The sequence below is a fragment of the Lissotriton vulgaris genome, chromosome 12 (genome assembly GCF_964263255.1).
Source record: "Lissotriton vulgaris chromosome 12, aLisVul1.2, whole genome shotgun sequence".
Taxonomy (NCBI): domain Eukaryota; kingdom Metazoa; phylum Chordata; class Amphibia; order Caudata; family Salamandridae; genus Lissotriton; species Lissotriton vulgaris.
Window position 1 is genome coordinate 400,417,806 of NC_141700.1, and position 72,089 is coordinate 400,489,894.

The window sequence follows — 72,089 nt, forward strand, 5'->3', positions numbered from 1 at the left end:
GCAGTTTTCTGCTCCCACCGGGTGGGAGCACATTACACATCACACTCACCTGCCTGCGCTCTTGCAGTCAGGGAACCAATAGTGTCCCCTCCCCAATATTAAAATACCAGCCCCAGGGGATAGGATCTGTGGGACCTCAATGAGGCTCAGGAAAGGAGGCTGTGAGCCTGGTTCCTTTTTTCTTAAAATACTGGCTCTGGGAGGTGTTTCTGGGGCCTCAATTAGGCTTGGGAATGAGAGACCTTTGCCTCCCTTCCCATTATTAAAATCTTAGCCCTAGGGAGCGGGTCACCAGGGCCTCAATAGGGCTATGGGAGGGGGCTGCATGACCAACGCCCCTTTATTAAGAGGGATAGGGTACCTGTGCCCTCATTAAGGCTCGGGAGGGAAGCTGCATTGCCCTCCTCCTTACTGAATTAATTGGGCCCTGGCCCAAGCCACTTGTTTTTTTTAAACCTCAGAATACTTTTTAAACTTTATGTTTTTTGCCCCAGGCATCCCTCTAGGAATCCACACCAGGACTAGGGGGCATGCTATTCTTACCCTACTCCCCATAACCTTGTTGTTTCCTTTTTCTAACAACATTGACACATCTTTGTTGATGTGGTACAGCCAATCAGATAAACACTTTGATCTGTTGGATCTGGGAATCCTCTGTGGTAAGAAATATCTACATTTTCCAACCTTCAATTCTCAAAAACTAATGAACCGACTTACATCAATTTACATAAAGCTCTCTTTCAGGTCTGAGATCTAGATGTTTGCCACATTTTGTGTTATTCTGTTCAGCCATTTTGGCTGAAACTGCACCTGATTTTCATATGGGAAAATGAATGTGAGAAACATGTTTTGGACCCCCACTTTTTCTCGTCCCCTGCTTAACAGATCAAATGGAAACTTTCTACAAAAAAGCTGAGGCAGATGAGAATTTGTATTTGGACAGTTTGGGGAAGATTCATCAAACGATGTCAAAGTCATTCAATCAATCAGGATTTATAAATCATGTCTAATCACCCGATAGGGTATCCAGGCACTTGCAAGTCCAGGAGGCTTATTCGAACAACCAGGTCTTGAGGGCCATTTGAAATTCCTGTAGGGAGGTGATAGTCTAGAGGTATGTGGTCAGGCTGTTACAGGTCTTTGCTGCAATGTGGGAGAAGAAGAGTCCTCCACTTCACCTTCAGTAGATGCGCAGAGTATGGGCACGTGAAAGGGAGGCAGAATTTAGCAAGCTAAAAATGGTTTTCCAATGGAATTGTGATCCTAACAATGAATACTCAGAGATGAGGCTTGCACTATATGCTCTATGCATTTTAGGTGAATAATGTTCCTCTGTTAACAAGAAATATTTATATTGTTTTATTTTTTGAATGATAAAATTGTGATTTTGCACATGCATCTTCACTCCATTCCATCAATAGATCTACCATAAATGCTCTAAGTACCTGCCCCTATAATTCTAAAATGTGGCATGTTAATCAAACTCAATTTAATTTTTTAAGTTGTTAGTAAACAACAGCTACTGACATAGTCTTTCCTCCTAGCTATTTTTATCACCAAATTCTTAAACAGTTATAAGTATTTTTAATCCAAGTTTATTTTTGTAATGATTAATTCATCCATTTTTAAACAAAAAATCTTTGACTTTAGCTCCACTTGGGCATTGCTTTTTTACGTGTGCCATCCTTAATCCATTTCACATGTCTATATCACATGTACATTCAGAGCAGCATCTGCTGGTCAATACACTTTATTACAGACATCGGTACAGACTTTCACAGTTCCAATTCTGCCCTCTTCTTTTCCTCAGGTAAGAAAGTTCTACTAACTCCTCTAACTAACCTAACTCTATCTCATTTAGTGACTTATTTATCAACCTATAAAATCTTATTTATTAGCCCACTTAGGGCCAGATGTAGGTAGGACTCAGTTACCGATTCTTAATTACCGAATTTTACCGATTCGGTAATTAAGAATCGGTAAATAAGAAGGGGGGGTATGTAGGAACATCCAGATGTTCCTTTTACCGAATCGGTAAAAATCGGTATTTATGAAGCCCATAGGAATGAATGGGGCATTACTGGTCGGTATTTACCGAATCAGTAAATACCGATTTTGACAAGGGTGCAGGGGGTGTCACTTTGACACCCTCTAGCACCCCCAAAAAAGGTTTGGGGGCCATGTGGCAGGCATACCTGCCCTAAGGGCAGGTCTGCCTGTCATATGGCACAGGTGTGCATGCACACATGTGCATGCACACTGGAATCGGCATTTGATATATATATTTGATGGTAAAATACCGATTCGGTAAGGGTTGTGGGACTCAGAAGAGTCCCACCTACATATCAAATTTACCGAATCGGTAAAAATATCGATTCCTTATTTTACCGATTCGGTAAATTTACCGAATCGGTAAAATACAGGGCCCTACATCTCAGATTGCATTTACCGGTCGGTAACGGCCGAATTCCGCCGTTACCGACCGGTAAATGCCTACCTACATCTGGCCCTAGGTGCCTGATACAATTTCAGGGTGTATGCCATCTAACTTGTCTCAATCATATGCTAGGCACCTTTTTGATTAACTCATTTTTTCAATGTTCTTCTTACATTTTTACTTCATAGGAAATGGGGACCATATTGGTCCCTGTTTTTGACCTGGCAAAAATAAGACTATTATCAGTAAATTTGGCAGTCCATTCAGCAGTTTCCTTTCTAAGGTTAGGATAGTGGAGAATAAATTTGCTGAAGTGGTATATAGTATTACAGATATTTGCTTGAAAGGATGTTGAGTGTTGCTTCTGGTTCCAGTCTGTATGCAACAGGAGTTTGCAATAGCTGAAGAAGATCTCTGAGCCATTTGCTCCTAGCGTCCTCTTATCCACAATGTGTTATCGAAGCTCAGCCATGGTCAGTGCAGGTCATTTTGTTCATCTAGCTTCTCTACAATAGTTGCAAAGCCTCATGGAACATCCACTTCATTGTGGCATATTCCAGGCAACCACATTTCTATGGAGGGAATAAGTATTTTTCCTATAGTATAAATGTGTGCCTGGACCAGCAACAACATCTGTTCTTCACCCACTTGGTAGCATAAAGGGGCTTGGTGGTGTGTGCCTACATTTGCATTGTTTGTTGGCAGGGTGAATATAATCCAAGGTCATCCAAGCAAAGTTTGCCCCCACACATCATAGAGGGTTAGAGGCAGAGTTCTAGATGGAATGGATAGACAGGGAAAAGGTTAGTGAACTATCTTGAGTGTACTGAAGTAGCTACTGCCTTGGCTGCCCTTTCCTGGCAGGATGAGTGCCCTCCATTTCAGGGAACATGGTTTCTGAGGTATTATCCAAGCACCTCAAAGTGAACCCCACAACATTAATTGTGATTTACAGCTGATGGGTTGAGAAGAAAAACTTTAACATTAGGGTGTATAACATTAAAAGGCATCAGCAGAACCTCATGGGAAGCAGCATGGGGAAGGAGATAGAAGAATCTTAGAACACATAGTATTGGCACAGAGGTGAAGATAGTGTCATGTATTTGTAGTGTAGCAGAATGAGCGATAGTTAAAAAATGCACGGTACTTTCAACAAGAACAAGTTTGCATGTTGAAGGTGCTGTATAGTGGTCTGTGATATTGTCTCATGCTAGAGGAACAAACTGTGTGGACAGATATGGGAGTTTACACCTCCTGAGAGGCTTACAGTACACCACAGCAAGCACACAATACTCATTGCCTGCTGCAAATCAACACACTAGGGTCATTTGTTGAGCAGAGTTAAAGTTCTTGGCACTTTTTTGCCAGTGGTTGAAGTTTCATTTTCACAGACTTTTTTGACAAGCGTTCTCCAAGTTCATGATGGTCAAAAAGTATATGACTCAAAAGTTGAGAGATTCAAAGCTGTCCAACGTGGCAGAGCCCCATCTAAGAGTCAAATTATCTTTACATCAATATTTTTTATTTGATACAAGAACCCATCTATTTTCTGGGATGCAGAGGAAAAACGTTGTGATTTACCCAGTCTATATAGCAACTTTTCTGTCAGTTCTGTAAAATCATATTTTTATGATAGAATACGGTTTGATCTTTCAACCAACTTTTTTTCTATTAATTCACATTGTAAGAGAATACCTTTAATGATCTATTATGGTAAAGAAAATTAGTATGTATTGGCATCAAGAACATATTTGCCACATTAAGAAAAATAACATAGTTTAAGATCACAATTTTTTATATTCTTCTTATCAAACTTCCTAACCTGTCTTTTCCCAAGTTACTCTTCCATTGATCCGGCTGTTCAATTTATGCAAAGACTGAAATCATATTTTGGTCCATTTATATTCTCCCTAAACTCTAAAATTCCTAAGTTCCTTTGCCCCACCCCTTGGCCAATCCAGTCCCTTTCCCAGGTCCCCACTCTTCACACCTGGTGAATCTTCTTTTTAATCAGGGCAGCGGCTTAAAGGGACAGATAAACAAATGAATTGCATTTTGAATGCTCACTTTTTTATTTTTCCTACAGCCATATATATTGATATCCTGTCAGCAATATAAACATGAATTCAATGATAACATGTTTAATTAATCAAATTCAACTTAGAATGCTGCGTCTAAGAACACCAACATTTTAAATGTTAAACACAATTTAAATATTAATTGTAAAATGGTTTACTGTAGTACTATAGCAACACAAAAAGATGATGGATGGGATGCTGAACATTGTTAAACATTCACCCCCAGTACAGAGATCTGGACCTAAATCCATAATTTTTTTGCTCACCTTACCATTCCAGAGTGGACTCAGAGGTGAGCAAATCAGTCTCGACCCTGCTCCCTATGGGAACAGTCAGCCTGAACTGCCAGATAATGTTCTCCTGGGCCCGGTCTAGAGGTATCTCCACATATCAGCCAGGATAGCTTGAATCAGATGGCATAGTGAGCACAGGACCCACGTCTGGGCAAACACTTCCCACTTGTGGTGACAATAGCAGCACAAAAAGATGATGGACGAAATGCTGAACATTGTCAAACATTAACCCCCAGTGTAAAGATCTGGTACTTAAGGTGAATGTTTGACAATATTCGGCATTCCATCCATCATTTGTTTGTGTTGCTATAGTCGCCCTAAGTGGCAAGGGTAACTCCATGAGTTAGTAAATTCACAAATATCTTATGTATCTCATTATTAAGCACATAATTTGCTGGTACCTTGGTGAGTGGTATTGGCTAAATATCAGCTAAAACTACTACTTCTTAGAAAGAATTAAGTAAAAGCTTTTGTTCTTCCACTGACAGTTTACTCAGTTCGATACTACTAAGGCTTTTTTTTAAATATCATGATCAGAAGGAACCAGTTTTTCATGGACAGTTCTTTGTAAAATGGCACTATTTTGAAAGGGTCTGATTTAGTGTTTGGAGGATTGAGTAGTGTTTGGCAGGACGGAGGAAGACATTGCCATCTCACCAGTACTCTGCCCACTAAATTTAGAGATGACTGCCGACCCTGCGGTCATTTGTGAATATTGAACGGAACCCCATCAGAGAGATTCTTTTCACTGTACTAAAAGTTTGGTGGACAGCGGATGTCATTTTCCAAGAATTTGTTCTGAAAAGCAATAAATGAATGACCTCCAAAACCTAGTACCTTCCTCCCTGGGTGTGGAGATCATTATTGTTTTTTTTTCTATACCTGGAAATGGGCAGGGAAAAAGGCGTTACACTACCAACTTAAATAGGGTTGATGGTGTAATGTCCTCCCTCTGAAGTCTTCTTAGGGCTGTCAAAGGAAGGAATCTGTCAAATGAGCTATCAGGGGATGCAATGATGAAAAACTTAAGGCTTTAAGGCCCATCCCTAAATGAGGCACGAGGGACCAAGTGTTTTGTTATCAGAGCCTCTGTCATGTTTGCAAAGGAGTAACCTGCCAACCAAACTCTAAATCATACCCTTGGATAGAGATTTTTCGGATTTTACTTATCGATGCTAGATGCTTCCCCTTTTTTTATCTTCCTACAAAAACCTTTGATACATAGCTAAGTTTGTGGTGGTGGAATACTCTGTCTGCTGAATTCTAACTAAAGACCACAGTCTTTTCTTATAAATTCCTTTTTAGAAAATATTTCCAAAACTTTGGTCTTTGCACTATTTAATTGCATAATATTATCAGAGGTGGAGGTCTCAATTTGCTAACTGAAAGACTTCTGGTAACAACTGTTCACTAAACACTCTTTAATGAATCAGTTTTTTAATTTTGGATGTCTTCAGTTAATCATCATACCTCTGAGACCCACAGGTTTTTAGCTAAGATCTCAGCCTTCTAATCTCAGCTACATCTTATGTAATAGAACTATATCTGCCTTGATTTCAAAAGAAACATGTACATATTCTTTTTTCTTCGAACATTTAAACCATTCACTAATATAACTTTAGTATTTCTTATTTCATAGGTTATTTTCTCTTGTTACACTTTCTCCTATGCCTCACTGCTCAATTTTTCTATAAGACATATTTTCCTCCATATATATACCATCCTAACCCACTTCCAATCTCTATGCACCCTAGATGTGCCCATTTACTCCCCAAAACCCCTTCACTCCCTTGGGCCGTTACCTATTAATGTGAGAAACAGTGACACTATCTCCATCTTTTGCATGAATGTGCTGTTAGGCATTCAGCAAGCAGATGTCGGTGGTACAAAATGGTGGGGGATCGGCTTCCATCATATTAATCAACAGTATGTTTATAAATATAAAGCCCCTGCTCTAACTGTATCACTTTATCAATCAAACTCTGCCCCAGCAACACTCTTCGATAGTCTGTAGTGCTAACGTTAAAAAACAAAGAGTATGTTTCAAATAAATCCAGCTGTTCAATCAGAGCTGCCAGGAATAATTCAACGTATTACATTAAATATGTATTCTTCCTTCACAAATGTCTCTCAGCTTCTTCAAGGGTTCCCTGGCACCTTGTGTTGACACTTTTAAATTAAGTGATCAGTATTGGTATTTCTCTGCCTCTCTGTGCCCTTTGATTAAAGAAATTTAATTAGACATGAGGTTTTAAAAATTCTAATGGTTCTAACTCCTTTGAGAACAGTATTCTGTATTTGGTAATTGATTGAGAATTGATAGGCCCCCAACATGATCAAGTTGTGGTCTTTTTCATTCAGAGGCTATAAAATGGATTCTCTGATTAACATTACCATATACTTTTCAAGTGTTGAGCTTCCATCCACCTCTTCAGTTATGCCCACAAACCTTAAGTTCTGGCATCAAGATCTATTTTCTAAATTCATACATTGTAGTTTGTTTATCTTTTTCATTCACTAGTTGCCTCATATTACCCCTTCCATTGCAAAACTCCATTCTTTCTTCAACTTTCAAAATATAGAGTGAGTCTTTCCAGCTTTATCCACATTTTACAGCTGATTTATTCACATTCATGTATTGTTGGAACTAGTCCCCCCTTGTATAGTATCCGATTGGTGCAGGAATTCTTGTGTTTGCAAAAGTAATGACAGGTATTAGAACTTCTCTTTCTTAACTTGTTCCGATCCTTCTTGGGGCTGATTTAGAATTTGGTTTGGCAGAGGGCACAACATTGCAGTTGCTACGGAGTACCCTCAGTATGTTGATGAAGGGGTCTACTCTGGATCCATCATGGACATACACATCCCACAGGCTAGAGAACAGCCCTTCAAAGGTAAGCCATCCAACTCTCTGCCTAATTTAAAATTTGGACTTGAATGACTTTTTCTGCTGCTTGTTACTGCCCGGTAAGCCTGGCAGTAAGGAACAGACTTTGGAGTTTGTTTTTGAAGAATGTAAAACTTTGGAAACGTTTGACAGCCAGAAATCTTGTTTGACAAAGCCATCTGTCAATCATGGTGGTTCCTGTCAATGTAGAGACATGTCAGTGGGACTCACAGACCTTTACAACTTTGGTAAATGGGCTGTCCATCAGGGCAACAGAGCAAAGTACTCTGCCCTGCCCTGTCCTCAACTCTAGAACAGGCCCTATGTTTGAAAAAGCCTTGAAAAAGGTTTTCAGCGATTAAATTAGAGAGCAATACAAAGTCTGCAGACTTTAGGCAAAATTGTGTTAATTGAATTTCCATTAGTGTGGTTTTGTGATGACCAGAACAAACACTTGCTTGGTACAGTTTCTGAGATGTGCCTTTTCATCTTTCCCAATGTTTTTATCTGTTAGATGGACATGTTGTCCAGAGAGAATTTGAAATCTAATGGTGAGTGGTAAGTTGGCTCCTCTTATGATTATGAACGTTAGGTTATGTTATGTTAATATGAATTTATAAAGTGTGTTATCACCCAGAGGTATCTAAGCGCTATCAGCGGACATCCAGTACTGGTTGAGAACAAAGTGAGCTGTTCAGAGTAATCCCCATGCCTCTAAGAACAGTACAGTTTAATGGGGAGGTGGTTCCATGCCTGAGGGGCTATGGTCGAGAAGGCTCGCCCACCTAAGGACGAACGATTGTACCGGGGGCAGGCCAGGTTGTATTGTATGTATTGTATTGTATGGCACATTTATAGAGCGCAACTGTCACCCCACGGGTATCCTGGAGCTGTTACAGGCATCAGCCGACCGGAGGGCCCTACTCTGGCAGTAATTAGTCAATCGATCCTTAATGTAGCTAGGGGCTGAGCCATGAACAGCCTTATGCACATTACAGAGGCTTTTAAATGTAGTTCTCTGTAAGATTGGGAGCCAGTGTAGGTCATGCAGTAAGGGCATGGCATGTGTATGTCTGGGATTTTTAAAGATTAATCTCACTGCGTCGTTCATTACCACCCGAAGCCTGGCTAGAAGATTTTCTGGTAGACCATGATATATAGAGTTACCATAATTGAGACGCGACAAAATCGGAGCTGAAACTGCCAGTCTAAGGGTGCCGAAGGACAACAGTGGAGACAGTTTTGGAAGCTGACGCATTAGGCCCACAGTGGTTCCAACCACCGCCGACACTTGCTGTGTCATAGACAGCAAGGCATCAATCTTGATACCAAGGCTTTTTACGACCACACCGGTTCGGGGAAGGGCCCCAGTTCTGCAGGCCAGAACTGGACATTCCAAGGGTTTGAGATTATGGTGACCGCTAAAACCTCCCTTTTCTTAGGGTTGATTTTTAGCAAATTTGCCAACATCCAGTTGATGGTGAACTTGAGAATATCTTGCATTCTCAGGTGGGCCCTAGATGAATGGTCGATCTGGATCAAAATGTGGGTGTCGTCGGCATAGTTATAAACCCTGCAATCCATCTGATTCAGTGCAGCAATTAGCGGCTGCAGATAGGCATTGAAAAGCAGGGGAGATAAGGCTTACCCCTGGGGTACTTCACAAACCAGCGTGGCTGGATGGGACACCAGATCTCCTAATTGTACTCGCTGGGAGCGGTCCCTAAGAAATGAGGTCAGCCACGCCAGAGCCGTGCCCTGGATCCCTAGATCACTAATCCGCAATAGTAATTGGCAATGATCAACAGTATCAAACGCAGCGGATAGGTCCAGTAGTACCAGAGCACACTGCACTTTTTTGTCTGCCCTAAGTCTCAGATCGTCCTGTACCGACAGCAAAACCAATTCCATACTGTGAAGGGCTCTGAACCCCGCCTGGTTAGGCTCGAGAAGCAGATTGGACTCCAGGTGGCGAGTAAAGGATTGTAGTATATGTTGTTCGATGATTTTTGCCAAAAAAAGGTAACTAGGAAATTGGCCTGAAGTTCTTAAAGTTTTTAGGATCGGCAACAGGTTTCTTTAAAAGTGGGATCACCCGGGCTTCATTAAAATTGGAAGGAACTGCCCTGTTTCCAAGGAGCGATTCAGGAGGGAGAGCACTTTGTCCTCAAGGCCCGGCCAAGGCTTTTTAAAGATTTGAGGGGCAAGGGTCAGCTGGGGAGCAATATTTCACATGTCCCAATAAGATAGACAAAAGCTCCTTGGTGAGTAAGGGTAGAGTGGTCAATAAATTTGTCGGCCTAGGGAACGGGTGAGGGGGCTCCATTGAACAGTGAAGGGTCGGGATATGATGAATTTCTGTCATCAGATCGTTTATCTTACCCAGAAAAAAGGATTGAAAATCATGGCAATCCTTTTGACTGAAGGTAGCTTCTTGCTTCTTAACCTTCCTTTGCTCATTTAGGATCCTAAAGACCTCTTTCTGGGGGTTGGCCGCCTGTGTGACGGCAGCCTCATAAAATTCGGCCTTCCGTAATTGGATGGATTATTCATAGGCAGCAAACTTCAATACATATGCAGAGTGGGCACAGGGGTCATGAGATTTGTGTCATGCCCTCTCACACTAACGGAGTGTATGTTTTAATTCCCTGAGTGTGGGGTTGAACCAAGGTAACCCCTTACCCTTGTCTACCAAACTGATCTTAAGGGCCGGTGCCACAACCACGATCGCTTCCCTGAGTTTGGACAATAGGGTGGCGAACTCAGACTCCAAACTATCCTTTCCGGATGAGAGATTATCTGCAAGCAGTAGGATAGTGGTCAGGTCGTTCGCATTGACCTGCTTCTTACTGCGCAGTGTTTTCCATTCAGGCATTGCATTAATCTTTTTTGTGGAGAGAGGGTACTGGCCAGCAATTAGATAGTGATCCGACCAGGAGCACGGAGAGATAACTATAGGGCCAATCAGTGGGCAGGAAGACCAGACCAGATCCAATATGTGACATTTCTCATGTTTAGACCCACCCACCATTTGGCAGAATCCTAAAGAGGTTAGAACCTCTTCTAGCTGCTTTGCCTGGCCGTCTTTTGGGATTGTTCCCCAGTGAAAATTAAAATCTCTGACCACCACCAAGCCAAGGAAGGGCTCCATAAACCTAGCTGGAGTGTGCTGTGGGCGGTATACTAAGAGAAACACAACACAGTCTGTAGGGGAGCAGAATTTCACTCACAGTACATCGACGCCTTCTATACTTTCAGAGAAAAGAGATTTGGTTTTCAGTCTATGATTAAAAAGGAAAGCTATGCCCCCCTCCTATCATTAGGTCGATTACAATAACTAGCTGCAAAATTAGGGGGCATGGCCGCAACCAGATCCGGCATAGCCGACTCATTAAGCCATGTTTCAGTGACACATAGGAGGTCCAGGCTGTTTTCTTGGAGAAGTGAAAAGACCTCCAGGCAGTGCCTCTGTAGTGAGCGAATGTTTAGCAAAGCGAACCTGCACCCATGATGGCTAACCTGCTTGACCTGTTTTACCGGTGTTGGGGCGTTGTTTAACTTCCTTAGGTTTACTTGAGCTTTTAGCAAGCCCTCACGACCAAGTTTTGCTAATAACTTATCAGAAGGCGAGTGAATTGCATTCCTCGGAGAAAGCAGTCTCAGCTTTGAATAGACAACAAGGGGGCCATGGGGCGTGGCCCATGGTCACGGAAGGGCGCAGACAGGCTTGCCTTTGGCGCACCGTTGTGCGCGTCTGCTGCACGTCAGAGCGGGAATTCCCGTCTCTAGATTCCCGTTCTAAATTTCATTAATTCTGCAGCAAAAAGTCTTTGATTTCACTGGAGCTTGAGCTAATACATCTCTCTCCTTGAAGATCCTGCAAAGCCTGGGTACTCCTGTTTTCTTCTGTTTTAACTTCTTCTTTAGATGAACTGTATATGCGGTTTCACATATTGTTAGTTGGGGGCTTCTTTTTTTGTGCCAGCAGTAATCAGCTCCCTGATGAAGAATCACACACTTGAAAACTGACATGCTTTTATGAGTAACCCAAATATCACCCTCACCCACTTCTACAACAAATATATTCAAGTGTATGTTAAAGGGCATGAATATATACATGTGTGGCTGTAGAGTTATTAACAGTGCAACTATTTCTTTGTTAATATCCTATTTCTATGCAAAAGTTTCAGATCAGAGTCTTTGGCTTCTGGGGTGCTAATTATTTCATTTCAAGATACTTTATTTGGTTTTTTTAAATATAAAAACCATAAAAGCAACAATACCACAATTAATAATACATGGGGTGCTTGTCACAATGTGAGATTTGCTGAGAAATCAAACTTTTAACTTGTTCAGCTAAACTAATATTGCTTGAGCACCTCCTTTAAGTAAAGGTGTACTCAGCAGTCTGTTTGAGCTCCTAACATCTTTTTGTAGTCTCAGTTGAGATGTTGGAAAAAATTATGAAATAAAACTAATTGTTAACACAAATGTTATATTTTCTTTTCCTTTTTTCAGGGATGCTTCCTTAATCCATAGCACTTGAAAGTTCCCCAGCACAGTTCCGTGGTCTAATATTTCATATTTCACTTTGAAGGAATGCAGGGTCTGCTCTCCCAAAAAAGTGGTCAACTTCAAAATCGTGAATGATGGGCTCTTGTATTCATTTTCAAATTTTCAAATGACAGCACTCATTGAGCATATTTAAATTTAGTGCATTCTTTTTTTTAAAGTTTGAGGCACTCTTTATTGAGGGAACAAGAGGGAAACCTGGCATGCACACAACTCCAGTGCCAAGAAATACAGCACAACCATAACAAAGAAAATCATAACTCATGATATCACAATACGAAAGTCACTGGAAATTTTGTGTGGTAGGGAGGGGCCAGTGGTCCAGCCACCAGGGTGCATTTCGATATCAAGGGTGAGAGTCAACAGTTGGAGCAACCCAGGAAGGAATCATCAGTCCAAGTGGGAAAGTTGGTGCTTCCCCTGGATGCAAACTATGGCCATTGTGGTTCAGAACCCCAATCTGAAGGGAGAAATTGCACCATAAAGGGGCCTGCAAAGATAGTGCAGGGTGAATCTTCAGCAGCTGGTAATCATGTCGCCAGGCTTGGAGCCTGGTCGCTAGAACAGGGTGGGTGGCAAGCAGTTTGGAGAGGGCTCTTGTATGGAGCAGGTAAAGCCCCCAGAGATGGCTCAAAAAGAGAGGATTCAAGTCACACCTATCTGGGTGTATCTAAGGTGGCTTGGAGAACAAATCAAAGAGGTGCGAACTGGGGATGCATACCAGTAGCACTTGAGATTTGACACGCGAAGGCCACCCTGTTCAGTGGCAGCATAGAGCTTGCCCAGCTTCAGCTGTGGTTTTTGGCCATTCCTCACAGAAAGGCTTTTGGAGTTTTCTTCAGTGTGCTCATCAGGTGGGGTGGGAAGGGGAGTGGAAGCATATAGAACACACTGTTTAACTCGGGTACCACATTCATTTACAGGATTTGCGTGGACCCCAAGAGGGAGAGGCCCAGTTATGACCAGCAGGCCATGTCACTGAAATGCTCATAAGTAGTGGGTCTAGGTTGCATTCCACCATGAGTTAGAGACCTGGTGTAACCTCAATTTCAAAGTAATGGATGGAAGATTTGGACCATTTAAAAGAGAGGTTAGCCAGGATTGTCAGAAGCATGTGTGCTTTAAGAGGGAGTGCTTCACTTTTGCTCCAGTTGATCTTGTACCCCGAAAGGGAAAGAGAAGTGTGAGATCAGAATGATAAAAGGCCATAGGGAAGTAGCAAGGTGGATTAGCAAGGGATGTCATCGGCATTCAAGGTTAGTTTGAGTTCCCCACTAGAGAAGGGTAATCCGTGAATGGCAGGGGAGGTATAGATGGTGACAGCCAGTGGTTCCAGGGCTAAGATGAAAAGAAGGAGGGAGAAGGGGCAGTTGTTGAATTGTCTTTCAATAGTTAAATGCTATTTGGGTTGTGTTACTTTTAACTTGTGCATTCTGTCATGGAGCACAGTTATATGAGTGTTCCAGAGAGTGACAGTTTGTTTTCGACTGGTTCGCCTTTAGTGATCCGGAGTACTTGTGCTTATCTGAAATAAAGCATTTACTCTACTTTACATTGTCTGCTACTTATTACACATGTCAACGAGCTGGATCAGTATACCCTTCAGTAAATAACCGATTGCACAGCAGAAGAAAGAAGGCATTGCAAGAAGAAAGAAGGCATGTACCCGCATCATGTGGGGGTTAGTCTGACGTTGCAGCAGGTGCTGCTCCAGTGCGCTACCACTGGTTCCAGGAAGGAGTCAGTAAAAAGCCACACATGTTATGACTGCGCAGAGGAAAACGCAGAGTAAACTGCATTGTGTGGTGCATAGGAGGGTCGGACAACGAATACCGACTACTCCAACTTTCCTTAGAAAGTAGGAGGAAATTGTCAGCCATTTGCAGGAGGTGGAGCGCTCGACGAGGCCCAGGTAAGTGTGTCTGCGCATGCGTGAAGTATGGACGTCACAAATAAAACATGCTCCATCAGCTGTAAAATTCGAAGAGAAACACGCGGCCATTTTAACAAGTTGGAAAAGATAATGGAGCATAAGTGCCTGATGACTAGATAAAAATGGAAAAACCGGAACCCATCATGTGCAATTGGAAAAATTGTAAAACACTTGCACTGAAGTACAAAATTATCATACTGTACGCTTTAGGCATCATAAGTAGTTTTAGTAGCAATACATTCAAGTTGGTACTATAAGCAGTATTGTTGATGATATATATACAATTTGTATATTTAGCTCTACAAATAAAACAAAATATTTTAAAAAGAATATATACATTTTCAGGAAAGACAGTTTATATTTACGTTTGTTGTGACTTCCACCGTGTTGTTTGCTTCAAAGTACTATGCAATCAGTTAACCAACCACCACCTTTTTTTGGAGAAACCATGAGATCCACCTATAAAATGGAGGCAGTGGCATGATGCCTTTAAAACCTACCTGGGGGCAACTGGTGCCTCAAGATTCAGACCCAAGAGGAAAAGACATGTACTTTTGCACTCTTTGGGTTTTGAGGATAGATCCATGTTTAAACATCTGCCTGATTTTCAAGTTGATGGGGAGCATGACCTAGATGTCTATGAAGAAACTGTAAAGAAACTGGTACAAAGTTTTGATGTTTCTCCCAGGCTGGTAGTGTTGAGGCACACGATCTTCAAAAGAGAGCAAAGGTCAGCAGAAGATATTGATACACATATATCTACTCTGTGCAAGTAGGCAGCGGAATGTCAGCTTGAGAATGTTGTACAGCAGCTCTTTAGAGATCAGTTTATTTGCCACTGCACTGACAAGTCTATCAAACAGAAATTGCTTTCCTTAGGTAATCCTTCTTTGACTGAATCCATCAGGATTGCTAGGAGCATAGAGACATCAATCAAGTCAGCAAGATAACTAGAGGACAAACCAGTGAACAGGTTAATGCTTTACCCTCCAAAGTTGACAAAGCGATAATGTTTATAGCGTTTTTTACGTCACTTCCGTAAACTTATAATCCTACCCAGCAGAACTTGTTTTTCAAACAAAATAACATATCCTTCAGGTGTGGATATCATCCACAACAAAAAGGGGGTCGGGCGTGCCCGGCTAAAAATGCCCAATGTGTACTATGTGGAAAAACTGGGCATTTTGCCAAGGTGTGTCAAAGTGTGAGATGCAAAGGAACCAGAGTATCAGCTGTGAGTGATGATTGTGAAGTTGATGTTGACAATTTAATGAGTGATGTCCAAGATATGGTTTTGGTGGTGGGCAAAGACAACATGGGCAATGTTGAGAAAGACATGTGTGTCGACCCATATGTTTAAGTTCAGGTGGGAGAAAGACAACTCTATCTTTTGGTGGATTCTGCTGCCAGAATTACCATGATCACACAAGAGCTCTTCGAAAAGAATTGGCCGGGGCGGTCACTGTCTCCACCTGGTAGATATCCCATGAGGTTAGAAAAATCAATCTCCGGGATTTTTTTGAAGAAACCGCGATGTTTAAAGGGTGACACATTTGTAAAAAAATGGATGTTGCTGTTAAGGAGTTGAAGACCTTGGGATGGTCCCACCAAGGATTTTTTTGGTATGATCCTATGTCCAGGTACAAAGGAACAGGTCACTGTGATTAGAGATTTGAATGACATTGAGGTTTTGCTAAATGATTTCCCTAGAATATTTTCAGGTGATCTTAGGAAAATTGCAAGATTCTAACACAAAAGAAAGACAAAGGCTAATGCTATACCCGTGAAGCATAAGTTGAGGTGGGTTCCTGACTGTGGACGCAGTGAATCAGAAAAAGAATTGGAGTGCTTATGAATGAAAGGAATAATTGAACATGTTGAGTCCTCTCTGTGACTTTCCCCTTGGTAATTGCCAAGAACGGTGAGTTGAGGGTTTGTGTAGATCTCAGAGCCCTCAACAAAGAAATATGGGTACATTCCCACCCCCTTCCCAAGATTAGTGAAATTTTGGCAATATAATCTGGGGCTACGTTTTTCACAAAATTGGATTTAGCGTCTGCCTACCATCAAGTAGAATTGGCCCATGAATCACACCTTCTGATGGCTTTTGTCTTCCATTTGGGGACATTCCAGTACTGCTGTATGCCGTTTGGCCATTTTGCCGTCTTCCAGAAACTGATGTCTGAATTACTCAGGGGAATTTCCAATATCTCTGTTTTGTAGGATGACATATTGATGAATGCAAGTTCTCGCTTGGAAAATGACCAGATCTAAGGCAAGTGCTTATCACTTTCGACAAAGCTGCGGTAGTGCTCAAGAGGGGAAAAAATGTGTAAAACCTTCTGTGGAGTATTTAGAGCATATTGTCTCTGTGGAGGGTGTGCATCCTAAGCCAGGATTGATTGACGCAATTCTGGAAGCACCTACCAGAGTGAGTAAAGCAGGGGTAAAATCTTTTGTGGTTCTTTGTGAACTTTTTTCATGGTTCATACAGGATTTTGCATCCAGGGTGAGAGTTATTTCACTGTTATTGAAAGACAGGTTCGAATAACTGTGGAATTATGAGTGCATGGCTGCTTTTGCTGTCATCAAACAGCAGTTGGTCACTGTGAGTGCACACAAACCTTTAGATAATAATCTTATGTGTTGGTTGACTGTGAATGTGAGCAAGTTTGATGGTGGTGCTGTGCTGACACAGAGAGATGGTGACACCGAAAATACTATTGGGTTTGCGTCTAGAGTCCTCAGAGATGCTGAAGTTCACTATTCAGTGATAGAAAAAGAACTCTTGCCGTGTTAGTAGACCATAGAAAAATGTAAGTGCTATCTCTGGGGGAGGAGTTTTATCTTGCAAACAGATCTCAAACCCTTAGCTTCTATTCTTAATGGCATAAATTACAAGAATAGCACTCCCAGGATTACAAGATTTGCAGCCAGATTACTTCAAATCAATTTTGAAGTAGTTTATATTTCTGGAGGGAGAAATCTGAGGGCGTATTATTTGTCAAGAAATCCAATTGTGGAAAAAGAAGAGATGACAAATGAGAGTGAAAATGAATGTTGTTTTATTGCAGCCATGGAAATGGAAAATATCTGTCAGTTTACTGAGGAGGTGTGGGGAAAAAGCTTAACTAATGATTGGGCAATGAAAGATGTAATGGAACATGTTATTGCATGGTGGCATAGAGAAAAGTAATTGGATTTGAATCTTCAACTTTTTTTTAAAAGTGTCAGAGGAATTAACCATTGAGGATGGTTTAGTTTTGAGAGGCGACAAATTGATACCTCCATTGGAACTGATGGGCAGTATTTTAATCAAAGCGCACAAAGGTCCTTTGGGGCTATATTGACAAAACGGAGGGTGCATGAGTCATTTTTGTAGCCTCAAATGGATGGTGAAATTGATCTAGTCAAGAGTTGTGTTGTATGTTCTACATCTGATACATTTCTTAGAATGACCACTCCACTGTTGAAACTTATATAATGTCCATCTGAACCTTGGAAAAAACTAGATATTGATTTGCTGTGGCCGTTTATTGTTCTTCCACATAATTTCCGCTTTGCATTAGTCCTTAAAGATTATTATTAAAAAATTGACTCATGTCAAATTTATCAGTGAATCAAACGCCAAAGCTGCAATTCTTTCCTTCAAAGATATTTTCTTGAGTGCGGGTTTCCCTGAAGAGATCTCAGACAATGGGGTAAAATTTGTATTAGGTGAAGTGGAGACATTTTTGAGTGAATCTTCTATTAGACATCTTTAGAGTTTGCTTTAATAACCACAAACAAATGGTCTAGTGGAACAGTTCAACAGGGTGCTTGGTGAGTTTGTAAGGTGGGCGTTAACCAATAAGTGTGACGTTTACAGTGCTGTGCAATCCATGTTGTGGTTTTATAGATCCACACCGGATTCCACTACAGGCATTTCCCCACTTAAAGGAAGGAAACCTTCGACACAGTTTAGGTCGAGTGGAGGAGTATGTTTTTAAAAAGTGAAATGTTACATCCATGTCATAATGAGATTATTCAGCATAATTTCGAATGTGCACAATACAAGCAGGAGAAATCTATGATGCAAGAAAAAAGGTGAAAGTATGCCCTTCCAGGGTAGGTAATTGTGTATGCATCAAACACCTGGGTTTGTGAAAAAAGGTGAGCCGAAGCTTTCAGACCCCTTGGTCATAGATAAATTATATGGGATCGCGATTAGGGTCCAAGGACGTAATTGGCAGAATACTGCCAAGTTAGTCAAAGTTCCTGTGCAAGCAGAGTCTATGTCTCAGAATGTTAAGTGCAAAAATTATAATTTTGTTAATGTGGTTTTAATTTGTCAGAAATGGAGCGGTACCGTAACCGGTCTCAAGGTTTTTCTTCTGGAAATATTGAAGGTAATTTGGCTCCAGTTGAATCTCTACGAAGGAGCCTCAGTGCTCGAAAGATTCCAAGCAGGTACAGTTAGTACCCTAATTCAGTATTAGTATAGCTAGCTTGCTTTGATTTCTTTGTTTATTTTCCTTTGCAGATGCTGTTTAAAAAAAAAACTAAAGACAAATGCTTAATAAATAAAAAAGGGGGGAACTCAACGTAGCATTGTCTTTCAACATTTAAATGCTGTTTGGGTTGTGTTGCTTTTAACCAATGCATTCTGTCATGGAACACGGTTATGTGAGTGTTCCAAAGAGATCAGTTTGTTTTCGACTGGTTTGCCTGTAGCGGTCAGGGGTACTTATGCTTATCTGAAATAAATCATTTAATGTACTTTAAATTGGCTGCCACTTATTACGGAAGTCCTATCTACTGACCCTACATACTTCAATGGGGACAGAGGTATGACCATTGCCGGTACTGTGTGATGTGGTAGTACAGTCTCTGGAGTTGAGATTAAGATACCAGGGCAATCCACAGTGCTGCAGCACCCAGAAAAGGTAACCATACTCAACCCTGTTGAAAGCCTTCTCTGTGTCTAGTGACGCTACCAGCTTTTCATCCTCTTCCAGCCTAACCCTCCAGAGGATGTGTCAGAGGAGCCAAAGGTGGGATGATGAGGTGCGGTAGGGAACAAGCCCAACCTGGTCTTTTTTTATCAATGAAGCTATAACCCTTTTAAGCCTGTTGGCCAACACCTTCGCAAACACCTTTGTGTCCAAGTTCAACAGAAAGGTCAGGTGATAGCTGAAGCAGGTCAGTGAGGTCTTTGCCTGGTTAGGGGAGGAGAGTAATAACTGCCCTATTAGCTTCCAAGAGAATGGAATGAGGTGGGGTCTCCTCAGAGTATATTTGTAGAGCAGGGGAGTCAGCACTGCTTTGCTGATCCTTTAGTACTCCGATGGGTAACCTTTGGGCCGTGGGACTATGACCTAGAGCAAGTCAATTGCATATAGGATTTCCTTGGTGGTAATATCTACCTCTAAAGATAGGCTCTGATTGGCCTTGAGGTGGAGGACGGCATTGCGAGACAGAAAGTACTCAACCTCATCTGGGTTATAAATGGTGTTGCAGGAGTATAGGGTCTCATAGTCAGATCAAAAGGACTCCAAAATATCAAGTGGGTGGGTAAGAAGCTGGCCAGATGCCCACCAGTAGGCCATGATGGTGAGAGAGGCATCTTTTTGGTGCAATGTTATCACTAGGACATGGCCTAAATTCTCCCATTGCTCATAATGGTGCTGTTTAAGGTGTAACAGTGCGCTTTGGCACAAGAGGTGTAAATGGCATTGCGGTCATATTTGGACTGAAGCATGTCCATCGAGGAGGACTGACAGTACTGGGCTGTGAGTGAGGCCAATGTAAACTCAAATTGTAGTTATTCACATGTGGCTTCATGCTTCAGCAGGGAGGTAGTATGCATGAGAGCCCCCGTACCGCTGCCATTTCCACTGCTCAAGGGTACGTGGGAAGGCTATGGACCCCTTATTTACAAAAAGAAATTAAAAGATATATGAGCGCAATCTCTCTTGTCTGCGGGGGCTTGTAGTCTGATGGGTTGAGATGCCAATTCGGGAGGGTAAGGGAAAGGCTTCAAGGTCAAAATGTAGGAGGATTACATCATGGTCGGACAGCCAGGTGGGAACTATTGCCATGTCTACCAAGTGGCCAACCAGTGCCTCCCTGAGGAGAAAAAAGTATATGCTCGACCTGGTGCTATGCACCCCGGATGTGTATTTGTAGTCCCTCACAGTGGGATGGAGCAATCTCCACGGATCGGTCAAGGAAAAATCCAACAGCTAATTACACAGGAGGCCTCTCTCCATGGTGTTATGGTGTAAGAGTTGACCAGATTTGTCCAGAAACAGGTCTAAACCCATGATCTAATCCCCCAAGAGAAACTAAGCTCTGGGATGTGGTCAAAGAATCTTAGGTAGGGAAGGGTAGGTAGATTTCTAGGACTGGGCCGATGCATACATGGCGCAGATGAACATGAACCGATCATAGAGGGAAACATTGAGATGGACAAAGTGGCCGTATGGGTTGCACTAATTCCGGAGGATCTTGGCCGGCAGGTGTTTAGCCAGAAAGATGGTGATGCCACCCTTGCAGTAGGCCTGGGCAAAGTTTGCTCAGTTCTGCTATGTGGAACTCCACGAAGTGACCGTAAAACTCTGTGACACTACATGGAGTTCTGCAAGTGGTGGAGTGCATTAGATCACACCGTTCATGCTGATTTTTTTAATGTTGGGTGTGTGTCTCAGGCTAGAAAGTCTGCACAAATGGCACAATGCACGGTGAAAGAGGGTGCTGCTTCTTTTTACCGCTCAGGTAGATTTTCTACTCAAGCGTCAGCTTTCTCACTGCAAACGGAAGTCTCTCAACGTAAGTGGTCGTGACCATCCGCAACCGCCCACATTGAGAAATCTCACTTGGAGGTGGTCTAGCAGTGGATTTTCCTCGCTTGCTCCCTCCAACTTAATGTTTGCAAGCATAAATGAGGGAAAAGCTCCGCTCTGCAGAGCAGAGTTTTTCCCAGCTCGACATGCACAGCGGAGAGTGGAAAACTCTGTAAACTACGAGAACGGAGCGGAGTTCACTGCTTAGGCGTACCTTGCAGTAGAGCTTGGCAGACAGAGCCGAACCAGCACCTGGCTGGACATTACACATGTGCTATTTCTGTCCCACCCAGTCCCGTCGGAGTCTCTGACTCTCTTCATCAGAAAACTGGGTATGTTGGAGAAAAGCAATGTTGGGCTGAGAGAGCTGGTGTAACTAAAGATCTTCTGGTGTTTTGTGTAATGGGTTAGGTCATTCACATGCAGGGAGATTACCGTCAGGTGATGAGGTGAGGACATGAGCCCCCAGGGAGAGTGTTGAAGATGAGTGCTTTGGGGAGAGACAGAAGGCCTGAAGTGGCAGGAAGGAAAAAGGGGGAAAGGTAGGACGGGAAGGGAGGGCACTACAGGCGGGAGCTGAGCGATTGGCCACTGGGAAGTAATAAACCTAAGGCAAGAAGGAATTGCCAGGGTGCCAGAGCACAGCCGTCAGGCCTCCCGAAAGTGTGGCGTACGATTTGGGAGATAGGAAAAGGAGAGTCGCTGTGTGGCAAAGCATTTGAATTTGAATTTAAAGGGATTTGTATAGCGCTCGTACACCTGGCGGTTTCTTGGCGCTCACTGGTAACAGCTACTCAGTGGGTCGGAAAAAGGGGAAAGGTGAAGATTTCAGGATGGGAAGGCTTGGGTAAAAAGGAAGGTCTTGAGATCTCTGCGGAAGAGGGGGTATTGAGTGCAGGTTCTGAGGGATAGTGGGAGAGAGTTCCAAAAAGCTGGGCCCGTGGTAGCGAATTTGGAGCCACCCCATTTCTTCCGTTTGAAGCGGGGAACCACGAGAAGGTGGTGGGAGGAGGATCGGAGGTCTTGTGAGGGAGTATAGGATTGAATAGCCGAGTTATTGAAGGAAGGGGCAGAGCCTGTCCTGGCTTTAAAGATGGTGCAGCCGAGCTTGAATAAGACGCGCTGCCGGACAGGGAGCCAATGGAGGAAAAGGAGAAGAGGAGTTACATGGTGAGATTTAGAGAGGTTAAAAACCAGCCGAGCGGCCTGATTTTGAACCAGCTGGAGGCGCCTCATGAGGTAGTCAGGCATGCCATGGTAGAGGACATTGCCATAATCTAGGCGAGATGTCACCATGGCCAGAAGAATTAGTTTGAGCGCGTCTGGGGCGAAAAATCGTGAGACTCTGCGGATAGTCCTGAGTGAGAGAAAGGCTGAGGAAACCACAGCAGAGACTTGGGAGTGTAGGGAAAGTTGGTTATTGATTTTGAAACCAAGGGTTTTGACAGAGGATACAGGAGTGGGTGGGGGACCTAATGATGGGGGCCAGAAGGAGGGGGACCAGGGACTGGAGCAACCACCTGTCAACACCAACTCCGTTTTATCGGGGTTGAGTTTCAGGTCGTTGAAATTCATCCAGTCCTGGATGAAGGTCATGATGGACTGAACCTTAGACATGGACTCTGGGGCGGAGGAGAGGTGGAAGATGAGCTGGAGATCATCTGCATAGTTGTACACAGAGACCTCCAGCTGCTGTAAAGCAAAAATAAGGGGGTTGATGTAAAGGTTAAATAAAAGGGGGGATAAAGAGGAACCCTGGGTGACACCGCACTGGATGGGTAAAGATTCCGCAGAGAACTCTCCCAGACGAACCGCCTGAGTCCGACCGCTCAAGAAGGAGGACAACCATAGTAGGGCTGTTCCTCGGATTCCCGCCGCCTCGACCCGTGAAAGTAAGATGGTATGGTCCACGGTGTCGAATGCGGCGGAAAGATCTAAGAGGATCAGGGCCTGATGTTGATTGGTGTCCATTCCTTGTCGGAGGTTATCCAGAACCGATGTTATGACGGACTCAGTTGAGTGGGCTGGGCAGAAGCCGGCCTGTCTTGGGGCCAAAACACCATGGCTTTCCACGAAGTCACTCAGTGTTTTGACCACGTGTCGTTCCAATACCTTTGCCAGGAAAGTTGGCAGGGTCGGAAGGGTCCGCTCCAGGTTTTTTTAGGATCGGTACGATCACTGCCGATTTGAGTGCTGGGGTAACGATGCCCTGAGCCAGTGAGCTATTGAGGAGCACTAAAGGTGGTGAGGGGCAGACGGTGTAGATCTGCTTTAAGATGTAGGCAGGGCAGGGGTCCAGCGGGGAGCCGGACTTGACCAACGGAAGAATGGAGAGAAATGAGTCGGTCGATAGGGGGGGAATTGAGTCCAGATATGCTGTGGCTGGAGGACGTCGGTGGTCGGTGAAGGTCGGGGATGGGGGGGGAATTTTAATTTTAATTTTGCTGATTTTGTCTAGGAAAAAGTGATTGAGGGAGTCGCATAGTGATTGAGAGGGTGATGGTTTGAGTGAAGCTCTGTCGGAAAAGGCGAGGTCTTGTATGATGTAAAAGATTTCTCTTGGCCGGTTCTCCGCTAGTTGGATTTTAGAGGAGAAATAGTCTTTTTTTGTGTCTAATATGGCTTTCTTGTACTGAGTGAGAAGTTCAGTATACCTGGTTTTAGCAGTGGGGCAGTAGTTTTGTCTCCATTGTCGTTCGGCTTGACGGAGAACGAGTTTTAGGTTCTTTAGCTCGTCTGAGAACCAGCGGTTTGCATCTTTAGGGTGGTTGGTTGCGATGCGTTTTTGAGGGGCGACGGTATCCTACCCGGCTCGCAGCCAATTGGTGATAGCGTCTACCTGGCCAGAGGAGGGTAGCGCAGTCAGGTCGGGGCTGGAAGAAGAGAGGAGGGTCGATAGTGCTTCGATGCCGACACGATTCCATGAGCGCGCCCAGACGTTCCTCGCAGGAGTGGGCTTGGGAGGTGGAACGGGGGCTAGAGATAGGGTGACCCGTGAGTGATCCGACCATGGACATGGGGAGATGGAGAGAGAACTGACCGGGCAATCGCGTTGCCAGATTTGGTCCAGGATATGTCCCAAACTGTGTGTGGGAGTATTGACGACTGATGTAAAGTTGAGCGACTGAAGAGAGTCTGAGAATTCCTTGGACGTGGCGCATTCCGCACGGTCGGAGGGCCAGAAGTTAAAATCTCCCAGGACAATGATGGAAGAGTGGTTAACAACCAAAGTCGCCATTAGGTCTTGAAAACAGGGGAGGAACGTTTGAGGGGAAGACGGGGGTCGGTACACGAGGACACAAGTCAGAGGGGGAGAGAAGGAAAGGGATCGAACCACTAAACAGTCTGAGGTTCCCATGGAGGGGGAGCCTAGAGGGTGAAAAGTGAGCTCCTTGCGGGCAATAAGGGCTACCCCACCGCCAGGCCTGCCCGAGGGGCGGTCGGCTCGAATGGCATAATAGGTCGGGGGGAGTATCGCCAGCAGGGAGGGAAGAGAACTGTCTGAGAACCAGGTCTCGGTGAGAAATAATAAATCAGGTTTATGGGATTCCAGTAGAGTGAAAAGATCAAGCTGGTGTTTTACTGCTGATCGTGTGTTTAAGTACATAGCAGTTATTGCTGAGGGGGGAGGACGTTTTGGAGCGGATTAGAGGAACTGGTCTTTAGGGGCGAGGACAAGATGTTAGTGTGGACGGACTCATGTAAAGTTAGTAGTCCAAGATCAGAAATACGAGCTAAGGTAGCGGCAGGTAGAGTCCACTTACCTTGCTGAGCAATGAGTTGCGAGTGGGAGTATTGAATGCGAGGAGCAGAGTGTAAGGCCTCAGGCCTCGGTCGGTCGCAGACGGGCGCAGACGGGCTTTCCTTAGGCGGGCCTTCGGCGCGCAAACGGCGCGCCCGCTGCGCTCGTCCGCTGCGCTTCCTGTGGAGGCACATACTTATGGGATAGTAAGTAGATGGGCGGTGGGCATGGCCTCTAAAGGGGGCGTGGCCTATCAATCGGCTGTGGCGCTGGCAAGCGCTTTGCGCGCCGGTTTTTGATCAGCGGAGGGTCCGCTTCTGTCTGGCAGAGGCTTGGGGTAAGAGTGCTTTGTTTAAAATCACAGATTAACACAATAAACAAATTTTAAAAATACGAGCGCTCTCCCAGCTTTCCGCCTCAGGAGCAGCGTGTCAGCAGTTAGAGACGCTAGTGTTCAGCGTCGCTTTTATGCTGTGGGCAGTGGGCGTGGCCTCCAAAGGGGGCGTGGCCTATCAATCGGCCGTGGCGCTGGCAAGCGCTTAGCGCGCCGGTTTTTGATCAGCGGAGGGTCCGCTTCTGTCTGGCAGAGGCTTGGGGTAAGAGTGCTTTGTTTAAAATCACAGATTAACACCATAAACAAATTTTAAAAATACGAGCGCTCTCCCGGCTATCCGCCTCAGGAGCAGCGTGTCAGCAGTTAGAGACGCTAGTGTTCAGCATCACTTTTATGCTGTGGGCGGTGGGCGTGGCCTCCAAAGGGGGCGTGGCCTATCAATCGGCCGTGGCACTGGCAAGCGCTTTGCATGCCGGTTTTTGATCAGCGGAGGGTCCGCTTCTGTCTGGCAGAGGCTTGGGGTAAGAGTGCTTTGTTTAAAATCACAGATTAACACAATAAACAAATTTTAAAAATACGAGCGCTCTCCCGGCTTTCCGCCTCTGGAGCAGCGTGTCAGCAGTTAGAGACGCTAGTGTTCAGCGTCGCTTTTATGCTGTGGGCGTGGCCTCCAAAGGGGGCGTGGCCTATCAATCGGCCGTGGCGCTGGCAAGCGCTTTGCGCGCTGGTTTTTGATCAGCGGAGGGTCCGCTTCTGTCTGGCAGAGGCTTGGGATAAGAGTGCTTTGTTTAAAAACCACAGATTAACACAATAAACAAATTTTAAAAATACGAGCGCTCTCCCGGCTTTCCGCCTCAGGAGCAGCGTGTCAGCAGTTAGAGACGCTAGTGTTCAGCGTCGCTTTTATGCTGTGGGCGGTGGGCGTGGCCTCCAAAGGGGGCGTGGCCTATCAATCGGCCGTGGCGCTGGCAAGCGCTTTGCGTGCCGGTTTTTGATCAGCGGAGGGTCCGCTTCTGTCTGGCAGAGGCTTGGGGTAAGAGTGCTTTGTTTAAAATCACAGATTAACACAATAAACAAATTTTAAAAATACGAGCGCTCTCCCGGCTATCCGCCTCAGGAGCAGCGTGTCAGCAGTTAGAGACGTTAGTGTTCAGCGTCGCTTTTATGCTGTGGGCGGTGGGCGTGGCCTCCAAAGGGGGCGTGGGCTATCAATCGGCCGTGGCGCTGGCAAGCGCTTTGCGCGCCGGTTTTTGATCAGCGGAGGGTCCGCTTCTGTCTGGCAGAGGCTTGGGGTAAGAGAGCTTTGTTTAAAATCACAGATTAACACAATAAACAAATTTTAAAAATACGAGCGCTCTCCCGGCTTTCTGCCTCAGGAGCAGCGTGTCAGCATTGGGTGGGGTAGTGGCAAAGAGAGCGGAATCAGTGATCAAAGGACCGCTAGCATATGACCCCTGGGTACCACAGTCAGCAGTGTATGGGACGGGCATGTGGTGAATACTCAACTGACCGGAACCATGTGAACTGAGGAGCGTGAAGTCTCATCAGGAGGGCTGCAGGATTCAAAGGGGACTGTGTTTTATCTCTAAGATGGGAGTCCTTTCAGGGATGGTATGGCTTAGGGCTACCCGACCACTGGCGTATGACTTTCTCCAGGCGTTGGCATTCCTTTGTGGGGGACCTTAAGGGGCCCCATGGTGAGGTGAAGGAGAGGCATCAGAGGAGGCTAAAGAGGCCTGGTGCATGCCAGTTGGTACAACTGCCTCCAGGTAATACTCCAGTTGTTAGAGGTCAAGGAATTTGGCTGTCTTGTTATCAAGAGTAATCAGTATTACTGCAATGTCATGTCGGATATAGAGGATGCTAAGTTGTTGAAGGTGAGGGTGTAGTTAGAGGAAGCACATGTGGACAGCCTGCATCTCAGGGAAGAAGTCCTGAGACAGGAAGATCTTGTGTCTGTTGTGTTAAAAAGAGACATGATTTTTTATGGCCTGAATCACCAGACAAGCTGCTGGTGTCGCAAGAAGCAGGTGATAATCTGCCTTGGACCATCTTTGAGAAGGATGCTGCATTTTTTAATTCGAAAGGCCTTCTGAAACTACAACCGAGGGTTAAAGGATAAGCCCACCGGGGTAGGAGGAATCCAGCCAGGAAGCCCATGATGTTGTCACCCTTCAGTTGCTCTGGCACCCCAGAGATCTGGACATTGTCTCTCGAGTGTGGCCTTCTAACTCCACAATTTTCCACTGGAGGGGTCAGTGATCCTGCTCCCAGTCTATGGAATCCTCTATTTTGACTTCCATCTAGTCCAAGCGGGATTCAGCTGCAGCCAACCTAGTTTTGATAGAGGCAACGTCCTGGCGTATGCTCTGTGTGTCTGCCGAGGTCTTAGAGGTATTAACCGCCACTTCTGAGAGCATAGTTTTATGGGCTCAGAACTCGGATGGACTAAGAGGAGAAATCTGCATCCTTTCATGTCTTTGACTGTAGTCTGTCACCGCCTCTGTGAAGAGATGTTATCTAGTAGATTTCTCCATGATGAAGGGGTGGCCAGATGGAACCAAGGCAGTCCAGGTTTAGCCCCTCGTGGGAGGGACCAAGGGTGGGCTTTTGGGAGTGAGCAAGATCACAGCTAGATGAAGTAGAAGCACAGTAGGGCAGAGTGGCTTATGGTAGGCTACAATAGTGCGTATCAGGTCAGGGTGTGGCTCCAGATCTACCGGGGTGGGTGACCAAGCCCTCATGGGGAAATAGGAGGCGGGCTGGGACTCTCAGCACACATAATCCAATGAAGGGTATGGAGGTGTGAGGAAGGTAGTGTGTACACCCCCAAATGGCCAGGCTAGCTGGGTGTAGAGGTTTCGTGCAATTATAGGTCTGCCTTGGGGCAAGCTGCCCAGTCAGAGCCCGTCACCTCTGATGGATGAGCCCACAATTAGGGTAGGCCAGAGGTGGTGAATTTCTGCCCCACAGGGGAGCAGGAGAGAGGCTGGAGGTTGTGTAGCACCTCTTAGGCCAGTGGTGAGGTATAGAGTGGCCACTGGGGAAGGCTCTGGGTGCCATGGCCTGTAAAGTGATGGTACAGTTGAGAATATAGCCCATAGTGTGATGGGCATGGCCTCCTTCTAGCCCAAGGCCCAGGCCATGCAGCGGGCATAATATACGTTCTTGTCCGGAGCAGGGAGAACTCTTTGCAGCTCCAGTCACTTGAAGGCTGGGTAAATGACTAGATAGGCGGACGTCCCCAGGATAGGGATGCAGCAGCTTCGGGCCCTAAGAGCGCCTCAGTGAAAAGTCAGCTGGCTCTGCCCGAGACTGCACAGGGCTCTAGACAGTGGTTCTGGGCCACATCAGCTGGTGTTGTGGGCTCCTGATGGTGGTAATGTTCTCCGGCAGGTGGGACACCCCTCACAGAGCGGAGGCTCACCCGGGTGGCATCTGGAGGAGGCCGTAGGCCGCGCTACAACAGGATATCAGAGCGCTGCCATCTTGCCTGAACACTTTGCTCCACACCCTCCATCTTGGACTCCCATAACAGAGAAGGGGGTCATCATTGTGATTAACTGAGGCCCTACAACCTAGTCAGTGTTGAACTCTCCCAGTTCCTGACCTACTGTAAGTGCCTCCAAGCAAAAATGATAATCTGTGATTCTGGCCAGCTTTGAAAAGCAATTGTCTCTCTTTGCATTCATATTGCCATCTAAGCACTTGGTGATTTTTTTCACAAAGCTATTGGATCCATATTGTTTGAAATTATGTTACTGGTTGAGAGGGGTGAAACCCTACTCACGCACCGACCATAATTCATGTTGGGGTGAAGTCACAAGCAAACCCCAAATTTCCATGTGTTTAGCCCTCTGGTAGCTTGGCACAAAGGCAGCCAGTCTTAACTTAGAGGCAATGTGTAAAGCATTTATGCAACACTTCAAACAGTAATAACATGAAACCACAAGACAAGATAAATCCAACACCAATTTAGAACAAGAGAGTAAAATGTAAGAAATTATTTGACACCAAAACAACAAAAAATTCAATCACTAGAACTGGGGCTATGCAATTCTGAAGAATTGTAGGAAAATCATGCCTAAACGCACAAAGAGCCACCTGTGAATTTCTGATCCCTTCAGATCAAGGCAAGTCGGGTCAACTGTGATGGAGCATGTGCCCAGATACAGAGACCAAGTTAGACCCTCTGAACCAATTACCTTAAATCCAAGTAGAGGAGAGTTGAAAGATCCTATGTGGAGGATGCGTTGCACAGCGGAAGTTATAATGTGCTGTCGGCTGCAATGTGAGGTCCTGTGTTGAGGAGGCATTGTGAAGCGTTGGATCTGAGGAATTCTGGTGGACTGTGTTGGGGATGCATTGAGCAGAGGCTGTTCCAATGTGGAGTTATGAGGTAATGTGTTGTGTTGCGTCAGTTCTGCTTGGCCACAGCTGGGCTGGAAGAGCACCTTCGGGTCCAGTTCCAAGAGTCCAGGACTGGGGTGGTACCACTTGGAGGGCATACTTGGCAGACAGATCCAGGTGATGGGTTCAAGGTGGCAGGAGCTTCTTTTATCTCTTAGGCTCTCACCAGGAGGCCAATCAGCTAGCCCTTGGAATCACTCTGGTGGTCCTGGGTTTAGGATGCAAACCCATTGCTTCTCAGCCAGGCATCAGGACAGCAAAGTAGGTGGGCAGTAGATTCGCAGTCCTTCTTGGAGCAGAGCAGTACAATAGTCCTAAGGAGTCTCCCACAGGTCCAGAGGCGTAATAAAGAGCTTGGGCTGTGGTTCCATTATTTATACCTGGAGCCCACTTTGAGGTAGGAGACAGGTTAGGGGTTTCCATTTACAGAGGTGCTTTGAATTTCCTGCTTCTCTATCCTGGCCCTGGTTGGCTTGTGGCACAAAAGACTAGTGTCAAACCCTGTGTGCGTGTGTACTCAGGCAGAGGATGTGTGATGTTTAAGCTTGGTAAGTGACTGCCCGTCCCTCTTTCAAATCAGAGATGGTCCATCCTTTCAACAATTATTTCCCTTTTGTCTCACTTTCTGGGAGCAATACACAAAGACCAACTGTCAGCTATTCCTAGTCATGTGACCCAGGATTCAGGCTGCAGGCACCAAATGGTTAGGACTAGAAAACATCAATATCAATGCGATGGATGAAATGCTTGAATTAATCTCAGCTACTGATAATCGCTCAGGCCGCATCCCAATACATAATTTTTCACTCACCATTACACCTCAGTTTGGACCCAGCTATATGCAAATGAGCCTTGACCATGCTCCTCATGACAATAGTCCAGCCTGAAATGCCAGGCCCTGTCCTCCCCAAACCAGATCACAAACAACCTGGGACTGGTTTCACCCTGATAAGAGCTCATTAACCTGGTACAGCTTGATTTTAGTGGCAGAGGGAGCACGTGACTATGTCTGGGCATACCAGTTGCTCGTAGGGCATCAACTGCAACAACACCAAGGTGATGGATGGAATGCTTGAATTCATCTCAGTCACTGGCATTCTCTAGTATTGCATTCCAATCCATAATTTTTCACCAACCATCCCACCTCAGTTTGGGCCGAGCGATATGCAAATCAGCTCTGACCCTGCTCCTCATGGGAACAGTCCTGCCCAAACTGCCAAGTTAGGGCCTCCCTGAATCAGAATGCAAGCAACCTGGGACCAGTTCTTCCCCGATAAGGGCTCATCAGTCTGGTATAGCTTGAATTTTGCGGTAAGGTGAGCACAGATACCATGTCTGGGCATACCTGTTGCACTTGGAGTATCAACTGCAACAACAACAAGGTGATGGTTGTAATGCTTGAATTAATCTCAGCCACTGGCAATCGCTCGGGCCGCATCCTAATCCATTGTTTTTTACCCACCAAGCCACCTCAGCTTGAAAACAACCATATGCAAATCACACTGAACTTAAACTCTGACTTTACTATTAACAAGGGGTTTATATTGCAATTCTTTACTCATTAAACTCGCCATTCCCAACTTGCTCCAAATTGAAAGTTAGCACTTATCAAAAGTAACCCAATATTATCACATGGGAGAGATGGGCTTGCATAGTGACAAGCAAAAGTAAGTGTTTTTCTCTATCAGGACATGTAAAACTTTAAGGTGCAAGTCCAACTTTTTGCACACACTTCATCATGCCCTCTGTGCTTTTTAGGGCCTACCCTAGGGGTGACTTATAAGTCTTACAAAGGAAGATTGAGATCTGGTCTGGCAATAGAACTGCCATGTCCTAATGGGATTTTAATACTGCACACACAGGCTGCCATGGCAGGCCTAAGACATGTTTAAAAGGCTACTTAAGTACACAGCACTATTAGTGTTGCAGGCCCACTAGTAGCAATCAATTTACAGTCAATGGGTACATGTAGTACTGCTTTGCTAGTGACTTAAAAATACATTAAATGTGCCAATTGGTTGTAAATCAATGTTACAATGTTTTAAATAATATAGCATCAGCACTTTGTCACTAGTTAACTGCGGAAAAGTGTGCAGATTCCATAAAGCCAATAAAATGGATTAAAAAATTAGGGGGGTGAAGACAAAAATTATGAACTGACCTGGCAGAAAGGGCCAGGTCCAACACATATCTTCCGAAGTCATTCCTTTCCTTAGAAAGGTGTTATGATCACCTATCATTGAGCCATACTTCGTACCTGAAGAATATGGTATTTGCTATGAATTTACGAGTTTCTTCTATGGCTTTGATTCAGTTCCCAATGGTAGAGGTAGAGCAAGCAACATTTAATACTGTTGATTCACAAAGGTAATATTTAAAGCTGAAAAGCTTTACTGGTTTAAACCTTTTTCAGCAAGGCTCCAACACTCTTTCCTGAACACAGCAGAGAAGATGTTTTGGAAACTTCAGAACAAGCAAAGAAGCCCTAGTCCTCTCTCATCTAGACAGATGCAATGCCCTGCCTCAGCAGTTTCACCAATTCCACCCTACTACACCTAAATGGTATCCTACAAACAACGCCATGACTATCAAGGGGTCCAAACATTTCAACCACATCACCAGTATGTTAAACATTCTATATTGGCTCCCCCTACCAGTCTGAATCATTTTTAAAGACCAGCTATATCACTAATAAAGCTCTCAACAACAAGTCTTCAACATGCCTAGCAAACACACTAACCACATCTGGGAGACAACATTTAGCAGGAGCCTGAACACTGCCAAATGGGAGAGAAAACACAGTAAGATGGAAAAGAATAGGGAGAGGATATAGCCTTACAGCTATAGCTGTTGACTTCGAAGCTGGGGAACCGGTTTCGAGACTCAGCAGCAATGCTCAATATCCTGTGATTCTGGGCAAATCACTTAATCTCCCCGTGCCCAACAAAAATGAATGTGTCCATGTGTAATGTAACTGGTGCTCATGAAAAGCACCCTGATACCTGATATCTCCGGGTCTAGTTTGCGTTATATAAAACTCTATTTAAAAAAATTAAAAAAGAATTACAAGACAATAATTCATCCATTCATTGTCGCATGATCAAGTACAGCAGCCCTATCATTACCAGCACTAACTTTCATAAATGTAAAAATAGGGCTCAAGACTCGTCTTTTCAGGGATCATTAGTTCCTACCCTGCAATCTACCCTTGACCTTCCCCCTCATTATATGTTCCCTAGGGTCATGACTCATCTTCAGCACTCCACTGCTCTTGAGATAGATTCGAGGTTTACAAATATCAACAGACACATACTACCCAACTCTTGCTGAGAGGATGTTGCAGTAATACGAGTACATGGGTATAGTGTCTCATTCATCAAAGAGAGCACTGAAAACTAAGAGCAACATAGTGCAAAGTCTGAAAAGCCGCCTCTTACCGTTCCTTATAGAGCTGAGAAGCCCGAACAGCAATGGTGCACAATTAATATTCTGAAGCAGACCCTATAAATGAGTTTATTTTATATCAGCAGCTGGAAGATACACTACATGTCTACCCCTCAAATAATTGTATACGATTAGGCAAAGCCAATAGCGTAATTAAAGTTGGGCGAAAACACAGGATGGAAGTCTACTGCGGATCTTTTGGAGCTATATAATATACACCAGCTTCCACCAACAATCTCTCAAAAGAAACCTTCCTTTCAGTCAGATGCTCAGAGTCAAACGCATTGTGTCAGACCCAACAGCATGTACACTAAAAATTAAGGAAACAGCAAAAAGATTTATTGACAGAGGGTATCCTCAAGAACCTATCATGGAAGCCATTGCCAAAGCATCCGCAATTACGCGCCAAGAAGCCCTCAAAGGCTCTGCAAAAAAAGAGGAGAACAGAACAGTACTTGTTTCAAAATATTCTTCTGCAAGCAAAACATATAAAAACATTATCCTCAAGCATTGGCGCATACTCTCATCCGAACCTGACTTTGGCAACCTCTTTAAAGACCCTCCAATATTTGCGTATACCAGGTCTGAAAATTTCAAGGAAATTCTATCCAGAGAACCCACCCAACAAATCGCTTGCACGGGCACACGACCGTGCCACAATTGCAACAATTGTAACAACGTGATCAAGGGCAACAGTATCAATCATCCTATGAAAGGATTTAAAATCAAACTGCACGTTAATGCCACTTGCGATTCTTGCAACTTGATATACCTACTGAAATGCCCATGTGGCATGATATACGTGGGAAAAACCACAAGAAAAATCAAAGTTCGCCTTAACGAACACAAATCCAATATCCGTACAAAAAACCAGAAGTCGAGCATTGCAATGCACTTTAATGAACACAACCACAACGTGGCTTAGCTCAAATTTTTGGTCCTTGAAATCGTCAATAAAGATGAAGGGAAAGACAATAACAAAATCCTTCTCCAGCGCGAAACTGCCTGGATATATAGACTGCAGGCATTGAAGCCTTTCGGCCTTAATGACCGAACCGATCTGAGTTGCTTTCTTTAATACCTGTTGGTATTCATGTTTCCCCGTGAATCCTTTGTTCTACAAGCTTGAGTATGTTTTTTACACTCCATTGTTTACATATTCACCTTCACATCCATCACACCCTACCTCCTTAAGATGGCAGCCACATTAACTTTCTAGTAGCAGTCCCTTTTTCATTTTCACTATCTCAGCTGGCGCCTATAACTCCGCGTAGTTTCCCGATCATCCCCGCCCACTCCGCGAAAACTCCGCAAGCTCCCAGTGATTCCCGCCATGGAACGCCTACTTCTAGATATCACCTCCTAATAGTAAGTCGGAGCTCCGTTCCGAGACCTACGTTAACTTCCATTAACGTCTGATCTCTGATGTCTTTTTAACACACTGTTAACTTCTCCCTTAGGGATTCCACTCCACACCTCGGATCTAGATACGTGAGTGTGTTTTTTTGATCCATAACCTTTCTATCCCCCGCCACCCTTTCCTCTTTTACCCCACCTAGGGTTATAAGGTACCACACAGATCACGCACATTCCCGGACATTACACTAAGAATATGTAATCAGTTACTGTGTTATTTAATTTCGTATCATGTTTGAGATTGTAAATGAGTGTTTTTGTTTGCGCATCTTTTCAGAGCTCCTAGAGAAAGGGCAGTTTTGCCCGAAATGCATCGGAGCACCTATGCTAAATTCTTGAAAGCGATTGTAATCCTTTTTGAACAACTTGGGAATATGTGATTTCTGAACTATATTGAAACTTATGAACTTTTGAAAAAATAAATTGATTTACCAGAACCCATTGGAGTCAGTCTACATTGACTAAACCCGAGTGTGTGCCCAAAATCAAGGATGCGTTTATGCCCTTTGTAACGCACAGTATAGACATCCTACAAACAGCGCCATGACTATCAAGGAGTCCAAACATTTCAACCACATCACCAGTATGTTAAACATTCTATATTGGCTCCCCCTTCCAGTCTGAATAATTTTTTAAGACCAGCTATATCACTAATAAAGCTCTCAACAACAAGTCTTCAACATGCCTAGCAAACACACTAACCACATCTGGGAGACAACATTTAGCGGGACCCTGAACACTGCCAAATGGGAGAGAAAACACAGTAAGATGGAAAAGAATAGGGAGAGGATATAGCCTTATGGCTATAGCTGTTGACTTCGAAGCTGGGGAACCGGTTTCGAGACTCAGCAGCAATGCTCAATATCCTGTGATTCTGGGCAAATCACTTAATCTCCCCTTGCCCAACAAAAATGAATGTGTCCATGTGTAATGTAACTGGTGCTCATGAAATGCACCCTGATACCCGATATCTCCGGGTCTAGTTTGCGTTATATAAAACTCTATTTAAAAAAATTAAAAAAGAATTACAAGACAATAATTCATCCATTCTTTGTCGCATGATCAAGTACAGCAGCCCTATCATTACCAGCACTAACTTTCATAAATGTAAAATAGGGCTCAAGACTCGTCTTTTCAGGGATCATTAGTTCGTACCCTGCAATCTACCCTTGACCTTCCCCGTCATTATATGTTCCCTAGGGTCATGACTCATTTTCAGCACTCCACTGCTCTTGAGATAGATTCGAGGTTTACAAATATCAACAGACACATACTACCCAACTCTTGCTGAGAGGATGTTGCCGTAATACGAATACATGGGTATAGTGTCTCATTCATCAAAGAGAGCACTGAAAACTAAGAGCAACATAGTGCAAAGTCTGAAAAGCCGCCTCTTACCGTTCCTTATAGAGCTGAGATGCCCGAACAGCAATGGTGCACAATTAATATTCTGAAGCAGACCCTATAAATGAGTTTATTTCATATCAGCAGCTGGAAGATACACTACATGTCTACCCCTCAAATAATTGTATACGCTTAGGCAAAGCCAATAGCGTAATTAAAGTTGGGCGAAAACACAGGATGGAAGTCTACTGCGGATCTTTTGGAGCTATATAATATACACCAGCTTCCACCAACAATCTCTCAAAAGAAACCTTCCTTTCAGTCAGATGCTCAGAGTCAAACGCATTGTGTCAGACCCAACAGCATGTACACTAAAAATGAAGGAAACAGCAAAAAGATTTATTGACAGAGGGTATCCTCAAGAACCTATCATGGAAGCCATTGCCAAAGCATCCGCAATTACGCGGCAAGAAGCCCTCAAAGGCTCTGCAAAAAAAGAGGAAAACAGAACAGTACTTGTTTCAAAATATTCTTCCGCAAGCAAAACATATAAAAACATTATCCTCAAGCATTGGCGCATACTCTCATCCGAACCTGACTTTGTCAACCTCTTTAAAGACCCTCCAATATTTGCATATACCAGGTCTGAAAATATCAAGGAAATTCTATCCAGAGAACCCACCCAACAAATCGCTTGCACGGGCACACGACCGTGCCACAATTGCAACAATTGTAACAACGTGATCAAGGGCAACAGTATCAATCATCCTATGAAAGGATTTGAAATCAAAATTCACGTTAATGCCACTTGCGATTCTTGCAACTTGATATACCTACTGAAATGCCCATGTGGCATGATATACGTGGGAAAAACCACAAGAAAAATCAAAGTTTGCCTTAACAAACACAAATCCAATATCCGTACAAAAAACCAGAAGTCGAGCATTGCAATGCACTTCAATGAACACAACTACAGCGTGGCTCAGCTAAAATTTTTGGTCCTTGAAATCGTCAATAAAGATGAAGGGAAAGAGAATAACAAAATCCTTCTCCAGCGCGAAACTGCCTGGATATATAGACTGCAGGCATTGAAGCCTTTCGGCCTTAATGACCGAACCGAACTGAGTTGCTTTCTTTAATACCTGTTGGTATTCATGTGTCCCCGTGAATCCTTTGTTCTACAAGCTTGCGTATGTTTTTTACACTCCATTGTTAACATATTCACCTTCACATCCATCACACCCTACCACCTTAAGATGGCCACCACATTCACTTTCTAGTAGCAGTCCCTTTTTCATTTTCACTATCTCAGCTGGCGCCTATAACTCCGCGTAGTTTCCCGATCATCCCCACCCACTCCGCGAAAACTCCGCAAGCTCCCAGTGATTCCCGCCATGGAACGCCTACTTCTAGATATCACCTCCTAATAGCAAGTCGGAGCTCCGTTCCGAGACCTACGTTAACTTCCATTAACGTCTGATCTCTGATGTCTTTTTAACACACTGTTAACTTCTCCCTTAGGGATTCCACTCCACACCTCGGATCTAGATACGTGAGTGTGTTTTTTTTGATCCATAACCTTTCTATCCCCCGCCACCCTTTCCTCTTTTACCCCACCTAGGGTTATAAGGTACCACACAGATCACGCACATTCCCGGACATTACACTAAGAATATGTAATCAGTTACTGTGTTATTTAATTTCGTATCATGTTTGAGATTGTAAATGAGTGTTTTTGTTTTCGCATCTTTTCAGAGCTCCTAGAGAAAGGGCAGTTTTGCCCGAAATGCATTGGAGCACCTATGCTAAATTCTTGAAAGCGATTGTAATCCTTTTTGAACAACTTGGGAATATGTGATTTCTGAACTATATTGAAACTTATGAACTTTTGAAAAAATAAATTGATTTACCAGAACCCATTGGAGTCAGTCTACATTGACTAAACCCGAGTGTGTGCCCAAAATCAAGGATGCGTTTACGCCCTTTGTAACGCACAGTATAGACATCCTACAAACAGCGCCATGATTATCAAGGGGTCCAAACATTTCAACCACATCACCAGTATGTTAAACATTCTATATTGGCTCCCCCTTCCAGTCTGAATCATTTTTTAAGACCAGCTATATCACTAATAAAGCTCTCAACAGCAAGTCTTCAACATGCCTAGCAAACACACTAACCACATCTGGGAGACAACATTTAGCGGGAGCCTGAACACTGCCAAATGAGAGAGAAAACACAGTAAGATGGAAAAGAATAGGGAGAGGATATAGCCTTACGGCTATAGCTGTTGACTTCGAAGCTGGGGAACCGGTTTCGAGACTCAGCAGCAATGCTCAATATCCTGTGATTCTAGGCAAATCACTTAATCTCCCCGTGCCCAACAAAAATGAATGTGTCCATGTGTAATGTAACTGGTGCTCATGAAAAGCACCCTGATACCTGCTATCTCCGGGTCTAGTTTGCGTTATATAAAACTCTATTTAAAAAAATTAAAAAAGAATTACAAGACAATAATTCATCCATTCATTGTCGCATGATCACGTACAGCAGCCCTATCATTACCAGCACTAACTTTCATAAATGTAAAATAGGGCTCAAGACTCGTCTTTTCAGGGATCATTAGTTCCTACCCTGCAATCTCCCCTTGACCTTCCCCGTCATTATATGTTCCCTAGGGTCATGACTCATCTTCAGCACTCCACTGCTCTTGAGATAGATTCGAGGTTTACAAATATCAACAGACACATACTACCCAACTCTTGCTGAGAGGATGTTGCCGTAATACGAGTACATGGGTATAGTGTCTCATTCATCAAAGAGAGCACTGAAAACTAAGAGCAACATAGTGCAAAGTCTGAAAAGCCGCCTCTTACCGTTCCTTATAGAGCTGAGATGCCCGAACAGCAATGGCGCACAATTAATATTCTGAAGCAGACCCTATAAATGAGTTTATTTTATATCAGCAGCTGGAAGATACACTACATGTCTACCCCTCAAATAATTGTATACGATTAGGCAAAGCCAAAAGCGTAATTAAAGTTGGGCGAAAACACAGGATGGAAGTCTACTGCGGATCTTTTGGAGCTATATAATATACACCAGCTTCCACCAACAATCTCTCAAAAGAAACCTTCCTTTCAGTCAGATGCTCAGAGTCAAACGCATTGTGTCAGACCCAACAGCATGTACACTAAAAATGAAGGAAACAGCAAAAAGATTTATTGACAGAGGGTATCCTCAAGAACCTATCATGGAAGCCATTGCCAAAGCATCCGCAATTACGCGCCAAGAAGCCCTCAAAGGCTCTGCAAAAAAAGAGGAAAACAGAACAGTGCTTGTTTCAAAATATTCTTCCGCAAGCAAAACATATAAAAACATTATCCTCAAGCATTGGCGCATACTCTCATCCGAACCTGACTTTGGCAACCTCTTTAAAGACCCTCCAATATTTGCATATACCAGGTCTGAAAATATCAAGGAAATTCTATCCAGAGAACCCACCCAACAAATCGCTTGCACGGGCACACGACCGTGCCACAATTGCAACAATTGTAACAACGTGATCAAGGGCAACAGTATCAATCATCCTATGAAAGGATTTAAAATCAAACTGCACGTTAATGCCACTTGCGATTCTTGCAACTTGATATACCTACTGAAATGCCCATGTGGCATGATATACGTGGGAAAAACCACAAGAAAAATCAAAGTTCGCCTTAACGAACACAAATCCAATATCCGTACAAAAAACCAGAAGTCGAGCATTGCAATGCACTTTAATGAACACAACCACAGCGTGGCTCAGCTCAAATTTTTGGTCCTTGAAATCGTCAATAAAGATGAAGGGAAAGACAATAACAAAATCCTTCTCCAGCGCGAAACTGCCTGGATATATAGACTGCAGGCATTGAAGCTTTCGGCCTTAATGACCGAACCGAACTGAGTTGCTTTCTTTAATACCTGTTGGTATTCATGTTTCCCCGTGAATCCTTTGTTCCACAAGCTTGAGTATGTTTTTTACACTCCATTGTTTACATATTCACCTTCACATCCATCACACCCTACCACCTTAAGATGGCCGCCACATTCACTTTCTAGTAGAAGTCCCTTTTTCATTTTCACTATCTCAGCTGGCGCCTATAACTCCGCGTAGTTTCCCGATCAACCCCGCTCACTCCGCGAAAACTCCGCAAGCTCCCAGTGATTCCGCCATGGAACGCCTACTTCTAGATATCACCTCCTAATAGCAAGTCGGAGCTCCGTTCCGAGACCTACGTTAACTTCCATTAACGTCTGATCTCTGATGTCTTTTTAACACACTGTTAACTTCTCCCTTAGGGATTCCACTCCACACCTCGGATCTAGATACGTGAGTGTGTTTTTTTTATCCATAACCTTTCTATCCCCCGCCACCCTTCCCTCTTTTACCCCACCTAGGGTTATAAGGTATCACACAGATCACGCACATTCCCGGACATTACACTAAGAATATGTAATCAGTTACTGTGTTATTTAATTTCGTATCATGTTTGAGATTGTAAATGAGTGTTTTTGTTTTCGCATCTTTTCAGAGCTCCTAGAGAAAGGGCAGTTTTGCCCGAAATGCATCGGAGCACCTATGCTAAATTCTTGAAAGCGATTGTAATCCTTTTTGAACAACTTGGGAATATGTGATTTCTGAACTATATTGAAACTTATGAACTTTTGAAAAAATAAATTGATTTACCAGAACCCATTGGAGTCAGTCTACATTGACTAAACCCGAGTGTGTGCCCAAAATCAAGGATGCGTTTACGCCCTTTGTAACGCACAGTATAGACATCCTACAAACAGCGCCATGACTATCAAGGGGTCCAAACATTTCAACCACATCACCAGTATGTTAAACATTCTATATTGGCTCCCCCTTCCAGTCTGAATAATTTTTTAAGACCAGCTATATCACTAATAAAGCTCTCAACAACAAGTCTTCAACATGCCTAGCAAACACACTAACCACATCTGGGAGACAACATTTAGCGGGAGCCTGAACACTGCCAAATGGGAGAGAAAACACAGTAAGATGGAAAAGAATAGGGAGAGGATATAGCCTTACGGCTATAGCTGTTGACTTCGAAGCTGGGGAACCGGTTTCGAGACTCAGCAGCAATGCTCAATATCCTGTGATTCTGGGCAAATCACTTAATCTCCCCGTGCCCAACAAAAATGAATGTGTCCATGTGTAATGTAACTGGTGCTCATGAAAAGCACCCTGATACCTGCTATCTCCGGGTCTAGTTTGCGTTATATAAAACTCTATTTAAAAAAATTAAAAAAGAATTACAAGACAATAATTCATCCATTCATTGTCGCATGATCAAGTACAGCAGCCCTATCATTACCAGCACTAACTTTCATAAATGTAAAATAGGGCTCAAGACTCGTCTTTTCAGGGATCATTAGTTCCTACCCTGCAATCTACCCTTGACCTTCCCCGTCATTATATGTTCCCTAGGGTCATGACTCATCTTCAGCACTCCACTGCTCTTGAGATAGATTCGAGGTTTACAAATATCAACAGACACATACTACCCAACTCTTGCTGAGAGGATGTTGCAGTAATACGAGTACATGGGTATAGTGTCTCATTCATCAAAGAGAGCACTGAAAACTAAGAGCAACATAGTGCAAAGTCTGAAAAGCCGCCTCTTACTGTTCCTTATAGAGCTGAGATGCCCAAACAGCAATGGTGCACAATTAATATTCTGAAGCAGACCCTATAAATGAGTTTGTTTTATATCAGCAGCTGGAAGATACACTACATGTCTACCCCTCAAATAATTGTATACGATTAGGCAAAGCCAATAGCGTAATTAAAGTTGGGCGAAAACACAGGATGGAAGTCTACTGCGGATCTTTTGGAGCTATATAATATTAACATACTACATAGAGTGAGAGACAGAATTTTGTTTAAAAATCAATGAAAATCGCCACGATGCATCTCGCTTCCTAGAATACAGACGGCACCGCTTACTTTGAGTCGGCTGATGACGTTCTTGCAGTTCCCTGCTCTCCTGTAACATTCCCGAAGCACTTCGGTCAAGGACCCCTACAACAGACCCTTCGGGCAGGCTGAACCACTTCCGCTTCACTCCGCTTCTCTGGAATGCTTCCGATCTGCTTAATTTGTACTGTTCTTCTGAGCTGTTCATGTGTGTCCACCTCCAACTCCCTCCAGCCTTTGCCCCCTCTCACTAGTGTGACCGGCTGCCTCCGTGTCACTCTGGACATATCTTCTCCATTCCCGCACTTTGGGCCTTATTCACAGAACTAACTTAAGTCAAAATCCTAAACGTACTACTTTTGGCATTCAAAGAAGTTAGGATTTTGTCTTAAGTTTGTCTTAAGACAGACTTAAGTTAGGATTTTGTCTTCAGTTTGTCTTAAGTCTGTCTTAAGTTTGTCTTAGTACAAACTTAAGACAAAATCCTAACTTCTGTGAATACCAAAAGTAGTAAGTTTAGGATTTTGTCTTACGTTAGTTCTGTGAATTGGGTCCCTTTGTTTCTACTAATTAGTGTATTCTGGGAGCTGTAGTCTTGGTTCATTTTAATTCAGCCAGTTGAGCCGACACTCAGATAACAACGATATGAAAAAACAAAGTCCAGGGATGGAAACATTTTGTCCTGGTGATCTTGAGCCATCTGGTCACCCTAAACATCACACTGACTACACTATATATGAATCTCCATTCCTCTGACAACAGTCATTTCAGAGATAACAGTGGAATATAGTACTTATGGCTATTAGGAATTGGGAATGGTAAGCGGGGAAACCCCAAAAGTAGTCTACCATTGAAGGTTAAATGAAGATGTGAATGCCGAGAGAATAGTCAAATGCATGACCTCCGGAAGCCCCTTGTGCCACCGGTGCGTCACTTTCAACAGGAAAAAAGTGACGTCTTGGGCGCAAGGGACTTGTAAGTAAGCCCCTATGTGCTTCCGGTTAAACATGCAGCAAATCTGTCCCTCAACTCTGCTTCCATGGAAACCGAAACAAAATAAAATGTGGAAGGTTGGACTAGTACATCATAATACAGACATATTGGGCAGGAATGAAATGACACGTAAAGAAAGATGAATCGCTGTGCACAGCTATACAATGTAATTTGAAAATGACACCTTTCAAATGGCTGCTAAAGTTCAGCGCATTCCATGGGGAGCGTGTTGATAAAATACTAAAATGTTTGTAAGTGTTGTCATAAATCTTTATTGGTGTTATTTATTTTGGAGCATTGGATGATCGTTTGTCTCTGCAATATGTGTCTTTACAGTATTCAGTACTGTTAATGTCACACATGACATACTCTGAGCGTGGTATGATTTTTCGGAAGAAAGCCACAAATCATTGTAACAGAGGAGCTGAAGAAGGGTACAGCAAGTGTCATGTCATTTAATTTAACACATTGGTTCAAACATTGTTCTAGAGGCTCAAATACTTGTCACAAGAAATCGAGTTGCAAACGGAGGAAATAGGATTGCACCTTGACTTGGATTTTCAGCCACTGTGCATATGAATAAGGAGCAAATCATACCACTGTGACAATAGGCAGCTAAAAGGAGACACACTTTGGTATTTGATGAGTAGGATGCAGTGGTTAGATGGTGTAGTAGAAATCAGTGATCAACAAAAACAACAATCGTTATTCGATCTATATAGATCGTAAAAGAAAGTACCCTTAGATAGCAATATTTAAAAAAAATATAATATGACAGAGACAATTCCATGAAAGACATAAATAATATATCTGAAATGATAAAAATTATTTAAAAAACACACAGATTCAGTGCAGTAAAAACGAACATATACATGAAAAATTAATTCATGACACTAAAATGAAAGCTCATTATCTGATACCAATTAAAAATATATAAACATACTGAAATTCATTATACATTCTAATCTCTCATTCCTTTTCTTGACTAGATGGCCAGGTTAAAAAATGCACAGACTTGAAAACAGACTTCAAGTGAACTTTAAAACTGTAAGTAAAGCAAAGCTCCTCTGCATTGAAACAATCCTATTTTTTTGAGCAGCGGTTTTAAAAAGTGCTTTAGTTGTAGACTATATAGACTACAAAAATACATAAAGTGCAGTAGTGTTTGCTCAGACTGACTCCCACAAGGGCAGGAATCAGTAACATTCCCAGCTGTATCCAACACATTTTGTAAAGTAGAGGGATCAATATGAGGTACCAGCCTTAAAGCGAAAAAGAAGTGAGCTCTCCCATTGAATAAGGTGAAGGCATAAGAACAGAGTAGGTTCTCCTGATGCCAAAGATCGATAACAGGTCAAACCCATGCTTTTGGTTCATTCATTCTTCAATCTTAGATGGTCACAATGCTCCATAAATATTACCTTTACCCTTTTCCTATCAGCAATACGTGAGGGCTCCATCAACAAAGGGGACAGACCGAGCAGTACAAAAGTATCCCGAATATAATGCAGCCATGGGATTAAAAAAACCCTGTCCTGGTTAAGAAAATCGCAAATTCTATCCCTATAGACCGTAGCAGCCGGGTTTATCCAAATGCTGATCTACATTAAAAGAGGGGCTAAATGGACGCTATCTAGTATTGATCCCTTCTTTAACTCTACAACTCGATGTAGATGGTGGTTAGTAGAGCAGTCTATCTAGGTAATGATTTTCCTTGGTCTCAAGTGAAGAGCTTTTTGTGAAACCTCATAATTATGCTCCATAAGTGGCAGCACTGACACACTGAGCATTATACACCTTTAGTGTTGGATGGACTGTTCCCCCAATACCAGGTCTGATAAAATTACAAACTGATCCAGTGGTTTTACAGAGTTTGAGAGTAGAATTATTAGTCTGCGAGTGCCAGGATCATGAAGAGCTAAATTTCAAACGTAGATAACAAAAATTGTCAACTCTAGTCACTGCTTGGCCCTTAATTATAATCCTGTTAAACCTTTTTTTTGCCTGGTCCACAAGACATGATATGTGACGTGGTGTAATAAGCTGCTACATTTATGTTCAGCATAAAAAGAACAAAGCGATCTGCTAGTCCCCTCAGAGCATTGGGGTTGAGGGCTATAAGGACTGCGTCGTCAGCGTATAATAAGACAGGCACCAAAGTTCCTGTCATTCAAGAGGTGCCCACTTCGGCTGAAACCTGTTGGATGAATAACCTATTAATTTAAAGAATAAACAGCAGGGGTGCCAATGTACACCCCTGCCCTCTTCAACTGAATTGCAGGTGATATTTCACCAGAAACATTTATCTGAATCTAGCAGAATGATCTGCATGCGGGGAATGAAGAAAATTCACTATAGATCGATCCGCTCCTAAGTCCAGCAATATTAGCCACAATTTGGTCCAGTTCATAGAATCGGATGCAGTGGATAGATCCATGAAGGCAAGATAGATGAGAGGACGTCTTCCATGGATATACTTACTTATTATCAGATTTAGATTTAAACACTGCACGTTAGGTCCTAAATTGGGCCTAAATCCAAGTTGGAAGGACGAAAGGATACCATTATCACCTGTCCACTTAACCAGCTTGAGTTAGCCCTGATCAGGAAGTGGACGCAAACTGCTACATTTATGAAAGGGTTGTGCATGAATAAGGGTTTGCGTGCACTAAATGGTAGAGTGCGATCCAATAGGTTAGGCAGACACACTTTTTGAAACGGCAGATTTAATAGCCGTATAGACTATATTTTGGTAGACGTTAAGATGTGGGCCATGGTAGAGGACATGGTGGTCATGACTAGACCTGAAAGTGATCACGATCCGCTTGTGATGGAGCTTAGGGATCACAGCTTCCTGGGGCTTGAGAGCTACTGCCTGAATGTTGTTCAGAATTAAGTTGTCCTTAGTAATAACATGAGGAGGGTGCGGTGGCCAAAACTCTGTGAATGTTGAGGCACCCAAGGAGATCAGAACTTTGGTTCTGAACTCCTTGGATGGAATTCTCTTCTGTGAGTCGCAGGAAGAGATTAATGTAAAAATTACCAAGACCCATACCAACCTATTTTCAGAGTTAAAAAAACTTTTTGTTAAAATCATTTCCAAGCAGGGCAGGAGGGGGAAACAGAAAACTTTATCTTGGTTTGATGAGGACTGTCGGCGTACCCATGGGGAATTGTTTAAAGCTATAAAGCTAAAAAATCATAGCCTAATAAAGGATTGTAGGAAGGCTTATAAAAATGCAAGCTACAAAGCTAAGTCCAACTGGGATGAGGATCGGTGGGCGACGCTGACTGAAGCATGTTGATCCCGGAACATGTGCCAGTTTTGGCACCTACTAAAATGGGGCAATTCACAGGAAGATCGCCCAAGCCCCGCTTTGGTTGGTCAATCTCAGTGGGTACGTTTCTTTGAGGAACAATTTAAGAACTGTAGTAATACACAGGAACATATTCCAAATATCATCTCTAGTCCCCCACTTATATTTACAAGTAGCGAAGTCAAACTTATTTTGAAAGCCATTCCTGGGGGCAAGGCACCCGGTCCGGATTGTATTCCTGCCGACCTATTCCAACAGGATCAGGACCTTTGGGTCCCTTACCTAGTCCACCTGGCAAATCCTTTAGCCTCAGGTGCTGAGGTTCCCGAATCTTGGTTTGGGGCAGAAATCCTGCCTATTTATAAGAAAGGCGATCGATCGGTTTCTTCTAACTACCGGCCGATCAGCCTAATTGATGTGGTGCAAAAAATCATAGCCCGCCTCGCTCTTGGCAGGATTCAAGAATGGACTGATGAGTTTAATATTCTCTCTCCACTCCAGGCTGGGTTTCGGCCACATGTGAGTACTCTGGATCAGGCTCTTCGGTTTACTCTTCTTTATTGGAAGATTGTCACCTTGGGAAAAGGAAATCTTTATGCAGCTTTTGTGGATCTAAGGTCTGCATTTGACCTTGTCCCAAGGGCCAAGCTATGGGACTGCCTAGCGAAGTTGGGTATGCCTGCTCCCCTTCTACATCTATTGATTAACCTTCATGCCCACACATATGCCCAAGTACGTTGGGGTAAACCAGGGGAGGTAACAGAAAAATTTCCAGTTTCTAAAGGGGTAAGACAAGGGTGCGTTTTAGCACCCACCCTATTCTCCCTGTATATTAATGGGGTTACTCAATATTTTACCAATCAGCCTACTGATGCCCCGACCTTGGCTGGACTGAAAATCCCACTCCTCATGTTCGCAGACGACACTCTTTTAATATCTAAGACCAGACAGGGTCTTCAGAAGGCTCTGTCAAGGTTTGAACTGTTTTGCTGCGAGCATGAGTTAGAGGTAAATGTATCAAAAACAAAATTTATGGTACTAAGAGGGCGCTCACCCATTTCAGCCAGGGTTACTATGGGAGGTATACCTTTGGAACAGACAAATCTGTTTACCTACCTTGGAGTTACTTTTAGTGAGATTCTCAGTTGGGCTCATCAGGTTAACCTAATGGCACTAAAGCATATGCAGATTGGAGGAGCTTTGCTTAAAGAACACAAAAGCTCCAGCTCTAGGCCCATGGCCCCTTTAATAAAAATCTACGGCATGAAAGTTTTACCATCTGTTTTGTATGGAGCAGAGCTATGGGGACATAGTAACCTTAACTCTTTGAAAGTTGCCCAAAACAAATTCCTAAGGCAGGCTATTGGCCTCCCACAATCTTCACCCTGGCTTCCACTCCTGTATGATTTCGGGTGTCAGCCGGTGGAGGACATGGCAAGACAGCGTCCAATAGCATTCTGGCGTCGCCTCTGGACTACGCCCAAACTTCAGATCTATGCAAGAGCGTGTTTAGAGGTTAGGGATCTTCCGGGCTTCTCAAACATAGGTTGGTTTAGTTTTGAGATCCACTCTATGTGATATGGGACATGAGGAACTTTGGCTAAACCCTGACACTGCAACTTTTCCCACCAAGAAGGATCTAAAGCTACAATACTGGAATTGGGTGGTGAATATTAGACACACTGGACAGCCAGATACAAATCTTACTGGCAAATTTCTCGCCATGAAAGATGTCTCCAACTTTCAAAATTATTGGGATGTAATAACTAAGCCCCTGGACCGCAAATTGTTTCACCAGTTTAGGTGCGGCTGCTTGCCCTTAAGGTAATATACAAAACAGTGGGGTAAGGGTGGACTGGGACAGTGTCCTCAGTGTTTAGGACAGAATGAAAGTATTGATCATTTCCTATTTGTCGGCCCCGTGTACACTATCCCTCAAGCTAAGTGGCTAAGACCAGTTTGTAGGAATCTGGGTATTCGTTCAGCAGCAGCTGCCAGAAGATTGTTAAAGTCCGACCCATCACCCTTAATTGTAACTGGCGTAGCGAAATATCTAGGCTGGGCCTGGATCCTTAGAACTAGATTTATTAATTCACCTTAGGCCACTGCCTCCTTTATATAAAATTGCTATTGATTATGTGTAACTGTGCCCTTGTAAAGCTTGTTAGTCCCATTAAGGTCATTAGACTAATGTCTATGTTATTATTCAATGTCACTCAATGAAGTATTGTATTCGTTCTCATATGGTCTTCAACCTTTTTATTTGTTTTTTAATTATGTGAATTGTATATGTATTTTAGAGAATTGTAAACTGTGCTACTCGTCTTTTATGATTTAATTATCGAATAAAGACTTCTTGATTGATATATAACTTTACCCATGATTTTAACTGTACTATCATCAACAGCTATAGGGTGGCAGCACTTAGGAGATATGCAATTGCCCTTTTTAAAGATGGACAAAATTGTCGATATGGCTCAAGATTGGGGGAAATCGGAAGTTAGGCACTGATTGAAAACATTAACAATCAAAGGGCTCCATAGGTCGACAAGCATTTCAACAGGCAACTAGGGATACCATCTGGCTCGGGATCCTTCCCACCTGTACTATGCTATATGGATAAATCCACTTCATGCATAGATATAAAAGGGGCTGTGAAATATATAGTCTTAAAAGTAATACTGCGACAAAGTTGGATCTTCATCAATTTAATAAATAGAGGTAAAATGCAATGCCAAGTCAGTCCCGGAAATACTATTAAGCATCAGGGGGTTAAGGGGAGAAACCCTAGTTCTTACACGTTTTACAAGATCCTAAAAATGCTTCCTACCTTTCCCAGATGCTGAATATTCTAATAATTCCCAATCCCATCATCCTGTTTAACCAGGCGACTTTATACTCATGTTGCACCTGATGGTCCTCAGGTACTACCCTGCGATGGGTACTCAGTGCTTTTCTTAGTCTGCGATTGACCATGGAGTAAGACCCATCTAGCCCCCAGGAGATCTCATCACATGACGTGATCGGCCTTAGCAGAGACTTCCTAATGGTAGACACCAAACTATTATAGTGCTGCATCTTCATCCCATAGTCACCATCGGACAAACAGTTTAAAAATAGACCTAAGTGAGATTTAAGAAGCATAGACACTGGTTCTATTAGGTAACCGAGCTGCTTGACTAACCTTAAGCCACAAGTAGAATGCAGGGTGATAGAAGCAAAATTAACATTGCAATGGTATCTATTAATCAGCAATGTGGACAGAGGCACACAGTGCATTGTGATCCCCCAGTCTGAGGGTATAATCTCTCCTTTAAGTAACCATTGTGTAAATTCAAAACTAACGAACATTTAATCAGTAATTGAAGATTTTTCACGCTCTCGATACGTAGGTAAAACTATATCAGCCCCTCCTAGCACATTGAGTAGATTAGCCTTCTCATTGACTACTCAGTAATTAAAAAGTTCAGCCCCCCTGGTGTCGAGAGCAGTGACAGTCCCTTTTGTTGGTTCTCCTGGGACCCATAAACACCAGTGTAACTTAGAATTAACCTCACCACACAAAAAAAAATAGGGTTGCATATACTTATTAGAATCAAGGGCTTGGATTTTGGCCAAAAAAGTAAATTGTTGGGTAAAATGAATACAAACAGCATTACTAAAATCATATTGTAAAACTGTATTAAAGAGAAACAATGTGTGTCTGAGGGACATAAAGAACTTAGTCCAAAAAGGAGGGCAAAGTAGATTTGGTCAGTGCCACCTCTCACTGAATATTTAAACTGATTCAAATTACTAGACCACCCATAGCTCGCCCCCTAATTTAAGGAATTGCAGGACGGAAATAACAAGCATACCTTTCAAAGTGCAGTACATCTCTGACCCAGGTTTCCTGGGTAGCTATAATATCGTACTTTGAGACAAATACCTTCCAATCTTTGTTATCAATTTTACTTCTAGACCTGCTACTTTCCAGCTCAATATAGAAATAATTCTATCCTGAAGCTGTAAGGTGCCATCATCAATAAGTGGACTGTGGTCCTTTACAATCGCAGGTCAATTCAGATCAGAGAAAACTTTAAATCGATTAGCTGTAGGTACTGCACAAATACTTATAGGTTTCACTGAACAACATGTCGTAGCAGTACTGATACGGTTTCGGTCTCTTGTTAGTATGTCGAAACATACCAAAGGAGGTGTCTTTTCTCCAGGTAACTATTCAGATTGCAAAAATTATGATTTAGTCCCACATCTCTGTACTGGGGTGAATGTACGACATTGTTCTGGATTCTGTCCATCAATTGTTCTTTTTGCATTTGTCAACCTTAGTGGGACGGGTATGCCCAGACGTTGGTCCCATGCTCTCCATGCACTGGAGCTATCCTGGCTGATGAGGGGTGAAACCCCGAAACCGGTTCTAGAATGCTTGTTTACAGTCCAGGAAGGACCTGGCCTGGCAGTTCGGGGTGAACTGTTCCCATTGGGTGCAGGGTCAAGACTTATTTGCCTACGGCTGGGTCAAACTGGAATGGCAATTTGATCAAAACAATGATGGATTTAGTCCCAGATCTCTGGACTGGGGTGAATGTAAGACATTGTTCTGAATTCTGTCCATTAATTGTTCTTTTTGCATATGTCACCCGGAGAGGGACGGGTATGCCCTGACATAGGCCCAGGCTCTCCATGCCACTGGAATCAAGCTATCCTGGCTGATGAGGGGTGAAACCCCAAAACCGGCCCTAGGATGCTTGTTTCCAATCCCTGGAGGACCTGGCCTGGCAGTTCGGAGTGGACTGTTCCCATTCGGTGCAGGGTCAACACTGATTTACATATGGCTGGGACCAAACTGGAATGGGATTGCGAGCAACAAAATGATGGATTTAGTCTCAGATCTCTGCACTGGGGTGAATGTATGACAATGTTCTGCATTCTGCCCATCAATTGTTCTTTTTGCATTTGTCACCCTTAGAGGGACGGGTATGCCCAGATGTGGGTCCAGTGCTCTCCATGCCACTTTAGTCAAGATATTGTGGCTGATATAGGGTGAAACCCCAAAATCAGTCCTAGGATGCTTGTTTACAGTCCAGGGAGGACCTGGCCTGGCAGTTCTGGGTAGGCTGTTCCCATTGGGCGCAGGATCAAGACTGATTTGCATATAGCTGGGTCCAAACTGGATTGGCATGGTAAGAAAAAACATGATGGATTTAATCCCAGATCTCTGTACTGTGGTGAATGTATGAAATTATTCTGCATTCTGTCCATCAATTGTTCTTTTTGCATTTGCCACCCTGAGTGGGACGAGTATGCTCAGATGTGGGTCCCGGGCTCTCCATGCCACTGGAGGCAATCTATCCTGGCTGATGAGGGGTGAAACCCCAAAACTGGCCCTAGGATGCTTGTTTTCAATCCCTGGAGGACCTGGCCTGGCAGTTCGGGGTGGACTGTTCCCATTGGGCACAGGGTCAAGACTGATTTGCATATGGCTAGGACCAAACTGGAATGGGATGGTGAGCAACAAAATGATGGATTTAGTCCCAGATCTCTGTACTGGGGTGAATGTATGACATTGTTCTGCATTCTGTCCATCAATTGTGCTTTTCGCATTTGTCACCCTGAGTGATACGGGTATGCCCAGACGTAGGTCCCATGCTCTCCATGCCACTTTAGTCAAGATATCCTGGCTGATGAGGGGTGAAACCCCGAAATCAGTCCTAGGATGCTTGTTTCCAGTCCAGGGAGGACCTGGCCTGGCAGTTCGGGGTGGACTGTTTCCATTGGGCGCAGGGTCAAGACTGATTTGCATATAGGTTGGTCCAAACTGGAATAGCATTCTGAGCAAAAAAAATGATGGATTTAGTCCCAGATCTCAGTACTGGGGTGAATGTGTGACATTGTTCTGTATTCTGTCCATCAATTATTCTTTTTGCATTTGTCATCCTGAGTGGAACGAATATTCTCAAACGTGGGTCCTGTGTTCTCCATGCCTCTGGAGTCAATCTATCCTGGCTGATGAGGGGTGAAACCCCGAAATCAGTCCTAGGATGCTTGTTTCCAGTCCAGGGAGGACCTGGCCTGGCAGTTCGGGGTGGACTGTTCCCATTGGGCGCAGGGTCAAGACCGATTTGCATATAGGTTGGTCCAAACTGGAATAGCATGCTGAGCAAAAAAAACGATTTATTTAGTCCCAGATCTCTGTACTGGAGGGAATGTATGGCATTGTTCTGCATCCTGTCCATGAATTGTTATTTTTGCATTTGACACCCTGAGTGGGACGAGTATGCTCAGACGTGGGTCCCGTGCTCTCCATGCCACTTTAGTTAAACTATCCTGGTTGATGAGGGGTGAAACCCCGAAACCAGTCCTAGGATGATCATTTCCAGTCCATGGAGGACCTGACTTGGCAGTTCGGGCTGGACTGTTCCCATTATGTACTGGGTCAAGACTGATTTGCAAATGGCTGGGTTGAAACTGGAGTGGCATTGTAAGCAAAAAATCAATGGATTTAGGCCCAGATCTCTGTACTGGGGTGAATCTGCAATATTGTTCTGCATTCTGTCCATCAATTGTTCTTTTTGCATTTGTCACCCTGAGTGCGATGGGTATGCCCAGGCGTGGGTTCTATGTTCTCCATGCCACTAGAATCAAGCCATCCTGGCTGATGAGGGGTGAAACTCCCAAACCGGTCCTAGGATGCCAGGTCGGTCCTAGGAGGACCTGGCCTGGCAGTTCGGGGTGGACTGTTCCCATTGGGCGCAGGGTCAAGACTGATTTGCATATAGGTTGGTCCAAACTGGAATAGCATGCTGAGCAAAAAAAACGATTTATTTAGTCCCAGATCTCTGTACTGGAGGGAATGTATGGCATTGTTCTGCATCTTGTCCATGAATTGTTATTTTTGCATTTGACACCCTGAGTGGGACGAGTATGCTCAGACGTGGGTCCCGTGCTCTCCATGTCACTTTAGTTAAACTATCCTGGTTGATGAGGGGTGAAACCCCGAAACCAGTCCTAGGATGATCATTTCCAGTCCATGGAGGACCTGACTTGGCAGTTCGGGCTGGACTGTTCCCATTATGTACTGGGTCAAGACTGATTTGCAAATGGCTGGGTTGAAACTGGAGTGGCATTGTAAGCAAAAAATCAATGGATTTAGGCCCAGATCTCTGTACTGGGGTGAATCTGCAATATTGTTCTGCATTCTGTCCATCAATTGTTCTTTTTGCATTTGTCACCCTGAGTGCGATGGGTATGCCCAGGCGTGGGTTCTATGTTCTCCATGCCACTAGAATCAAGCCATCCTGGCTGATGAGGGGTGAAACTCCCAAACCGGTCCTAGGATGCCAGGTCGGTCCTAGGAGGACCTGGCCTGGCAGTTCGGGGTGGACTGTTCCCATTGGGCGCAGGTACAAGACTGATTTGCATATGGCTGGGACCAAACTAAAATTGGATGGCGAGCAACAAAATGATGGATTTAGTCCCAGACCTCTGTACTGGGGTGAATGTATGACATTGTCCTGCATTCTGTCCATCAATTGTGCTTTTCGCATTTGTCACCCTGAGTGATACGGGTATGCCCAGACGTAGGTCCCATGCTCTCCATGCCACTTTAGTCAAGATATCCTGGCTGATGAGGGGTGAAACCCCGAAATCAGTCCTAGGATGCTTGTTTCCAGTCCAGGGAGGACCTGGCCTGGCAGTTCGGGGTGGACTGTTTCCATTGGGCGCAGGGTCAAGACTGATTTGCATATAGGTTGGTCCAAACTGGAATAGCATTCTGAGCAAAAAAAATGATGGATTTAGTCCCAGATCTCAGTACTGGGGTGAATGTGTGACATTGTTCTGTATTCTGTCCATCAATTATTCTTTTTGCATTTGTCATCCTGAGTGGAACGAATATTCTCAAACGTGGGTCCTGTGTTCTCCATGCCGCTGGAGTCAATCTATCCTGGCTGATGAGGGGTGAAACCCCGAAATCAGTCCTAGGATGCTTGTTTCCAGTCCAGGGAGGACCTGGCCTGGCAGTTCGGGGTGGACTGTTCCCATTGGGCGCAGGGTCAAGACCGATTTGCATATAGGTTGGTCCAAACTGGAATAGCATGCTGAGCAAAAAAAACGATTTATTTAGTCCCAGATCTCTGTACTGGAGGGAATGTATGGCATTGTTCTGCATCCTGTCCATGAATTGTTATTTTTGCATTTGACACCCTGAGTGGGACGAGTATGCTCAGACGTGGGTCCCGTGCTCTCCATGCCACTTTAGTTAAACTATCCTGGTTGATGAGGGGTGAAACCCCGAAACCAGTCCTAGGATGATCATTTCCAGTCCATGGAGGACCTGACTTGGCAGTTCGGGCTGGACTGTTCCCATTATGTACTGGGTCAAGACTGATTTGCAAATGGCTGGGTTGAAACTGGAGTGGCATTGTAAGCAAAAAATCAATGGATTTAGGCCCAGATCTCTGTACTGGGGTGAATCTGCAATATTGTTCTGCATTCTGTCCATCAATTGTTCTTTTTGCATTTGTCACCCTGAGTGCGATGGGTATGCCCAGGCGTGGGTTCTATGTTCTCCATGCCACTAGAATCAAGCCATCCTGGCTGATGAGGGGTGAAACTCCCAAACCGGTCCTAGGATGCCAGGTCGGTCCTAGGAGGACCTGGCCTGGCAGTTCGGGGTGGACTGTTCCCATTGGGCGCAGGGTCAAGACTGATTTGCATATAGGTTGGTCCAAACTGGAATAGCATGCTGAGCAAAAAAAACGATTTATTTAGTCCCAGATCTCTGTACTGGAGGGAATGTATGGCATTGTTCTGCATCTTGTCCATGAATTGTTATTTTTGCATTTGACACCCTGAGTGGGACGAGTATGCTCAGACGTGGGTCCCGTGCTCTCCATGTCACTTTAGTTAAACTATCCTGGTTGATGAGGGGTGAAACCCCGAAACCAGTCCTAGGATGATCATTTCCAGTCCATGGAGGACCTGACTTGGCAGTTCGGGCTGGACTGTTCCCATTATGTACTGGGTCAAGACTGATTTGCAAATGGCTGGGTTGAAACTGGAGTGGCATTGTAAGCAAAAAATCAATGGATTTAGGCCCAGATCTCTGTACTGGGGTGAATCTGCAATATTGTTCTGCATTCTGTCCATCAATTGTTCTTTTTGCATTTGTCACCCTGAGTGCGATGGGTATGCCCAGGCGTGGGTTCTATGTTCTCCATGCCACTAGAATCAAGCCATCCTGGCTGATGAGGGGTGAAACTCCCAAACCGGTCCTAGGATGCCAGGTCGGTCCTAGGAGGACCTGGCCTGGCAGTTCGGGGTGGACTGTTCCCATTGGGCGCAGGTACAAGACTGATTTGCATATGGCTGGGACCAAACTAAAATTGGATGGCGAGCAACAAAATGATGGATTTAGTCCCAGACCTCTGTACTGGGGTGAATGTATGACATTGTCCTGCATTCTGTCCTCCAATTGTTCTTTTTGCATTTGTCATCATGAGTGGGACGGGTATCACTGGGTCAAGACTGATTTGCAAATGGCTGGGTTCAAAGTGGAGTGGCATGGTAAGCAAAAAAAGGATGGATTTAGGCTCAGATCTCTGTACTGGGGTGAATATGTAATATTGTTATGCATTCTGTCCATCAATTGCTCTTTTTGCATTTGTCACACTGAGTGGGACGGGTGTGACCAGACGTGGGTCCCGTGCTCTCCATGCCACTAGAATCAAGCTATCCTGGCTGATAAGGGGTGAAACCCCAAAACCGGTCCTAGGATGTTTTTTTACAATCCAGGGAGGACCTGGCCTGGCAGTTCGGGGTGGACTTTCCCATTGGCGCAGGGTCAAGACTGATTTGCATATGGCTGGGACCAAACTGGAATGGGATCGCGAGCAACATTTAGTCCCAGGTCTCTGTACTGGGGTGAATGTATGACATTGTTCTGCATTCTGTCCATCAATTGTTCTTTTTACATTTTTCACCCTGAGCGGAACAGCTATGCCCAGACGTGGGTCCCGTTCTCTCCATGCCTCTTGAGTCAAGCTATCCTGCCTGATGAGGGGTGAACCCTGAAACTGGTCCTAGGATGCTTGTTTCCTGTCCAGGCAGGGCCTGGCCTGTCCGTTCAGGGTGGACTATTCTCATTGCGTCAAGGGTCAAGACTGATTTGCATATGGCTGGGTCCAACTTGGAATGGCAAGGTGAGCAAAAAAACTATGGATTTAGTCACAGATCCCTGTACTGGGGTGAATGTATTACATAGTTCTGCATTCTGTCCATTAATTGCTCTTTTTGCATTTTTTCATTTGCAATTTCTATGGACCAACTGAGAGAAACTAGGATAATGCTTGGGTTCATAAAAATATGCAAATGGAACCAAAAGGATAGAACTTCTAGACAGGGTGCTACAATTACGATTGAACAGCCATTCACCGGTACCAAATATTAACCACAATACAATGACCTTGAATGTTAGAGGGAATTGTTCCCACCTATGCCCATCTCCTAACCAACAGAATATCTCTTGCATTGGAAAAGGACAAAGTTCTGAAGCGGACTAGCCTATCTAATGTTTTGTTACACAATTCTTTGTAGGATTCTTGTTGGGCTTTTCTTAGTGGAGAAGTAACCGTCAGCACGCCCATATATGGACAGGCAGCAGGGGGAAGAGATGTAACTGACTGAGCCCTTGACCCCCTCTGAAACTGGTTGACTAGAGGCACATAAGAACCTGCACTCTTTCTACTTGATGCACAGACTTGGCATAACTGTGCCTGTCCCACTGAGATACCAGGGGACCTGGAAGTACAGACATAGATGCACTACCGACCACAGATGGAACATTATTTTCTGGCACCAAACAAGCAGGAGGTATAGGGCCACTATTAGAAATATTTGAAGAAGGGGGCAGAGAATCGAGTTTAAGAGTGAGAGGTGTCAGTTTGGCTTCATTAGACTCTATTTGGGAAATCAGAGGGGAAAGCATGATAGAAAGCTCTGTTTTAAATGCCACACACAGTGTTCCTAGAAAAGTCTCTAACTGTGATTCCAATAGATCTCCTATTGTATTGGACAGCTGATTTTTCTCATGTGGACATAACAGAGATGCTGACGGGGTACAGGATGCAACTGTCTCGGTTGCTTGCACTTTGTCAATATGATGTAAAGTGGATCTTCCTTTTTTGCTTACACCCCTTACCACATCTAGAGTGCTTCAACAGTGCTTTAGAAAGATTGTGTGAATCCTGATTACTTTTCGATGAAATTCAAATGCAGAAAAATACAATCATAAAACATAAAAAAACATACAGTACCCGTGACTCGTTGGGTCAACAACCAATCAGACCAGTCAATGTATGCACTAAGCATCATCTAGGTGTTTGTGTAAGTCCATAGAATTGAAGAGCTTAGAGAATAGGTCCTGTCCAGTCTTGGACAAGCACGGACGGGTGCCGACAGGCTGGTCTTGGCCTGGGCCATACCTGGTCATGATCCGTGTGTGTCCCACATTGCAGGTGCCCTGACTGAATATCTAGAGTCCCTCCGGGCGCAAACAGATGGTGTCTGCTGCTTCCATGCCGCAATGGCAGTTGGGGCTTGGAGTCTGCCCTCTCTCTCCTGCACCGAATTCTCCCCGCGTTGTGAGAGCCCCGGCTGCATAACAGGAGCGCCTGTGGGCACGAGCGAACGGATGTCAATGGTGGCTTCCCTGCCACAATGGCTGCTGGGGCTTGGAGTGTGGCCCCTTGACCGAAATATCCCTGTGCTGCAGGAGCCCTGGCTGAATATCAAGAGTGCCTCTGGGCGCAGACAGAAGGCGTTGGCAGGTTTCCTACCACAATAGCAGCTGGGGCTTGTAGTCTGCCCCCTACCTCCTGTATCGAAATCTCCCCATCAGTGATAGAACTGCAATAAAAAAGAAGGCGAATTTTGATCCTGAGTTCAATGTAGACCGGGTTAGCCAGCGTGGGGGGCAGGTTCAAAGACGTGGCTAAAAAGAAGCAAAAATATTCTGGAACTGGTATTTTGTTGGTCTTTCACCCTCAAGCAACTGCATGTAAAATAATACACACCTTAGTTAAAAAACAATCGCAAGTTAAACTAATCAGTCAGAGATGCACTATTTTATGCTGCAAAACTTCTATTGGTTAATGCAATCACTGCAGATATTCTGTGTGTGTATCCAGAGAGCCACAGAATTGAATTCTGGTTGGTGTAGTGGGGAATAGTGACTTGTGTGTTTTTAGTGGTAAGAGGTCCCAGCCTGTGACAGAATGCACCTTGAATATGTACGTAATTATTTTAAACTTTCACTATTCATAGTATAAGATATGCTGCCACAAAGTACACAGAGAGATTTAAGTTTAAGATAAAAAAGTGCTTTTAAAATATAGATGTATGTGCTGACTGTACCTAGTGGAAGCATTTTTGAGCACTCCATTAAAAACATGCACTCCATAGCTCATCAGGTCACCTTAAAAAACCTACCAAAAAGAATATTCTTCAAGAGACTGCATCAATTAAAGCCAATACTGTCTATCAAACAGCATTTACATTTGCAGATTAACCAGGTGTGTACATTTACATTTGTTTCAGTCAGCAGGCAGTCTGGCAGAAAGTCATGTTTCTATGTCGGCTATCTGTCCTTCCTTCTGCTTCACAGCACAGAAGACTCTCTCCACTCCACTTCAGCAGAGGTATCTCAAATGTCAGGAATTAACCATCCCAGATGATTGCCTTTTAACGTACAGAAGGGGAACTGTTTTTTCAAAACACAAAAAGTATGGGCTCATCATGCCCTTCAGATCCTGCCTCCTTTAGCTTTTGGTTTTAATGTTGACTGCTGGTATAAGAGAAAAGCTATTTGCTGTGGAAATCGGCACATAAGATTCCTAAAAGAAGCCCCAAACGTAACCATGATATAAACCATCCTATTCTAGTCTATGTGAACTTGTAAAGTGCATGACAATCCTGAGGCATCGCAGCACTAGCATCTGCAACACAGGCTGACAATACGCAACATTGGGAGTAACAGTCAGTAAGGCTAGTCACCGAAAAACCACGTTTTCAAGTGATTCTTGGATAAAAGTCTGTTATCAATGAAATGCACAGTATTCGTCAGAGAGTTCTTCAGTTTGGCAACAGTGTAAGCAAAGGAGCGCCCTCCACTTCTCATTTTCCGGATATGAGGAACTCTCACAAGCTGAGCCTTGTTTGACCTCCTGGTTCACCTAGAGGTGTAAGGTAAAATTAACAATTGCATTTAGAGCAGACCTTTCGCCTGAAGTGCTGTGAGCACAATGCATAGACCTACCCATTGGTCCACTGGAACCAGTGAAGATTGACCAGTTCATTCTGAGCCAATTGATTTCTCGGGTTTAGGCAGGAGCCGGGCAGCCGCATTCTGCACAACTTGAAGTCTCTTTGTTACAAATCTAGGTGCTCTCAGGGAGAACGAGTTCTTGTAGTCCAGGTGAGACAGAATTAAAGTCTTTACCATGAGCCGTCTAGAAAGGGGAGGAAGCAGGTGCAAACTTTCCACAGCATTCTATGAAGGCCATAGCAACTGGCCGATAGCTTCACTGCCTGGGCATCCATTTAAAGAGACTTATCAAGCCATACCCCCAAAAATTGTATAGATGTCTTGGGGGTGGGGGCAGTATCTAAGCCCTCAGGCCATCCTAATATAGGCTGAACATTTGGGTTGTTGCCTAATAACACGATTTCAGTTTTGTCCCTGTTTAACTTGAGGCAGCAGCTGGCTATCTATCTAGCTACCTTTTCCATGCAAGGCTTCAGCAGTGGAGATTGAGCCCAATATTCAGGGAAAAAGAGAGGACACTAATTGTGTGTCATCTGTGTATGAAAATATTGATATCCCGAAGGACAGCTTAATTTTTGTGAGTGGTCGCATATACTGACTAAAAAGCATAGGGCTGAGTGAAGAACCCTGCGGCACTCAGCATTTCAGAAAAATGTGTCAGAGAAACAAGATTCATTGAACACCAGAAATGTCCTGTCTTTCAAAAAAGAAGAAAGCCATTTTAAGGCATTACCAGTAATTCCTGCAGTATTCATTCTTCCAATAAGAATATTGTGGCCCAAAGTTTCAAATGCAGCACTAAGATCAAGGAGTATGATGGTGCCATGCCTCCTTGATCCAACAGCAGCTCCAGCTCCTCCACTACAGCCAGAAGAACAGTTTCAGTGCTGTGCTGCAGTTGAAACCCGGTATGGGTGGAATGAAGGACGTTGTTTACTTATATCAACACAGACAGATACTGGTTAATATTCTTCTCCAATGCCTTGCCTATTCCAGTGAGAAAGGAAATAGGTCTGTAATTCCCTAGACAGAGAACATCCACATTTGGCTTTTTCAATATAGCTTTTACAGCTCAATGTTTCCATGCAGGTGGTACTGAGCCATTCACCAATGAAAGATTTAGCAGTTCCAACAGGATGTGTAAATGTAAATGTAAATGTATTGGCATTTATATAGCACACTACTTACCCGTAGGGTCCCAAGGCGCTTCGACCGCTGCGAAACCCTTCCTGGCTTCCCTGAGAGATGGTCCCTTAATGGGTATCTCCAGGGTGAGACCAGGCATCCCCGGCGGTCTGGTGGGGCCGTTAGTGAAGATGAGGCAAGCTAATGCCCAGAGTTGCCGAGTGTGATCGCTGATCAGAGTGGGCACCGAGGCGAGAGAATTATCGAGTCCGCTGACCCTGGTCCAGAAACCTGCCGCGCCGGGAATCGAACCCTGGTCCCGGGCCGTCCTCTGCTCTCGGGTCTGCCGCCTCTAACCAGTGAGCCACACTACTTCAGGAAATATGATCTGCTCCTTGACACAGGATGTGAAGAGGGGATCCTGACTTCACTTTGTTAAAAAAAATACTGCAAAATAGTGAGGAGTAATGTTAGGGAAATCAAAAAGGCAAACCTTCACCTTCTCCTGTGCCTCCTCATTGCCAGCTGAATCTGTTACTCTTTCAATATCCTGGATAGAGGAATATATCTCTGTACTTTTTTGGAGAAAGAAATTTGCCAGATCATTACAGTAAATTACAGAAGGCTCAAGTGTGGGACTGTCTGAGTTGGGCTTTGTTAATGCTTTAACAATTCTGAATATTTCCAGATGGCAATTGGAAGCATTGTTATTTTGGATTCATTGTAAGAGACTTGAGCCTATTTAATGTCTGTGCGATATTTCCCGATGGCCTTGTAATAGTTCATTTTACATATGTTTTCCTCAACTTCCTCTTTAGCCTTTTACATTCTTTTGTGAGTGTTGGAAGGGAGGGAACCTACCAAGGAGCAGATTAATCCTTGGAGCATGATGTATGGTTCTTTACAGGGATAACTTGACCTATAGAATGTTTAACACATTGGGTGATCTTCTCATTACCCAAGATGGGGTCACTAACCTGTTCAGGTCTGGAGGCACTGAGAGAATGCTTCCATTGCTTGATTTTAAGTTCCACCCAAATACTAACCATTGAAGAATTGGATGGTAAAGAGAGGAAAGTGAGCTCTATTAACAAACAAGCACTGTCAAAGACAATATGTTGTCTCTTGTTTGCGTTGCCAATGCATGTTGCTTATGCTGAAAGGCATCAGCAAAAAAATGCTTGTTGCGGATGCTGAACAGTATCAGCGAAGAAAGGTAAAATAGCAAGCATCAGCATCATGATTAATACATATACATTTGCCAACATGCATGCAAATTCATGCCCAATGATGTAGAAGCAATATTTTATTTTTCAATTTACTGTTACAAGATGGTGAATGGTCATCTTAGAGTGGAGAACTAAAAAATAGAAAGTGTACACAACCAGATTGTGAAGGAAGGAGCGGTCCAATAGCAAACTGCAGCTGCTAGATATTCTGAATAGAAGAAAAAGGAAAAATAATAAATGAGGCAGGGAGAGAGAACAGTGAAGGAGCAAGGGGGTTAGCAAAGTTGTTCAGCCAAATATCAGGGAGCAACAATAGGTCATGAATGATGAGCCATACAATTCTCAGTAGAGAGTGGTAGGGCTACAACAGAGGGGCTAAAGGGGTTGAAATGTTTTTGAAAAGTTCAAAAAAGAAGCACAGGTTGGGGGTGGTCTTTTACATCAAGATATTTTTATAACCTCCTTAGTGGCAGACATGGTTTCCTCGATGAACATTGTGGTATCTAATTCATATTAATAATCAGAAATGGTTGAACAGAGTTCCCTTCTTTGGATGCATTGGGATTTATTTCCTTAAGATATTTCTGGCAACGGAGGGCCAGATGTAGGTAACCAAATACCGGTCGGTAACAGCCGAAAATCTGTATTTTCGGCCGTTACCGACCGGTATTTGGTATTTGAGATGTAGGGGACAGAAAATCGTCCGATTCGGTAAATATACTGAATCGGTAGATTTACCGAATCGGTAAGCTTTCCGAATCGGTATATTTACCGAATCGGTAAATTTGCCCAATCGCAACGGTTTGCGATTCGGTAAAATTACTGACTGTAAATTTACCGAATCGGTAAATATACCGAATCGGTAAAATACAGAATCTGTAAATAAGAAGTGGCAAAAATGAAAATCGAGATGTAGGTAAGCACTTAAATACCGAATTTGCCTGAAATTCGGTATTTACCATGGATTGAAATCAGGTGGTAACCAGGTGTAGACTATAAAAAAGGACCCAAAATGCAATACTGTTTGCACATTGGTGGCATTTTATGTCAATGCGAGATGGCTACGGCTACAGGAGGAAGGAGAGAGGGAATGGCAGAGACAGGAGCAGGTCTACAGGCAGAGGATCACCTTGTTCATGCTGACAGAGGCAGAGATTCTTCAGAGGTACAGGTTGGAGCCCGACACCATCTTGAACCTCATCACGGACCTCCAACCACTGTTGGAGCACACTACCCCAAGGGCACATGCCATTCCACCCCACGTGCAGGTGCTGTGCAGCCTACACCTGCTTGCGTCAGGGAGCTACCAGAGTGTGGTTGCTGCGGTAGGTGGTGTGACCCAGAGCAGCCTGTCCCGCTTTTTCAAAAACTTCTTTGACGCCATGTTACAGAGGATGGACCATTATATATCTTTCCCTGCAACCCATGGCGAACTGCTCCAAACTAAAATTGACTTTTACCAAATGGTGCATTTCCCCAATATAATTGGCTGCATTGATGGCACCCGCATTCCCATTTGTCCCCCTGCTGCCACCGAATACATATATCGGAATCGTAAGTCCACCCACACCATCAATGTGCAGGTGATCTGCAATGCCAAGTGCGTCATCACTGACCTGGTGGCCAAATTTCTTGGGAGTACCCATGACTCCTACATATTCCAAAACAGCGGCATCTATGCATGGCTGACAGCAGGGGAATTTGGCGAAGGATACTTCCTAGGTAAGACACATTGTGCAACCCCATTAACACCAATTGCAGTAAGAAGTACATGTATGCATGTGAGTAATGTATTCCCATTTCCTTTTAGGGGACCGTGCATATGCCCTATGCTCCTTCATCCTCACCCCCTACCTCAACCCCTCAACACCCAGCCAAAGGCGATATAACAGGGCCCACAAGAGCCCAAGAAATGTTGTGGAGCGTACCTTTGGCATGTGGAAGAGCAGGTTCAGGTGCCTGCACAAGAGTGAAGGTGCCCGGCAGTATACCCCCCTGACCTGCTGCAAAATCATTGCTGCCTGTGCTATGTTGCACAACCTTGCTGTGAAGAAGGGCACAGAGGTGGAGTTGTCAGACTTTGAGGATCATGACGACGAGACTGCTGTGCCTGAAACACAACCTGCTGGAGTGTCAACACCAAGTGATGGCAGATACAGAAGTGAGGAGATTACACGCAACTATTTCTGAGCGAGTAATGAGACACAGACAGGTTGTGTATGGGAACAACGTATTTTAGTGTTGCCATAACGTTCAAGCACTTCAGTGCAACAAAATAAACATCAAACACGTGGGGTCTGTATGTCCCGGGTTACTTCACCCATGACCGGTAATGTCACTTGCGCCCGCGCTTCCCAGAGCCACTAGGGTGTTGGTCGCTTGGTTCAGTGTGCCCTGCAGCCTCAGCTTGGCGCCTGGTAGTCCTCCGTGGCTCCCCAACAGTGCTAACCATGCTGCTCCGGCTACTAGTGTCCTCAGCCTCTGCGACGTCCAGGCCAGGATTCTGTGCTGTTTGTGAAATCAAGAGTGCCTCTAGTGCACTCGTGATTCTGGCCATGCCCCTGGTGACCACTGCTGTATTTTGTGTCAAGGCCTCCTGCATTTTTATGCCCCTCCTGCATAGCAGGGAAGTGGCAGTGGGCAATTGATTGATGGCCGTATTGTGGGCACGGGCATCCCTGCGCCTTGTGTGAGACTGACTTTCAAGTTTGGAGCATAGCTGCGTAATTGAGTTGCTCATCTGCTGTATTCCTGCTGCCATGTCCGCATTAGTTTTGGCAACCTCTTTATTTGACTCCACAATGTCTCTCATGCCCTTCCCCAAGTCTCCTATTTGCACATTCAGGGCTCGGAGTTGGCGTTGGCAGGCTTGGATGGATTTGCCCTGCATCCTTTGAATGCGCACCATGCTCCCCTCCAGCCCACAGAACACAGTGCCCTCACCACGTCCACCTGCACTGCTGGGTCTTTGTGGTCTTCTGTGAGCAGTGACTGTCTCATTTGTGGCCTGCAGTGCTGCAGTACTCACATCTGCGGTGACTTGAGCCTCACCCTCACCCTCTGCTGCCTTCCTTAATGGTAGTGGGGCCACAACATGCCTCCTGGCTGGTGGGCTTGCAGGAGTGGACTGGAGCAGTGATGATGAATTCTCTGGTGAGAATACTAAGGGAGGGGATTGGGAAAGCTGTGGGGAGTGCAGCAACTCTGGGGTCTGTACTTTGTCATCTTCATGGGAGATGCCAGTCGTGTCACCTTCCTCCTGCGAGGCTTGCACTTGGCTTGGACCTGCTTCCTCACTCTCCTCCCTCGCTGGTGCAGTCCCTTCTGAGTCAGTGGGTCAACTGCCTGCTTTGGCCCCTAGGTATAAATAAGCATATATCAACTGATTGCTACTGTGTCACAGTCACTACAATAAAAGCTTTACACATTTCACTTTCTTTAATCTGCATTCACTTCACTAACTTGCTGCTGTCTGCGCTGTTGCACATGGTCTTACATTTGCTGACTACATTTCCCATAATACTTTGCTCCTGTATAGTGATAGCAGTACTGGACTGGGGTTTGCTTGTCCACAAAGGGTATAGGGAAGCAGGTTGGTATGGGATGTTGTGCAGCGCATGCGTCTTACCTTTTATTGGTGCAGCTCTGGCTGAGCTGTCCACATCTCCAAGTCCGCAGATGCTGTGTTCCTCAATGGTTGAGGCCACCAACTCCTCAAGGTCAGTCAGGGGGGGCGCTGTGTTCCTGCCTCCACCGGTCTGGCTTGCCTGCTTGTGGATATCTGCCATTTTTTTCTTGGTGAGGCTCCTGAGGTCGTAAAATAATTTTTTTCAGATCCTCAGTATTCCTGTTTGTGACTCTCACAGCATTCACTTTTTTTGCAATGGCCAGCCACATTTTCCTTTTTGCTGACTCGGGAACAGTGAGGGAGTACCTGCCAAAAAGTTTGTTGTGCACCCTCAATACCTCCTCCACAAGTACCTGCAGCTCCATGCTGCTGAACTTTATTTTCCTCTTTCTTTCTGCCTTCTGGCTTTCACTACTGCTTGACATTTTTCTGTTGGTAAACTTCCAAAAACTCTCCCTGCTGCTCTGTGACTCTGCTCAGCTCAGACTGCCTCTCCAGAACCTTCTAATTAGTTGCAGCTGCCTGGGTAGCCACTTCCTGGTAGGGAGGGGGAGGGTGGTAGCACCTGATTGGCTGTTTTCTTAAGTTTCACTTTTGCTTGCTTTCCTATTTGGAATTTACCGATTCGGTATTTACCGAATCGGTATTTACCGATTCGGTATTTCCCATCCATTCCTATGGGCCTTTGGCCTATAGTAATGAATGGGAAATACCGAATCGGTAAATAACGATTCGGTAAATTCTGAATCGGTAAATACCGAAAGTCCGATACCGAATTTTACCGATTCGGTAAAAAATACAGATTTTTTACCTACATCTGATTTACCGACTCATAAATACCGATTCGGTAAAATTCGGTATTTATGAATCGGTAAATCTGATTTACCTACATCTGGCCCTAAGATCCCAAACTCGCAGAATGATTATGGCGGCATAAGAATAGCCCCACAAAAAAGACAATGAGGCGTTTGGTCTCATGGCCTTGAGAAAAAGATCAGTCCCATTCTGATTAATAAAGAATGAAACTTCACTTTTGGGAAAAACGCATTTGACAATTACGAGTGCACACCAATTGCAACCAAGCTCAGTAATATTCTGACTAGTGATATTCGTAGGATTCCAACTACATAACATCTCCTAATCTTGATGAACAACACAATTCATAATATTTCAGAAGAGGCAAAAAAACATTATTGAGAGGACATGTACTAAAAGTCCAATAATCCTACTGTTCGCAAGTAAGTGGCAACTGTCCTAATGATCATTAGAGAACAATAAGTCATTTTGTTGAGAGGAAAGTAATAGGATTCACCTATAGAATATTATGCCATATAACGTTTAAGGAATGTGTGTTATTAGTGTACCACACAGGGTTGGAATAATGTAGTTCTTTATTCCACTTATTGACTGGAGATAAAGAACATACATACACCTCAGTTTCCAGCCATTTTCTCTCCCGTTCTCTGTCGCAAACACCCCGCGAGCTCTGAACTACATCACCTCAGGTTCCACACCTCGAATGTATCTTTCATTTTTAAAAACAAAAGATACATTAACCGTTAAACTGGAACTCATTTTTAAAAAATGGGTATGTAAATATAATAAAAACTGTAATTAAATAGACATAAAAGAAAAAGAAATTCCTCCTAATATATAAAACATGCAACAAACAATGCCCTTCTAAGATAATGCCACACAATACATCATAATAGGCAAATTGAAATTACATTGTTATACACAAATGGTATAAGACTTAAATAATACTATGTCTATATTCTTCCAACCATGTGGTTGATATCCTGGTCCTTTTGCCCACTACACTTCCACCATTCTGTGCCAAAGACTTTTGACTGTTTCATCTCCTCTCATTTCTACTTTCAACCCACTCACCACTCTCCTCGCAGTTGTCCACAAACTACATTACTTTCCCATTTTCAACTTTAGGTTCCTCAGTGACCTCCTGACTGCCGGAACATGCATGATCGTCAAGTCCACCTTCCTGTGCATTAACATTCACACCAGTGCCGTCCTCCCTCAAATCTGATTCCAACATGTGTCTCACTCTGGAAAGCACATGGGGCTCCCTGTAAGTAAAGATACTACTCTAAAAGGGAAAACAACTATTTTGGAAAAAGGTTTTGCACCGGGCACGATAATATCATGTGAAGCAATTAAACGCTAGACGCACAATTCAAATTATACAAACAATAATACTATTATATAAAAAAATCTTTTTAATTTCATTTCTTTATTTCATTCAAATTATTTCAGATTTAGAAAAACATACATAAATACAAACATGATAAATTACTTGTTTCATAAAACATACATTCTAGATCCTCTTGAACATGTTTCCACCACAGAATATTGCAGTGTATGATATAGCCTCAGAATTTCTTTAATATCTTCAGCTGGTATGTACAGAACAGTCAAGGCCAATCTAAAAAGATTTGTCTGAATTCTGTCTAACAAGACACAAAGTATATGCCTATTTCAGAAAAAAACACTGGTTACAGTTGTTGACTACCAGACACAACATATATGCCGATCTCAGAAAACGCTGGTTACAGTTCTTAACTACCAACGCGTTTTCACAAAGCCTTCTTCAGGGTTTTCATACCAGTGGTTTACTTGAATGAGAAAAAAAATATTTTTGGGGGTTTTATTTAAAATACATTAGTGGTGTACAGCTTAAGATCAAACTACAACAAATAACATCAATGTGTCTCTATGCAGACTACAGCCCTCATTTATATACATGGTCATGAAGCTCAAAGGTTTGAACCCTGCTGTGACCTACAACGTTAATTACTAATACAAAACTTGTGAACACATAACACACAATCTCTACTTACACCCAAAGTGTGATGTTATCTATACACAAAATAGCAATTTATTTCTCCTTTATTAAAGTTTATATAATTTCCCCCTAGATTAAGGATAAAATAAACCTGCATACTAGTTGTGTTAACATGTTTTAAGACTTACATAGACTTTTACAGTTCTTAATAATTCATGCTGATTTTATATTGTAAAAACCCTAAGTCTTGCAGGGCCTATCACTTTAGCACCACAGAAATTGTCCAAGATATGTCAACTTATTATACCTCTTGATTTACTCTTTATCTAAGGACCAGAGTATAGCTGAATGTTTAGTTAACATCCAATTTATTTGCTATATATTGCCAGCTAAATCTTCCTATCAGGTCTAAAAAAGATAGTGACTCTACTAACCACCTGCCTGGCTTCAAAGAAAAGAGGTATAACAGTAAAGGTGTATCCCGTCCTTGTTCTTAATGTAACCATACCTATGTTCTACAGGTCTTATATACAAAACCTCTATCCACTCCTTAGAGTAACAAGATTGCATATACCTCTATCATCAAGAATGCAAATACAATCTTCATTCTGTGTTTTTACGATGAACTCATCAACTTTAATAACCTAAAGATTGAATGAGATGCCCCATAAAATAATATGTATTGATAACCTTTCTACATATATGGTAATAGTGATTACACCTGATGCTTACTTACTAGATCTGTTATAACCGCTTCCTGTGATTACTTCCATACAATTACAGGATCATAGGGTCAAAATCGGAGACTTGATAAATATGTAATGTGGCTGAAATGATAAATTAATCCACATTAGCTAACATCTTACTACTTTTTTGTGATACTGCAACTCCTAAGGGTCTAACTCTATAAAGTAGAGCGAACATACTAACCTCAAAGATTAACATAAATGCGAGTTTGCTGAATCAGCCGGTCAGATATGGATACTTGATCAATATATAGTGCGGCTGAAATAATAAATTGGACTACATTAGCTTACATCTAATTACTTACTTTTACTCCCCCACCTCATAAATATCTGGCTCTACATAAGAGACAACATACTAACCTCGAAAATTCAGGCAAATTTGAGTTGCACAGTGGTATCCTGAAGTCAACTATCTTTAAGTGTTTGATTAGGATTAGGGTATGACCTAGTGGAAGGAGGAAAAGATAGCACCATTGAAAACAGGTCTATTAAATATTTGACCTCTACAACAAGACAATTCCATCTGATCTTAATTATACTCTAGTTCAAAATATTAGTCTTCCCTCAACATATACATTGAGTTAACCCTCTCCAAAACCTACTCTACTACTGATACATGCACTTCTACAAATTATACATGAGTTCGCGTATAAAGTACTGCGCGGCATATTTCGATTTTATAATACAAACTTCATGCTCACTTGTGTACACAGTTGCCTCTTAGATATGTTAATACCATTCTTATACCACATGCTGTCTTGTCCTTAAATAAGGGGCATGTCTTCAACTAAAGGATCTCACAACAAAGCTTGGGCAGGACTACCTTGCCAAAATATCACAGCCTTAGCTGACTTTCTAGTAATACTCAGACCAATATCGAATTATGGTTGAACACTCATGTACCCAGTGGCCTCATAGGCACATTAATACCATTCTTTTACCACGCGCTATCCTATCCTGCAACAGGGAGTATCTCTCCAAATGGAAAATCTTACACCAAGGCTTAGGCAGGACTACCTGTTACAGGTAGCCAATAGACTGCCTCGCCAAAATATCACAGTCTCAGCTTACTTTTTAATATGCTGGACCAGAACTCACACCTCTCAATTGGCGCCCTTACAGAGCGTTAAATTAAGCAATCCATACCGGCCCCGTTAAGCGCTGAGCTCTCTTACCTACTCCACTCCGTCCAAGCTCACGATCTGTACAAAATGTTCTGGCATACGAAACGAGGCGAACCAACTTCTCACCTTAAATGTGCATACACGCTGCGGCATGACGTCACAAATATGCGCCTATACAAAGTGAAAGTCCGTCAATGTAAACGCCATGCTATATGTTTTAACCATCTATAGCAATACTTGTCTTCAGCAGTTATGTTCATAATTCTAAGCCACTAAACTTTATTGGTGGACTATCACAAACCCCCGGTTTGATGTTATATAACACGAAAGAAAAAGAGATAAATACAGGATCTTTCATCTGTGTCTACAATGACTGGCATAAAACTATGCATTGCGGCTTTATCCTTATAGGGTGCCGCGAATAGTATCAAGTTTGATAATTCCAACGCCACATTCAATACTCTGTCACTTAAATTATTGATTTCCAATAAAAAATGTCATGTTATGGGGACGCATGTATTATAGCACTATCCTTATAGGTTACCGTGAATAGTGTCTGGCTCGATAATTCCGACGCCATATTGAATACTCTGGCCTGTGAGGTATTAAGGCTGAATACAAGTTTAGCTGTTATGGGATGGCATAGCATTATAAATACATGCTTTTACAGGGCGGAGTATGTGATTATACCCGCAACGCTACATAAGCTAACTTCCATATACGGAAACCCCCCCTCAATCCATAGCACCAAGCAAGAAGCCAAAACACAAATCCCCATTGATCAACTGGCACAAAAATGACAATTTAATGTTATGTGCCACAAAAGACAAAGGAAGATCTGTCAAATACTACTCATAATTAGTCCAGAGCCTACACTGTGGCATTAATGACCCTCACTTTACTTATGTGGAATAACATGGGTTGGGCCTCCTGTATATACTAATATCTATTGGTTATAAACCAATTCAATAAAAGGATGTCTAGCTTGCATATTACTGTGTCATTTTACTGTATTAGTCGTGAAACAATTACCTACTCGATCTATAGTACATCTTGTCAACTTTTTCTTGCCAACCTTATCTACTAAGAGAAAAGACTTCCCCATTTGATGTTAATCCCTTTTGATGATAGGTTAACCAAAATTAATTCCTTCGTGAATCTACTTAATAGCCTGATCCTAGGGTATTTCAAGATTCAAACCTGTAACAGAGGGCCCTAAAACAAAAATCCAGTATACACTTCTCTCAGTTTTCTGGTTGTTTCTGATGATTTTCCTTCTTTCAGACAAATTTTCTCCACTATGTACCAATGCATATCTTCAGGTGCATGCTCTTTCTCTATATAGTGGCTAACTATAGGTACTGATGTTTTTTTCGTCCTAATCGCAGACCTGTATTCTGTGAGTCTCACATTTAATGATATGCCAGTCTCGCCCACATATCCCAATTCGCATGGGCAAATTTTCAAATAAATACCATTTGATGTCTTATAATTATTGAGACTAGTAGGTGTTATCACTTGCCCGTTAAAATGTATTGTGGGAACTTCTATAGCTGTGGCGCTTCCTTTCAAACATCACTAAACCCAACAGCTTCTCTCTTCAAATTTATTTAAGGCCATTCTGTGTGTTCCCTTTGGGAATTTGGAAGCAGATTCATTTCTGTAATAAAGGTAATAGGGGTAATGTAAAAGTAGGCTCTGAAGGCAGAATTCAGAAAAACATGTCAAATTACTTGAACTGAAGTGTGGATCTCTTTATGACATTGTAGGCAGATAAATTGTACACTACTCTGTGTCTCAACAGTCATAAAACTAAAATATGTAGTGTCAGGGGTCCTCTTAGAAGTATTAATTAGATAAAGTCTGAGCACCAATCCTTCCATCAGTGTCAGTATTATTTGTATATTACTTAATGTCCTACTGTCTGTAAGTAGTGACCACTATTAGGATCCATCAATATGAAGCAAACATAACACGTTTTCCTGCCCAAGAGCTTCTTTACTTACCTGATTAGATGAGGTGATGTCTGCTACATAGCCTGTAATTGGTCCATACCTTATTGCATGGTTTTGCAAAGGGCCTTCTCATACTAGTTGGGTGGAC